Here is a 72,089-nt window from a genome sequence, read left to right on the forward strand (position 1 = left end):
TTTACTTCTCTATGACAAGGAATAATTGAAGTTTCCGGTGACTGAAGTAGAAAGAGGGACACAGTGTGGCCTTAGAGGAAGGTCAGTTAAACTGTCATCTGGCTCAAGAGAGTGGGTTTGGAAAGACTAACTAAGAGCAGAGGGCATCGGGGAACCATTGGTGCTCCATATTCTGTGCCAGAATTGCAGATGATGCAGATGACATCTGGGGATCAACTGACTTTTTTAATATTTGTAAAACTCTGGTCGAAAGCAGAAGGAGACTTGAAGTTTTTTTCTTGTAGTCCACTAATTAGGACTTGGACATCAAGCTTATGCAAAAAAAGAAAATGAACAGGAATTATGGTAGATGTGATCTGAGTCAGGTACCATCCGGGGCAGAATGCAAGATAATTTTAAAAATTATTTTTATTACTCAAAGTTTTAATGCTATTTGTCCCATCAAAGTTTCCATTTGCACTTGCACAACTTTGATGTTCAATACATTTTACAGAAATATGTTTAGTTCAGGTTATTGACTAGCAATATTACTGTATTAATCTCCACTGAGTTTATGATTATCCTTCTCCTCTTAAATAAATTTTATTAGTTTGCAGTTTTTTTTTTCTCATTTTTTATGGCTAGAGATTTGCCCATCTTATCCATCTTTTCAAAGACTTGAGTTTTCAAAATGTTATTGTATTCATTTTTAGTTCTCTAATGTATATATTTTGATCTTATAGTCATTGTTTCCTTGAACTTTATTACTAAAAGTATTGCTATGTGTCTTTCTTTTCTTCCCTGGGTTCTTGATGTGAGTTACATATATTTCAATATATTTTATTATCTAGTGAGGACATTTAGAGCTATGTATCAGTCTCTATGTATTTCTTTAGAATTTTCTCACAAATAGTCTGCAGTATTTCACTTCTATTTATAAGATGCCCTATTTAGCAAAATTGTTAATTAGCAATATGTTATAAAATAATATATGTGATTTTATTTTCAGATATTCTTTAGCTACTGATTTCTAAATTTAAGTATAGTGAAGAAGTTAATTTGATTACAATGAATTTCAAGAAAACCTTCTAGTTCCTTCCTAACTATTCATTGAAACAGTTCTCATAAAGATAGGGGGTAACCAGAGAGTTTTACCTTAGCAACAAAAGGTACCTGAAGTTAGTCTTATGGACTGAAACATAGTAATCAGTGGTCAGGTATGATATTTGCACAGCAAAGTGCCCAGCAAGTTTCTAATTTCTTTCAAATTAGTTCAGTCATGCCTCAGCCTTTGTTTTCTCCCTTTCATTCAATCTTCCTGAGAATGTGAGATCTTGCTTGAAACTCACTTATGTGAACAAGAGCCAGCTAACCAACTGATTCTTTCAAGCCCTGTTCTCCAGGTGAGTGACTTCTGGTTGCCTTTTGTCCAAACCTGAACAAACTACCTAGCACCATTATGGGGGATCCCAGGGACCCCAGGTTCTTGTAGTCATTCACCAATTGTACACCTTTCCATCCCCTTTGCACTTTTGTGAACGGATTATTCTCATGCTTTATTGTTCATAACAGAGAATGAGGGCATGCGAGGAAGGAATGTTTGGTTTTTAAAATGGGTACCTTCTCTCCTCCTCCCAGATTCTGATATGTGACATATCTTAGTTGCAATCATTTTTAATCAGCAGACTGACAGATACTGGAAATGATGGTCCAGTCACTTTGAGAAACACTGATGTGCTGAGCGTGGGTAGCTGGCTTCTGAGTGGGAGCTCTGTAGTGGTGACATCCTTTCCTGCTGAATGACCCCAACATCATGCAGCTCCATCCGTGTTTCTTCAAAGACTGATGCTGATGGCCTCGGAGTCAGTCTTCTGGACCCAGAGTCCAGTCTTGCACTATTGGCCACAACCACTGAGGACTGGCCTAGAGTCAGAGGGCTTCTCTCTCCCTATAGCTTGAGTCTCAAGGGCCCCAGAGGCCAAGTGTAAAGCTTGTTCCCCTGTGGTCTTGAGAGGAGGTTGTGGCTTTGTGGGAGGTCTTTAGTCTACCGGGTATGTCCCCCAGGAGGACTGTAGGACTGACTGAAGCCCCTCCTCACTCTCTTTCTCTCCACAGCCATTAGGTGAGCAGGTTTGCTCTGCTGAGCTCCCTCACTACAGTGTACCACCTCACCCTGGGGACAGGCTCAATGCATCACGGACTGTCACCTGCCAAACTGTGAGCCCAAACAAGCCTTTCCTATTTATATGTGGAGTATTTGTTACAGTACTGGAAAGAAGACTAACACCCTCTGTTCTTCCAACCTTTGCTTCCTGAGAGTCATTCTGTCAGAGTGGGCGGACCTGCAAAGCGCACTGACGAATTTCACTGCAGAGAAGACATCTGCTGTCCAGACAATAATTCACGTCTATATAATGCACTGGGTGGCAAGTTTGCTGAGGCTCCCTTGTCTTCTGTTTATAGGGGGAATATGGAAACTCAGAAGACAGATCATCAGCTTGCAACTAGGAGTATTGCTGAAATTGGGTCCCAGTTAGCCCAAGAGCAGGGTTTGGCCAATTTAAGGCTTTTCGGGGGGCCTTTATGCAAGCCTAGAACACGTGGTGAACTGTTGTGTGTGTCATCCTGGAAGGAAGAACACGGAGTTCAAACGAGGACAAGAGGGCTGTCTCTAATGAGCACTCTGCCTTCTGCAGACTTCCTCTGCTGCAGTCAGGTGGTACTCAAAAGTAAGCTTGTCTTCTGTTTTGAAAACAAAGATGATAAGATAAGTTACTTGTAATCAGCCCCTTTCTATTTGAGGATCTCCATTTTGTTGTTTTTATTTTTGTGATTGGCCTGTATCAATCCGCACGCACTGCCATAACAAAGTGCCCCAGAGCAGGCGGCTTAAATAACAGACGTTTGTTTTCTCACAGTTCTGAGGGCTGGAGGGCTGGGTCCAGGTGGTCGCAGAGTGGATTTCTGATGAGGCCCTCCTTTTTGGCTTTGAGATGACTGCCTTCTGTCCTCCCACGGCCTTTCCTCTGTGCATCAGAGAGCCAGCACTCTGGCGTCATTCTCTTCCTACAAGGACACCAATCCTACTAATTAGGGCTCCACCCTTATGACCTAAGTCAACCTCAGTTACTTCCTAAAAGCTCCTGTTTCCAAACGCAGTCATATTAGAAGTTTGGGCTTTAACATACAGAGATGGATCAGGAATTGTAGTTTAGTCCATAACCAGGATATTTTGGACAATCTTTGTGAGATGTATCCCTTGCTTTCCCTACTTTACTCCATTGTTATGATTGGGCCTAGAAAAGGGGGCTAAGATCACATATACTAAAGTAAAACTGCCTGAGTAGCCCACAGGTCCTCTGTTTGCCAGCTGTGAGACTAGGCATGTGGCTAAATCACTCCATGCCCACTTTTCAAATTTGTAAAAGAGGAATAATGGCATGAAGGCATATATTTATGGCCATTCTGGAATGTGCCTCCAAGATCTCCAATTATAGGAACATAATTGATAGGAGTCCCAGAAGCTGTACTCTGAAATATTCTACTCACATGCTCCCCAACCCTTCATTTTCTCTCATAGATGTTCCCATAAATACAATTCAAGCCTAATGTTAATTTTCTGGTCTCACAGTAAATTTTTTTTTTTTTTGCAAAGAAGTTAAAGGAATTCTTATGGGTAAAGGCTTAAAATGTTTAAGAACATAAGAGCAGTAGAATCTCTATAAAAGGCTCCTTAATTTTTTTTTCAATTTAATAAGGACAAATACTCTTTAAGTATTCCTCAAATTGAATTCAGTAATCCTAATGGCTTTGTTGCCAGCAAGATTTCTACTAAGAGATTGCAGTTTTCTATGACACTATGTACAGACCTGTTATGGATGTCTTGCTAGGATGCCTCTCACATCTCTTTCCTTTTACTAGTTCTTCATTTCTCCCTGGGAATGTGTCACATAAGATTACACTGAGAGTTTTGATTTGGTTCTGAAACTGAAAAAAATGCTTGAGAACAGACAGAAGTTAAAATGCAGACTTCTCCCACAGCTTTCTCCTATCCCTAGAGTATAAGTACAGTTAAGAAGCCTCTGGTCTTGTATTCTAACATACCAGCACACAGAGACTTCCATCAAAGCTGCTAACATTGCTGCTTCTCTGAAGGAGCTCCATGACTCCAGATGTTTTCAAGGACACTTTGCAGACTCAGGGTTATTCTAAATTCTACACCAAGGTTCTATTCTTTGAGGACACCAAGAGTATAGCACTAAGTACCACAATATATACATCAATCAAGATTTCCAAAACTTCTCCAGATCTCAATTGGCTAAAATGAACACCTTACAATCCATGGGGGGAGATTTGTTATTTAGCAAATCACAGTGGTTATCTGTTTTAGTGACAGATGGTAGATACTCATCAAGGTCAATTATGTAGTAGGTTCAGTTTACTATGGACCTGGTAACCATTTTTAAAAACTTGTAGTTCTACTCTAATGACCTTTTATTTTCATATAAATTTGCATCCTGTGATGCATTATCCCTGTCTTCCTTCAGCAAAGAATTCCCAAGAACCGGCAATGTCCAAACTCCAAAGAAATTAAGCAATAATATTGATGGCAAATAATGGAGAGATAATTATGGTAGATAAGGACATATTTAAGCCAAAGTGTGTAGCTGAACCTTTTGGAATGTGTTCCTCCATCACCACAAAGTTTTAGACTGGTGAATAATCTGAGAGTACCTCCATTTACTTAACTAGTCTGTGAGACTGCTGTTAATTAGTTCAGCTGAGATGCTATGGAAACTGTTAGATATTTCACTCATGCTTATTCCTGATTCTCCCCATCACCCTATATGTCATTATTTTCACTGAATTTGGGTTAGAAAAAAAGACTCTTATGATGTCCTTATATGGTTTCAGAACGTAAAACTGAATTTACTCAGCTAGCTTGTAGAACTGTACACTTCCAACATGGCAGCCTTTGGAAAGGTATATTCTGCTATTGAGAGACAATCCTGCCCTGTTGGTGGGGTAGCAGAAGACCACAGGATCTCCCTGGATCTCAGAAGTTTGCTTGCTTTCCACTGGACTGCATCCAGTTCAGGTTAGTGTGCATGGTGACTAATTCTGAGCAGATGTCAAGTTGACTTTAATGTTTCAGGCACACAGCACCAAAAGGACTTAAGACATAAAATAGCTAAATTTTTAACGAAGGAAGACATACATGGGGATTTGTAATCTGCAGCATTTCTCACTGCCTTGGACAAATAAACTGTTGCTATTCTGCTCTCCGAGCACATTTGTCATCTTGGTGACATGGTATTAGTTTAAAGCCTAGGGATTTGCTTTCTATATTCCAAGCATTTTTCTTATAAAGCAGGTAAATCCAAAGTTTCATTGTTCTTTCCTGGGATAGAAGAAATTTACACTGATTGTGAAAGAACTTTTATTTCTAACTGCCTATTGAGATGGTAAGAGGGTGTGAAAAAAAGTGAAATAGCAGTGATTTTACCAACATTCACTTTATTTATGATCACTAAATTTTCTGACCTGTGCTGTCACATCAGCACAGATCTAGATAACCTATTTGATACTAAGACCCAATGGCTCAAAGAAACAAAAAGAAATAAAATAAGGTGATATAAGAGAAAATATCCTATATATAACTAATTAGAACAAATAAAAAATAAAGAGAAATTATCCTAATATTCAAGACACACACACACACACACGTGCATGCACACACAGATTTATAGATTCAGAGAGAGTCATTTGGACATATAAAGTTAATTGTAACATACTATAAAATTTACATATATAGAAATTGAGTTATAACATAAAGAATATAAGCAAAGGCATTCATCATGTATGTACTTTTCAAAACTGTATCCAGGTACCACATATGTATAAAGGATTTTAAATGACAGGGTCATCCCTATATTTGAAGATCCTTGCATCTTTTAGAATGTTGTTTAAGAGCAACAAACACCTTGCCCTCACTTTCAGGAGAGATGTTGCTTTTGAGAACCAATGTGTCTCCTGCTCCACAAAAGCCTTTGATGGAGGCTGGCCTGCAGGGTGTGTGAAGTCACCCCTGGCTAGCCTCCATCAAGGGCTGGTGACATGGTATTAGTTTAAAACTTAGGGATTTGTTTTCTATATTTCAGGAATTTTTCTTATACAGCATGTCATGTGCCCAGGGCCACATGCCTGGGTCCCGCCTTGGAAGCCAGCCCTGCTGCAGTGTTCTTCTGCCACCCAGCACTTATGTGACCTTATGTGGCAATTTCCCAACTAGTTATGTTTTCTTTCTTAGGAAATGACATGTTATTTTTAAAAAATATTTATAATCAGACTTTTGATTTCATGGAATATGGCAAAAAGAAGCAAATTGCATGACGCTACTGTCATGTTTTTAGATACTTTATGAAGCATCCAGCAACTTCACACTCATGTAGGAGAATGTAAGTACAGATATTTTTATGAAAATCATACAATCTAAGGAAAAAATGCTTTTTGTGTATGTATGTAGAAATGCTAAATTAACTGAAAAGTCTAAGAAATTTCAAAATATTAGTGGTAGTTTGTAAAGGAGAAAAAATAAGAATAATGCATAATTCTGTCATTCTAAAATACTATGATGATTTTGGGGTCTTTTAGTTCAATATTTCTTCTTAATAATATACCTTACATTATTAAATTAGACCAAATTTATATTGAATTTAGGATTGGAATAATACTCATTTGTATCACATTCTCTTTTGGATTGTAATAGACCTAATACTTAGCCATAATAACATTCTTATAGCATATTTTAAGATAACTATTTGCAAAAATTATAACAGAAATTAATACACAAAGCTGTCTTAATGTCTATGAAATAACCAAATTAGAATTAAAAAAATACTAAGATAAAATATAAATGAGTATTTTCATAATATGAAACCATCACTAAATGCCCAGAGAAAAAATACTAATGAATAAGAATAAAATGACTATGCTGTAGAAAATTAGCCTATAAAAAATTGAAAAGAAATATCATATGAGGAAACGTTTTCTAATTTCCTCAGTAACAAATAACTTGGACAAACAGCAAGAGAAAGCTGGCCAAGAACAGAAACAGGAATTTCAGAGAGAAGTAAATTTAAAATGTGATAGATAAATTCACATTTATTGAGCATTTATAAATTTATAAAATATTGAATAATATTATGAAATGTAAGAAACTCAAATTAATTATAGAGCTGTTTTTAAAAGTAAGAACTGTAGTCAGATACAACCTCTGTGCCAATCTGAACTCAGAAGCTGCCTGGTCTTGTGGCCTTGGGCAGTACTTTATCTCTCTGTGCCTCCATGTCTTTTCCTGGTCTGGAAAATGGAGAGAACATTGGGAGGAGTAAGTCAAGCTTCATGAGCAGTCCTGAGCAGGCTGCACACATGTTCATTTCTAAACCTCAAACCTCCTATACCATGATGGGAAATACTGAATAGGTTGGTCATGCTCTGTTGGAAGAGGTGACCAGAAATAGCGCTCACGTCTGCTCATTCGCTCATGTGCTATGTTAGAAATGGGAGCATTTCCTTTTTCTAAATAGCAACTTTGAGTGAATCAGCATTTTCACCTTCAGGTCTTAATCTTTAAAAGAATGACCATATATGTACATTCATAAAAAGACAAAGCAGTTAATGTCCAAGGAGATATGCACTAAAGCATTGTTTGCAGTAGGAAAATAAAAAAAAAAGGAAAAATGTGAGTATATGTTTAAAAGGGGAAAATTTGAATATGTTCTGATTTAAAAATTTTGATGTAAATATACAATGAATCTTTATATGACCTTTGGAAAACATAGGTTAGATATAGATACTGGAATGAGATCTATATATTAAGTTGGGAAGGCAAGTTGAAAATAGTTCATTGATTATATTGACATTCCTGTTTAAAAATCCACCCATATATCTATGATTAATTTCTGGAATAGAATTCCTAGAAGAAAAGTGACAGACCATTCAATAAATGTTACCTCTATGGAGTGTCCCTGGATGGGTAGGAAAAGGAGTTTTTTTTTTCCATTTTATCTCTTTATGTGGTGTTGAAATTTTGTATAATTAAAGTATTACTTTTATAATAAAACTATAAATCTTCTTATCTTTAAAAACAAGAACATCCAATAAATAAATTATGTCTGTCTCAAACTCTAAGAGGAAGAAAATAAAAGATTATAATTAATCATGTGATTAAGCTGAGGGCAGGATACTACCTTAGTGTAAATTTCTTTTTCTCCCTGAAAAAGAAATTTCTCAATATGCATAATAAATTTATAAGCAGATTACTGAGGGCAGTGGTCCTCCAAATATTTGCATCTAGATCAAATGTGTGCTTCTACAGAATAACATTCTTATAGTATATTTTAATGCCCAGTGTGGGGCTCTGACTTTTGTATTTTTAACAAGTTCCCCTGTTGAAATTTTTCCAGGGCCACCTAAATCTGAGGAGCAATGCAAAATAGGGGGACTGAATGCTAGAGCTGTGTTTTCATTCTGTTTGACAAATATTAGATCTGTGACATGAAATCTTTTGAAGACTCAGGTTCTTCAAATGTGGAATTAAAACACAAACACAGCTGCATCCTAGGTCTCTTTCAGAGTTCCCATGCGGTGTAGTTCACAAGCATTTAGTAGTTTTTAAAAACTTAAGTTGCATCATAGAACATATTTTTCAAACTTAACAGCAAAAATTTATCTTTTCTCTCAATTGTGCATTAAAAAACATGTTACTTTAGTTGGTACGGTTCTTTGGTGAAGCTCTTTATTCAGCAATGTGTAGAGTCATAAACTACTCATGCCCTTCAATTTGTGCTGATAATTTATCTAAAGCAAATATTTAAATTATAAGATAAAGCTGTATCATATACACATACGTAATACACATTATACATATATATGTACATTGCACATATATACAAAAATCATTCACTGTACTATTGATAATGATAAAATACGGGAGAAAATTTCAGTTTAACATCAGAAAAATAAACATGACAAACCCACCTAAAGCATTCCTATGCAGAATTATAAGTACAGTAATGAATGCAGTAACATATATGGAAGGTGTTCATAGTGTCAAAGGAGAAAAGGAATTCACCAAAATTCACACATTCATATCCTCAACTGTGTAAAAATGTGCAGGAGATTTTTTATTTTTGGTTGAAGAAATAGACTATATACGTGAACCTCAACTTTAAACAGAATTATATATTGTCTTACAACACATACTAATATATTTCAAAGATTTAATCCTAATATTCAGATGTTTCATTTGAAAATCTAAGAAGAATATATCAATGGAGAGATTGGATTTATATCATAGCTGTTTGGGAAAGTCTCTTCTTGCTAGACAGGATTTTTGGAAGCAGGCATAAGAGTCAGAGACCCAAGAGGTCAATACTAAGATTCCTGCCCCTGGGGTACCCACTCTAATTCCTCACCCTGCCACACAGACAGAACCTTAGAGCATTGTGGGGCCGTCACTCCCTCCTGAAGGTAAGTGATGTCAAACTAACTTAGTAGATTGGAGGGAGAACTTCCAGATGAAAAGAATTCTCCTACTGGCCTCAAAAAAAAAAAAAAAAAAAGGCTATAATATTGTAACAGGTGGAGACCTCATAGCCAACTCCAAGGTTGGCTTCTAGGATCTGAGAGGGACCCCTAGCAAAAGCCATCAAGAAAACAGGAAACTCAGTCCTTCAACTCTGGAACTGAATTCCAGGGAACTCTCAGTGTGGAAGAGACTGGTGATCCCAGAGGAGAACAAGCCCCAACCATACCTTGCTTCCAGTCAGGTGAGACCCTGAACAGAGGAATCAGCCAACCTACACCTGCATCCTATACCTTGGAAAATGTGAAATCATAGATTTGTGTTGTTTTGAGCTGCTAATTTTATGGTAATGTGCATCATAAGGGGTGTGGCATTTTTTCATTCCAAGAAGGTCACATAGGGTCAAGTATACCATAAGTACATTGTGAATAAGTGTTCATTCAGTGCCTAAGTAAGTGTCCAACTCTGATTTTTTTAAACTGGATTTTGGATATATTACAATGGAATATAAGGTCCTTCTAGCTAAGTCTTTCCTATGATTCATACTAAAAATTTTTTTTCATTAAAATCATCACTTCAATCCAAGGTGAAAAATACAATAAGAAATGAAAGTAAACTACTGAAATTCTTTTCCATAAATCACCTGAGAAGTTTTTTTTTGCTTTATTGTGTTATAGTCCTATCAAGTATTTTGGAAAGGAAATGGAGAAAGAATGAATTATGAAATATGTCTTTGGTTGATGAAATAGAGGAGAGTATCCGGTAAATTAAATGACACATTTACAACAGACGGAACTATATTTGTTTGCAAAAATATCTACTTAAAGAAATAAAATGATGTTATTCTTCCTGTTTTCTTGATGACAACTAACAGCAAACATGAAGTACATTACATAATTCATTAAGACTTCTAAATCCTAACACCAACACTTTTTAGTGTAAGAATACATTTTAAATTTTACCACTCATTTTATTGTAGGATTTCGATTCATAAACAAGAAATGATTTTATCTGTTGTAATCACTGCTCCTCCACTATCCCACATTGAACCCCATTTCTTGTTGAGCACAAGCTTTCTCAATAACATGTTGGTTAAAGGCAGATTCTGAATATACTTTGCACTCTTGCTGGGTTTAGTCATCTCCTTCTCTGAACCCCCCAATCTATATATCCAAGTAGTATCTCTTTGATAAATTCACTTTTAAAAAACTCTCGCCCGCCTTGCCAAGGCTATAGCAATCCTTGAAAAATGCAGATGTTTGTATATCAGGAAGTCCTCAGATTATCCAAACCCAGGCTGGTCAAGGAAATTCCATTTTCTCCTCCTTATAGGCATACCCAATACCCAAGAATAACTCAGCTGGGATTTCTGTCCTTTGTATCTACTGAAAACTCTCCATGGACAGCATGGAAGGTTCAATTACCTGTCACAATTCTGTTATTTTCTTATGTCACTTGGGTAGGTGGGTTTGTGGGTAAGGGAGTTGCTGATTCTTAAAAATGTTACTCAGTAAAATTGGAAATGGATGTGATTGGTGCCTGTTGCTCTCACCTTTATGCTTTAGAATCAGTTCTTGGAAACAAGGGTAACGTATGTTGCACATGTTTCTAATTCTTGTCAGGACCTGCTGTGAATCACTGATAAGCCAAGTCAGATATCTTAAATTTTTATTGAGTTGAAAAAATGTATCTCTGAAGATTTGTAACATGGTAGCAGATATTAAGTCATATTTAGTGTTTGCCTAAGTGATGATGGTAGGAAGTGCATAGAAATTATTAATAAATATTTTGGTTTCAAAGTTGGAGAAGAAATAATGAACATTAAAGAAATAATACTGACAACTAGTCTCTTTGTTGATTTGCAAGTTTAAAGGAACTATAGAATACTGGAAGGACATTGGTCACAAAGGCAATATGGCAACTGAATTACTCAGATTAAACCAGGCTACAATAATAGAATGGGACCAGTAGTGAGACCAACTTGCAATGCAGCCAATGAAATCATAAGTTTAGGAATTCTATTTTTCTCTGTGCACACATAGTGCTTGGTTAAGATTTTGATGTAGTTGTAGCTTTTTGTTGGTAAATGCAGATACAGGGATAGAAAATATTGCACTGGGTAGCCTAGTAGGTTACTGCATAGGAGCTTAAAGTTAATCAACAAACATTTATTGGGCCCCTATTCTGAGCAATAGAACTTCAATAGTATCATCATCTGGGACCTATAAATACAGGAATTGTTTTCATTATTTACCTACCATTTTGCCAATGCAACTCTTAATTTTTATTCAGTTACTATTAACCAGGAATTGTGCTCATCTATAACTACTTTATCTTTACTATGTTAACTTCATGAAATCATTATTAGTAGTGTGTATTTTCTATTGTACTGTTAAAAACTGTAGTTACAAGTGAATGTTCTAGCCTTATCATTCTTACATAAATCTGCAACAACCACTCATTTGTAATTTCCTGCTCTGGGTAATATTGCAAGAATGATTAAAATAAATAAATTAATTAAAAAAGAAAAGAAAAAAGTCATCTTAACAACAACAACAACAACAACAACAACAAAAATTGTCACTATGTGTACCTAAAACCATCTGCGTTCTTTCTCCAGGTTACCAAAAAATAGAATACACACTCTGTAATTCCCATCTCTTGAAGAGGGAGCTCATCTTATTTCTGAAGGATAGTCCTTGCTGGGAAAAGATGGTGAAGAGACAGGTGAATGAACCATGTGGTTCTTTGAAATAACAGGATAGAGAGAAAATGAAAGGACATTCAAAGATGATGCCTTTGATGCCTATCAGCTCCCAGAACATGAGAACAACACCCTCTCTAACAATCCCATTAAATCATTGGCCACAGTCACGATTTTTAAAAATGTCTTTATATTAGTGTTTTTAAATTGGAATACATGTTAACTTTCACAACTTGCATTCTCTCAGTAAGGTTTTAAGAAGTCAGTTGCTGAGGGGAGTTAATTTAATAATGGGTCGCTGCTCCAGCAGTCAATCTGGTCACCTGTCATGCTGCCAGCAAGGCAGAGCATTATTTCAAGTCCAGGAAATAAAAAGGACAGATACAATATGATTAAATTGGCCATTAGGAAATTTGGCTAAAATCTGGGAACATACACCTTTACTTCTATATTAAGTGCTAGAGGACTCAGAAAACAAAAAGCTCATTGCTTTGAATGTAGGCAGCATGCAAAGGTGGAACTGTGAGAAATTATTTAACCATTCATTCACATTGAGGAATAATACTTATCTCCCCCAAATTAATTGTTATTCTGTTCTAAACCATTTCCACGTAGAATAATCACTTTAAAATGGTATAAAGGAAAGTTATGGTGGATACAAATCAGTGAACTTAGCTGAAACTCCTACTTAAGATATCTAAAATTACAGGGTAAACTATAGTCAAAAAATGAACATGAGCATAGGAAATTTCAGGTGACAGAGAAAGGGAGAAGAATAGAAAATGACAGCAGTTAGATTGTGACTTGACAGAGTGTGTAGAAGGCCTTCCTCAAGGGAAAACACCTCCTGTGAATGGGAGCAAGCAGCCCTGGCAGGAAGAAGTGGTTCAAGAACTTCAACATGGAGGAAGAGTCTACTCAGATGTGCTGAAAATGATTAAAAGTGTAAGAGAGAATGCAAATTCCAGTACAGGAGAATGAGTTTAAATGCATTCTTGGGAAGGATTATTGCTCCTCTAATGGAATCTCTTCTGATGACTTTTTTAGATATGCTATTTGATCATCCTTAAAGACAATGAATGACTAACAGTTCTTAGGATCAGATCATGAGAGATAAGGGATGAAACACATTCTATTAGTGCAAACTAGGATCAGAGATTGAAAAATGTTGACACTACATTCTTCAAAAAAAAAAAAAAAATTCTACCACTCCAGAGCTCTAATGGTACCCTAGACCTGTAGAGAAAGCTTATTCATCTCAAATGTGTAGTACAGAGGCTTCTGCTGGAAGGCAAAATATAAGAATACCTTTGTATTCTTGCCATTTGAAAAATAGTGGTTTTCCATTATCTGTTAACTGCTGTTTATTTTTTCCAAATTGGTTTTAAATGTGAAGACTGTGGATAGATATAATAAAGAACAAGATTTGACTAATTTCCTAAGGAGACACTCTTGGTTTTTGGGATCTGCATGTGTTTCATTCATTCTTCATCTTTTTGGTGTTTTAAAATTAAAGCATAACTTATTTGTAGTATAATGCACACATTTTAAGAGCACAATTTGATGACTATTAGTAAATGTAAATACCAGATAACTCAAACTACAATCAAGAAACAGGAAGATTTCTTCATCCCAGAAATAGGTTCCTGCCTCTTTATAATCAATCCTCAAGCTCCTCTGGGGGCAAATTCTGCTTTGGTTTCTATCAGGATCATTTAATCATGCAGTGTGCTTTGTATCTGCATTATTTTATTACATAGAATGTTTTCAAGATTTATTCACACTTTATGTATAAAATAGTTTATTCTTTTTATTGTTAAGTAGAAAATTCTACTTACTTGTTTATGCATTCTTTGGTTGACAGATATTCCTGCTGTGAACATTTTTAGACCCGTTTTTGGCTTGCAATCACATGCTTTAATTTTTTTGTGTTTTAACTTGAAGAAGTAGAGGAATCTAGCATATGTTAAATATACTAGATTAACTAACTGTGTTTGGAATTGTCCGCAAGTTTTCCAAAGCACTTGCACAACTCTGCATTTGCTCCAGACATATGTGAGTGCTCCCAGGGATCCTGTGCTGACAGTTGATATTATCTGGCTTTTTCTTAGTTTTCATTCTAGCTGGTGTTAAGTGGCAGGGGTTTGAGTTTCCCTGATGTCTGATGACATTGAGCATGGATTCATGTACCAAGTAGCCGTCCACGTCCACATGTCTTCTTTTGGAAATTGTTCAGTCATATCATCTGACAATTTTCACTGGATTATTTATTTTATTTAGTTGTAGGAGTTCTTTAAATAACTTGAGTATGTTTTTGTTAGATAGATGTGTTATGAGTATTTCTTTCCAACCTGTGGCTTTTTCTTTCTTTTCTTAATTGGTGTATTTTGATGACTTTTTTTCAATTTATTCTTTCTCTTAATATTTAGTACTTTCCATTCCATATCCAAGAAGTGTTTGTCTCACTCAAGATTGAAATGCATTTTCCTACCTCTACTCTTAGTAGCGTTCTAATATCATTTGTATGTTGAAGTCTATGATCCACTTGAAATTAATGTTTTGGATAGTGGGAAGTGGGGCCAAAGTTCATTCTCTTACTTGTCCCGACACTATTTATTGCAAAGACTTTCTTTCCTCATCAAATTGCTTTACTCCCATGACTTTCTTCTGTTTGTTTGATCTATGTGCCTTTTTCTGAATACCACCCTGTCAGAATTAATCCAGTTTTATTATAACTTTGCAATTAAGAAATAAGTGTATCTTTTAATATGTTATCTTGAAATCAAACAGCAAAATCCTTCAAAATTTGTTTTTCTTAATTACTTGGCTATGCTACATCTTTTCAGTTTTATATACATTTTAGAAGCACCTTGTCAGATTCTAAAACAAAACAAAACACCCTTCAGGGGTTTCAATCCAGATAACAACAAAATGATAGTTTAATTTGAGAACCAACATTTTTACAATATTGACAACATGCCAACAACGTGGTGTATCTCTTCCTTTATTTAAGTTATCTTGAATCTCTCAACATTGTTATTTATATTTCACTATGGAGCTCTTACACAATCTTTCAGTAAATTTAATCTAAGTGTTTTATGCTATTGGTACTATATGATCCTTTTTAAAAATTTTTTAATTTAAAAAATTTCATTTTCCAGATATCTGTTACTTTTTTATAGAACTACAACTAAATTTTAAAATTGATCTCCTATCTCCTGATCTTTTAAGTGTTTTTTTTTTTGTAGGATACTTTTGCATCCTTTTATTGATCTGAAGAACTTTAGCATATATTTTGATGGTTTGGGAACCAACAAATTCTCTTAGCATCTGATTTTCTAAAGATTTATTTTTCTGTTATCTTTTAAAGAATATTTTTGGAAGTGAAAATCCTATTAATCTTACCTGAAAACATAAAACTGACTTTTATTAACACGTTCCATGTGTAGCTTAGGATTTTTTGCAATATTTAAGGTTCATTCCACTTACAGAGATTTTTGCCTCATTCATTTCCCCATTTTGAAGGTTTCCTTGTTATGACATGATAGCCACTCTGAACATTCACTGCCTGAGAGTAGAATGGGCTACAGTGTTGAGAATCCCAAGTTTTAGTCAAAGCAATGTTATATAATAACATAACTTATATAACTTATTATAACTTATGTAATTTATAACTTATTATATGTTATACAATGAAACATACCTTATTGTAACATTATTTGTATTTACATGCACATATAAACATTATGAAAAAAATAAAATATTTTAAATTAAAATTGGATCACACTTATGATCCTTTTTGTCCTCATCTGTAGATGGTGATAATAATGGCTATTTCTTTCTTTACATGTTATGAAAATTAAATTAGTTAATGCTCATAAAATATACATGCTGGGTGCATAATGGGCCCTCAATAATATCTCCTATTGTTGTTCTTTATTACTGTAATGCCTTTCATTTTCTCATAACTGTTACTCTGTTGCCACTGGTTTTTCCCTCCCTAGTCATCTAAAGAGCACTTCTGTGTGTTAGGGTGGGTGGTCTGCTGTTCAAAGGGAGCACTCCTTTGCATATCAAAGTGCCACCATTCCACCTTCCTACATGGATCTGACAGACAATCCTGATGAAAGGTAACTGAGGAAATGTTTGCAGTGTTTAAACCTTTTCACACAGAGCTGCTTTATTTAATTCTGTCACAATTCTGATTTAATGAACCACATGATGATTTCAAAAATGAATTAATCAAATCTTCAGATAACATAGTCAGTGATTACTAATTTCAGGTGATTACTTTAGAAACTAAGAAGTGAAATGGTGATGGTATTTATAAATGGGAAGAAGGCGCAATGGGAGAATGTCTATGTTTGTACCCACCACACATTTATGAGATGCTTTGAAGAGAAGTCCTATTCATGATACTTTGTTCTGAACTGCTAAATGTGTTGTTTAAAGTAAGTTATGAGATTTGTTTTGATATTCATTAACTTTCTACATTGTACCTTCATAAGAACTTTGTCTGTTTAAGGAGCTAACACAAAAGAAAACAATTTTAAGTTTTTAAAAATTTTGAATAATGTTTATGTACATATGTGAGTATTGTTTTTATATACAGGCTATTCAATTTTTAAACATGTAGAAAAGAGTAATAAGTTCCAATTATTAAATCATAAAGTGTTACAGTTGGAATTGACCTAGCCAATTTTACAAGAAAAAAATGTGGTAAATGGACCACATCAATAATACATAAATATATGAATATATTCATATAGACACAATCATGAATCAAATAATGATGGGATGCGATCTAAGCAATACATCATTTTAGGCAATTTTCTACTTGTGCAAACACCACAGAGGACTTACACAAGCCAAGATAATTACAGTGTGCTAACCGATATAATCTTAAGGGCCACTGTTCTAAGGTCCATTGTTGACCAAAACCTCATATGTACTGCATGACTGCATACAGTTTGAGCTAAGTGCTTCTAGACATATTTACAGGTATCTGTGTGTGTATTTGTGTGTGTGTGTGCACACACACACAGAGACTGAAAGAGAATGTGAATTTCCACACTTCTCTTTAATAAAAATCATACAAGTACTGAATGGTAACATGTGACTTAACAGGAATGTGTTGAAAGACACCTGGATTTTAGATAACAGCAAATCTAATGGCTGTCTAGAATGGGATCTGTAATCAGATGCTGGTGATCAGTTTGTGTCAATTAGTCACCAAGTTACCTGAAGAGTGGGAAGTATCAGTCCTGTTTACCTGGTGTACATGGTCAACAGTGAAAGAAATCTTGCCTTTAAACTAATGGAGAAAATAATGACATATGTTAAAATGAAATATAAAAGCTGTTTTATATATATGTAGTTAAAGAAAATTCATTTTAGTTCTTACAAGTTCTTCACTTTTCTCTCACCTTTCTGCACTTTGAGACCGGCAGCTAAAGGTATTGGGAACTGATTCTGGGTGACCATGAGATGACAGTAACACACAGTGAATTTATGTGGGTGTTGCTTTGACAGATTGGAGAACAGGAGAAGCTCCTTACAGCATGAGTCCATGTATGAGATACAGTGGGACTGGGGACACCACCACCCAGAAGAGAAACTGGGCAAGGGATGTCCTGTGGCTTGGGTGATGGGGAATAGGTGAAGGGGATTGGGTGTCTGGTGATGCCTCCTGGCAGCATGGCCCAAGTCTCTGGTCAGACATCTCAGAAGGGTGGATACACTTTGGGTCTTTTATGGCTACAGGGTTGATTTTGTCCATATCTCAAGACGTTGGTATAGTTTCAGGGAGCAGGCAAAATAGGCAGGCTGTAAGTGGCTAAAAGTCCATTTATTTGGGAATGTTTTAAAACAATTGGATCTGTAAAAATGAGTTTGGTGCTGGTAGGATTCTCAGCTAATTGCAGCCTGCAGGGAAGAAATAACAGCCCGGGGCCATTGTTAGCTCATTTATATAGCACACTCAACAGCATCTAGTCTGGCTGGGGCATACGGAAAACTCTTCTTTGCATGAAGACCATTTTCCCATCTCTCAAGTCTCGGTTTAAACCTAACATCTTCTTGGAGCCCTCCCCTGAGCCCTAGATTAGATCATAACCATGGCAATATGTTCTCATGGGTTGTGCCTTGTTCCATATACCATAATAAGTGCCATCCATTTTTGTTATAAATTGCATAACATTTCTCTTCCCTTCCATGAGGTCAGAGATGGCATATTCTCCTTTTTCCTCCCCATCTCCCGTGCCATGAGCAGAGCATATTGGTGATCAATAAATACTTAAGAAGTGAATACCTGGAGCTGTTTATCAAATGTTAAGAATTCATGACACCATGATTTGCCCCCAAAATACTTGAAAGAATTAAGTATAAAATATTTCACACATTTTATAAAATGTCTTGCAATGTAGAATTTATGGATGAATGTCACCGAGAAATACTGGTGCTTCTTCTAATCAACCTTTAATTTTAAATTCTAGCAACTCACAAAAATGTTAGGAGTTGCCTTGGAAGGTAGTACAGCCCCCAAGTCTGATGTAATCTACCTCAGACCTTGATGATGTAGAGAAAATTCAAGTATCACATCTTCAAATTTTGAGATTGTAGGTCACCTATTCTAAACACCTACCCAATCATCCATAGCTAGCTGCACATATTTAAAATGGTCAATTTGGCAAGTTTTGACATATGAATGCACCACTAATACTATCATAATCATCAATAAAACGAATATAATTATCACCCATAGGTTTCCCCATGTCCCTTTGTAATCCTTCTGTACCCTTTCTCACCGTCCCAACCTCAGGCAACCACTGATGTGCTTTCTGCGACTCTTTCTTGCACTGTTACACACATGGGATCATGATATATTATTTTTTAGTGTGTCTTTCTTTCAGCATATTGTTTTGAAATTCATCTGCTGCTCCACGTGTCAATGTTAGCTCACTTTTCTATTCCTTAGTAGCATTCCCTTTTATGTTCAAGCTACAATTTGCTACCTATTTACTCATTGGCAGATAACTTGAGTTGTTTCCAATTTGGGGTTATTATTTAAAAATGTGCTTGGACACTTATGAACAAACTTGTAAGTGGGCATAGACTTTCAGTTGTTTTCCTAGGAATAATTATACCATATAATGGCTATGTTTTATCTTTTAAAAAACTTGCAAACTGTTTCGAGAATGGTTGCACCTTTTTTAGTCTCATCCTCACTGTGAGATTTCTAGCCCATGCATCCTCCTGAACACAGGTGTGGCCAGTCATCTTAAATGTAGCCATTCAAATAGCTGTGCAGTGATATCTCATGGAGGTTCTAACTTTAATTTTTCTAATGATAAACAAGGTTTCATATGCCTATTTGCCATTGCTATCATTCTTGGGTAAAGTATCCATTCAAATATTTTTAAAAATTGTTTTTCTCCTTTTGAACTTTGAGACTTCTAAATCTTCTAAATACAAGTTTCTGATCAGATACATAAGTTACAGAAATTTCCTCATAATTTGTAACATTGCCTCTCATTGTCTCAACAGTGTCATTGAAAGAACAAACTTGCATAATTTTCTTGAGTCCAGCTTACAAATTTTATCTTTTATGGATTGTGTTTTTGGTATCATATCTAAGAATTTTTGCCTAACTCAAGATCATATAGATTCTCATCTGTTTTCTTTTAGAAGTTTTACTCTAGGTTCTATTTTAAGTTAGTTTTTGTCTATGTGCAAGGTATAGGTGAAAGTTCTTAAAATTTAGGGGGATGAATGTATGGATCCAAGTTTTCCAAAAGCATTTCTGAAAAAGATTATCCTAACTCCACTGCAAAAAAAAGTCATTTGATATATATGTGAGGGTTCATTTCTGGACTGTATTATTTATTGATCTACTTTTCTGTTTTGATACAAATGCCCCATTTTCTTGATTAATGTAGATTTTTTTGTACAGTAAGTCCATAGTAATATTAGAGTGAATTTATCATTTTCTTCAAAAAAGCCTGCTAGAGTTTTTTTAAGTCCTTTACTCTATGGGCTTTTTGGAGGTGGCACTATCTTATTAAAATTATTGAATCTTTTGACCACAAATACATATTTCCTTTTATTTAGGACTTTAATTCACCTCAGCACTGTTGGGTAGTTTCCACAGTATAGATTTTATACCTCTTTTGATAGATTTAAGTCTGGGTATCTTCAATGATACTTTTCAAAATTTTAATTTCTGACTTGATTGCTAGTGACTAGAAATGCAGTAGTTTTGGGTATTTTGAATCTTCATCTTGCAGCCTGACTAAACTCATTGAGCTTTTGCTCTGTGCTCATTGATTTATCTTTCAAGTTTGAAAACACCCACAGGCAGAAGTCATCTCTGTGCTACTTTATCATGACTATGGTAGGAAAGGGAAGGGTCAAAAGGCCCAGGAAGGGTGAACTGGGTTCTGTTCTGATCTTCACCCCAAAGCTCCACCCACAGGCACACTGATTGCACCCTTTATCTTTCAGAACTTCAGTTTCCCTGGATCAACAGATGGCATTTCTTCTGAACAAGGAATGAAATGAGCTCCCCCAAGGGGTGAGTCTGTGACCTGCCACCCAACATCTTAATGTTTGTTTGTAACTTGCTTTCTTAAGACAGTTTGCTATTGTTTTTATTTTTTAAATGCATGACAGCAGAATGTGTAATTCTTCTTATTACACATATAGAACAATTTTTCATGTCTCTGTATATAAAGTATGTTCACACCAATTCATGTCTTCATACATCATGTACTTTGGATAATAATATCCATCACATTCCTCCATCATTGCTAACCCCCTGCCCCTCCCTTCCCCTCCCACACCTCTGCCCTATCTAGAGTTTGTCAATTCCTCCCATGCTCCCTCTCCCTACCCAATTGTGAGTCAAAAAAAAAAAAAGACAGTTTGCTAAAGGAGCATATTATTTGGGATTATTGCTTTATAATTTGTCTCCAGTATTGTTTAATTATTTATTTGCCTGAGATCTGTATTCTGATGCTGAAAAGAAGTTTTTCATAAGAAAACACTGAATATTTAAAGTTCTGCTCTTTAGGCTAAAGATAGTTCCTTTCCCTAATCACTTCTCCAAATTCATTCACAATGTTGAACACAAGATAATTTCCAGAATGAAGTTACCCCCACACAATATAAAATGAGTGGTGGACCAATGTCTCTCATTAAACCACTTTCTTGTTAAAAATCAGACCTTGATATTCAAAATATTTTTATAAAGCATTTTTAATGCATTATAAAATATAAACCAACTTAGAATAAATTAAATAAATCTTCACTTATTAGAAAATAAGTAGTTGAGGATAAAGAACTTTTGAAGAGAATTTTTGAAAGGATTTTTTTCTATATTTAATGAGAATTTCATGGCTCGTCTTCATTACATTTTCTCTTTACAGTCTAGGCTTCTATTTTCACTAAATTTTCCACTAAGAGAATAGTTGCTTGTGCTGCTTGCTTCAAAGTAAAAAAAAAAATCACTTGTAAAAGTTTGGTTTCATTTGCTGCTTTTACAGATCTAGTTATGATTTAGAGAATTCATATACTTCAACTTGTGTAAGGTTGGCCTTTAGGAATAGACTAAGTGGATCCGCTTGCAGTTGTCAGTGTCAGAATTGTCAAAACCACGTTTCCTGTGTGGATGTCTTGCTAGAACTCTTGGTAGCATTTCAGAGAGATGACTAGTAGAACATTATATTTGCCTGCACCACTAAGAATTCTTTTAATCTGCTCTTCCACTTACAACAGATCACAGTAGCCTGCTCTGGGATGGTGGAGGGGGACAACAGTGTGAGTTAAAGTCAATAATGTATGGACAAAGATGGACCTCATTTAAGAAGGAAAGAAGCTGGAATTCAGATTTCTCAATACACAGAGAGGACAACTGAATGTCACCTCCAGAGTAAGACCTCTGTTAATGCTGATCAGTCTCTTTAGAATACCAAAAGCTTTTAAGGAAATTATAAAAGTTTCTTTTCATGGCTGCTGAGACCAGGCAAAGATCTATCTCATTCATTTTCTCTTAGTAAAGAATGACAAATAACCTTTATTTAATTTTGATTGCCTTAATAATTATGGCTAGAAATTCCAGGCCTAGAAGCAAGTTAGTAGCATAGATTTTGATGATGTTGACTTTTTTTTTTAAAAAAATCTGTTGTTCAGATTTATCTCTACTATTTATTAGCTGGGCAATCTTGACTCTGATCTTTAATCCTTGTTGAGGTCAAGTGTATGATCAGTAAAACTGATTCTAAAGAACCTCGTCTAAAGTTTGGTTATGTGAGATCATTTTAAAAACTCCTTCCTGCGAGCCTTGTGCCAGGTCATCTTTAGGAAGGGCAGAAACCCAGGGTGATTTTGCCCACCTCTTAGGAGTAGCGACTCCTCAGCTATGGGGTGGATTTATGTGGCTTTTACTTTCAGTGTCCCTTGCTTCTTCAGTGATGGAAGACGTGACTGCCCAGGTGGGTACATTCGGTCTACCCAACAGGCCCACCTGGAAGGCAGCGTGACCAAGCTTGGCAGATACTGACATGCTCTTTCATGTTGCGGGGGACAAGTGGACTTACAAAACCACAGGGCACTTGATATCAGCACCACCTCCCAGGGGGCACTCTTGCCAGCCTTCAGACAGAATATCATGTCCCCATCCCTGACAAATCAACTGTCATTACTCACCTGGTCAGTCATAGAAAATAACGAGTTAAATACTTCAAGTGACTCTGCATGTAGAATAAGAGATGTATTAAAAGTTAGCTTGAGTCATGCTCTTATCAGTAACGCCATTGCTGTTGCTTGCTGTTCTTTCTGTTGTAGGTGTCTTCCTAAGGGTTCTGATATCTGGGTCCAGATATCAGCCATTTTTCCTGATAAAATGGTGACGGCGTGAGGGCTGAAAGCAATAAGTCGTGCTTACTGGGCATCTTCCAATAAAAACTCTAAAGCATCCCTTCACCTGGTTCCCTATCTCCTTGTTGCTCAAATGTGGCCCTAAGCTCTCCCTTAGTTGCCTCTTCTCACCTCCTTGAGGCTTCCTGGGGATGAGATTCTCAGACCTATAAAAATTAACCCATGATCTAAAGATTGATCATTGATGCTCTGGTCAAAATATCATAGTCCAAAAGGGAAGTGTGAAAATTCATTTTGATTTATGATAAACTCTATGATGAACACATTATTGAAAGTTTCTCAAAATGCTGTCCACAGGCCATTGAAGGTAGGACATATGCAGTAGTCCTGCTGGTTGGAATGGAGCTTTGACCATGGTCACCCTTTGACCACAGACCCTGGCATGACCCATTGCAGAGATTCGAGGTGCATATCTAGAGTCACTGAATTTGTGTCTAGGGACTTTTCCACTTGCTTTGTACCTTATATTCTTTTTCTTCTCTTAGTCATGTAGCTCCTGTTCCTCCTCAATTCATATGCTCCCATTTTTCCTTCCCTCCTTGGAAAAGTGACACAAAGCTGTCTAAGCTTGTGACCCCATATTGCAAATCCCCAGGTTCCATATAAAATCCTTTGCATTTGCAATTTCTGAGTTTAAAGTGATTGACAGAAGTTATCTTGTGGATAAATGATTATGTCTTTTGTTTCAGATCAAATAAAATTGGGACACTTATTTTCCCAATTCTTATTTAGTCTGTGAAATGGAAATTGTCTGACATTAATATAACATAAATGCATATGGATTGTCTTTAATATGGATTAGAGAATATGAGTCAATTTCAGATATGATTATTAGTAGCATTCTAATTTGACTTTATTTCTTACATTTGTTTCCAACATTCCCCAAATTGTTTTCTTGTTCACAAATAAAATGTACTGGAACACACATTTAAGTAAAGATTAGTAAAAAATGGATTTTGTTTAGTTGGGAAAAAATAAGAAAAATATTGAAAACAAATAGAGACTAAGACACTTTTAGAGAACAAGGCTTTGTTTAATGAACTAAAGCAAGACCAAGTTTAACAGGATGATAGCCTTAATTTTTATGGATTTGGGCCATAATCCTGAAAAATACAATTATTAATGCTTTAATCACGAATATTGAAGTTTCAAAAAATAAAAGAATCTAAAGCCTAAAATCCAAAAAATCTAAATCTTGAAAAAATATAATTCTAAAAAATATTTTAAAATTTTAGAAAGACAGTCTTTTTTTTACATTGCAAAGGGGGATTCATTTGAGAAACATAAAAACCCAAAAGAGAACTTCATGGGCCACATTACAATTTTATTTTAAATTAAATAGGCAATAATAGTATACATATTTTTGCAAGCATAAACACGCAGGGATACTAATAACAGTTGCACTGGTATAACAGTTATGAGTAAACAGATTATTCATAAATGTGTTAAAAGTGAAGTGTGTGAATGGATATCTCCATGATTGGTAACTGTGTGCACTCAGCCCTACAAGAGCGGCTATCTGAAGTACTGGGACTGGCACCTAAGTCTTTTGACAGCATTAACCAAAACCACATGTCACCCACCATCACACATGCAGTGGCCCAAAGAACATAGATCATGGACAATCAAGATCTTTCCCCACTGTGGTTGTTCAACAAGGACTTCTCTCCTGTTGAGGAAGCATCATCGTTTTATACACATGCTTGATGCTTGCATACACAGTCAACAGTGAAAATGCACTTTGTAGTGGAATACCTGTCTGTGCCATGCTTTTATGTTATGCTATTTGGGTACATGGAAATTTGTTCTGTGTGCCCTCATGTGGGCCACAGATTTGGCAGAAGCCACACTGGTAATGGAACAGACACATTGTTGCATTCATTGATTGTATCCTACTGTGCACATAATTATTTTCAAAGTAGTCATTGACTTTGCTGGCTTTTTCTGGCAAATATGGCTCCAATTCATTAAAAGTCTCTGAAATTTCATCACCCTCGAAGAATGCCAATGCAGACAAAATTACATTTTTAAATGGAAGCTTTTATCAGACCATAGCTTGTGGCCACTTCATTCATGTGAATTTTTGGCTAAATGTACTGGGCTGAATGGACAAGCAATGTTCCTTCATAACACTTCAAAATTAACTTCTATACCCTCGACCACACCTAGTTCCAAATCTGTCGTTATGTTTTGAATGATCAGTTGAAATCCATTTTATTCTTCAAAATCTACCAAATCCTCCCCTAATGGTTCATGAAGCATTTTGCTTTCTGCAGGCACTGTTCCATAAACAAGCAAGTAAGTTCTAGAATGTTCAGGTCCAACAGAGGCATGAATTATATATACTTGATACAAAGATGTGGGGACAGTTTTGAAAGCATCATCTACTAGCCAAAGTGAAACACGTTTTAATTTTTCTATGTGAGATCCTGGGGTAAATACAAGAACTCTATCTTCTTCTTCTTCTTCTTCTTCTTCTTCTTCTTCTTCTTCTTCTTCTTCTTCTTCTTCTTTTTTTAGAGAGAGAGAGAGAGAGAGAGAGAGAGAGAGAGAGAGAGAGAGAGAGAATTTTAATATTTATTTTTTAGTTTTCAGCAGACACAACATCTTTGTTTGTATGTGGTGCTGAGGATTGAATCTGGGCCGCACACATGCCAGGCAAGTGCGCTACCACTTGAGCCACATCCCCAGCCCCAAAACTCTATCTTCTTTGATAGTCAAATCCCTAACCAACACTAGTTCACCACTTAATGTGTTTGGTGATGCTAGACGGACCTTCTTGTCAGCTAGTGTCTTCAGTTCAGAAGGTCTCTGAGCTTTTCTTCTTATTTTCTGATGAGGGTCATTATTCTCTGATGAGTCACATTTTGAGCTATGTATGAAGGGCAGAAGTAGCACAAGATTGAATAAATTGGCATGGGAAAGTCCTTGCATTTTTTCCTTGCACATTTACTTCTATGATCTTTGAAATCTTCATCACATTTATCTGTAGATAGTAGTTGTGTAGTTGTGTTCTATAATTTTCATAAATATATGCTGTCCATTTGAAAGTCTTGTTACTGTTTAGCTGATTGAATTTACTACTGTTTAGCTAATTTGTTATTGTTAACTAATTGAATCTCCGTCTTGGCAGCATCAATATTAATTAGGTTTTAAACTTTTATCTTTCACCATAAAGTCATCATGTACATTTATCACAGCTTTTGGCAAGAGAACAATTTTATGGATCTCTTTTATTATTATTATTTTTAAGGAATACAGTAAGAAGGAACACTGTTGGACTTCCTCAATATCAAACCTGTATTAGGGCTCTCCAGAAAGACAGAACCAAGAAGATTCTTTTTCTATTTTTTTCCCCACTGGTGTGACTAAAGGAACTGACCAGCACAATTATAGAGGAGGAAGAGTTTATTTGAGGGCTCAAGGTTTCAGGGGTCTTAGTCCATAGAAAGCTGGCTCCATTTCTCAGGGCTTGAGGTGAGGCTGAACGTCATGGCGGAGTGTGTGGCAGAGGGAAGCAGCTCACATCATGGTGATCAAGAAGCAGAGACAGACTCCACTCTCCACACACAAAATATGTACTCTATCGCCACACCCCAAATTAACCACTTATTCCAGTCACACCCCACTTCCAGTTACCACTCAATAAATCCCACTAGGGATTAATTCACTGATTAGCTTAAGACTCTCATAGCACAATCATTTCTCCTCTGAACCTTCTTACATTGTCTCACATGTGAGGGGAAACCTCACATCCAAACCATAACAAGGAAAAGATAATAGTAATACATGGATGAGATGAGATTTATTAAGGGAATTTGCTTACACAAATATGGTGGCTGAGAAGTTCCCTTTTGTGTCCACTCCAAGATGGGGATTCCAGGTGCTGGGCACGTGGCTCAGTCCATGTCTGAAGGGTTCAGAATAGGGAAACTGATGGTGTTACTCTTGGTTGAGACTGAGGACCTGGGAGAGACTGAGGTACATCCTGGAGTCCAAATGCTTGGAGTTTGCTGTTCCCATATCTAAGGTGGCACAGAGAAACGGTCTCAGCTCTCAGGGAGACCAATTCACCTTCTCTGTTGCTCTCTCTAGTCCCCTGGCTGAATGGATGGCTCCACATACTCATCTTCTGTGGAAGCAATTCAGAGACACACTTGATGTGTGAACCCACAAACCTGCTCAACCCTCTGCCCAGCAGGATCCAGCTAGCCTGCATACTGCATGAAAGGGCAGTAACCCTTCCCCAGAACCCAGATTCCTTGCCTCTCTATAATCCTCTTGCTAAATGGGAACTGCAGTACTCAGGATCTGGGCTTTCAGAATGTCAACATTTTGGATTATGGCATTTAGTATTATGTCTTTCAGAATTACAATTGGCATTAAACTTTTACTACATCCTAGATTCTCTGGTCTGCCCATGACATGGCAGAAGGCTGATCTACACCCTTAATTTTATGGAGGACGGCTCTCCATTCTTGTCCAGCTCATGAGGACTGGCTGTTGATTCTGCCACTATGGGGTGTAGCACCGTAGCGCTCCTTACTGGGCCCAGAGAAGGGCAGGAACCATAGGGTCCCTGTCCTTTCCCAGAGATTCCACTAGGGGGCACCGATCCAAACCACACTCAGTAACTTACTTTGAAGGTGCTATTGGACTTGCTTTTCTGTTAGCTTTGGTGGCTGTGCCTCTAGTATTGCCTCTGCCCCTAGTTAGCAGTGACCATTTCCCTTCATCACACGAAATGCTTATGCCATGTTGAGGACTTCCATGAGCTGCTCGTGCCAGGAATTGCTATTGTTCTTTCCACCAGAGTCAAAACCTGTGATTAGCCAAGCACAGTGTTTTGCAGTTCTGTATTCCTGGCTTGACTGACACCATTGCAAATGACTCAAAATCAGGTCAACTCTCTGGCTCCTTATCTTGTCTTTCTGTAGTTTTCATGTATTATTTGTTTACTTTCCAAATATCCTGGAAGTGAACCAGGAATTCTGTAGTACCAAATAGTTCAGAAAATCCATATACCTTGCTTTTTGGATCCTAAATGTTCCTTCCCTGATAGATAAGGGGTCCTTGGCTACTTGGAATCTGCTTAGCAGTGTTATTTCCTGTGACACTGTGGTAGACTGCCCAGGAAGGCCTCCTTAGCTAGGTCGGTGGGTTTCCTGGTACCTATTCAAGTAATCCAAGGAGTTTCTCCTATAAAGAGTTGTTGCACTGGATTTCCACTTTCAGAGTTGATGGAAATTTGCAAACACATTTTCTCTGCCAAGTTTAACATCTCAGCCTGGATCAGTAGCTCCCTGGTGGGGCTGAAAGTTTGGTCTAATCAGTGGGGTCAGGAGCCATTCAGATCCCTGTGACTTCGCTACTAGGTGGAGATATCCTCCTTTTCATTGTTTCCTTGTCATCAATAGAGAGGCAAAGGCACTAACCTATTAACAAGGCCCAAATCCATGCAGAGTTCCAGTAGGCCGCATCTGCCCCAGGCAGAAACCTGGCTGTAGTCCTAGGTGAAGGTGGCTCAGCTCCCTCAGACCAGCAACTGGCTGCAAACCCTGTGCAAGGCCTGGCTCCTTCTTTCTTGGCCGGTGGCACAGATGATTCACAGGCACCAATTCAGCACTGGAGGGAACTGGCCTGACCCAGGAAGGCAGCTGTGTCATCTGAACAGAGGGCACCTGTGGCCTACTGATGGCAGGACCTGGGGTGATGGTGCAGCTTGGGCTGCAATAATGAAGTACCATGGAGCAGGGACTTCAGAAAGCAGATGTTGATTTTCTCACAGTTCTGGAGAATGGAAGTCTGAGGGTGTGGTGTTTGCAGGGTTGTTTTCTCCTGAGGCCTCTCTGCTTAGGCTTGGAGATACCATCTTCTTCCTGTGGTTGTCCTTCTGTGTGTGTCTGTGTCCTAATCTCTTCTTCTTATACGAACACCAATCAGATTGGACTAGGGCCCACCCAGATGATATCATTGGTATTTAATTATCTATTTAAAGATCCTATCTCCAAACACAGGTACCCTTTGAGGAACGGGGGTTAGGGTTTTAACCTGTAAACTTTAGGGGTGGGAGGACATGATGGGCCTATAACAGCAGCCCTCCTGACAATTTTTTTTTTATGCTAACCCAGATCTGTTATCTTTCCTGAATAAATCTTTACCAATAAAATGAAAAGACCATTAAAAAGAAAGATGACTCTCCATTCTTACTGCAGTTGAAAGTCCTTTGGACCTAGGTGTAAAGCACCAATTTCGAATGTGTTGTCTAATGTCACGTACACATAAAAGGTGGCTTAACATCAACATCTCCAAAACAGCACACTGTGCTCTAAACCAGCAGCCATCCGCTAACTCAGTGAGAACTTGTGTGCAGTCTACCCTGGATGTACGGGTTTCCCCTCTCGGTCGGCTGCCAGCAGCTGTGAACACGGGGCTCCCCCATTGACCTCAGGTGGGGTGCTTTCCTTAAGATTCAGCCAATGCTATGGGTTTCAAAATGACCCAAGGTCAGTCATCAGTTTTTAAAGGTTTGGGTGACAATTCCATGAGAGCATGCCAAGGAGTTTGAAGAGGCTAAGCAGAGGCAGCAGCGATAGCACCTGGAGGGAGACCTCAGCACCTGGAGGGAGACCTCAGCACCTGAGGAAGACCTCAGTACCAAAAGCACAGGCCCTGGGGCGCTTCCCCGTCATCAGACAGGGAAGTGTTGTGTGGCTGGCTTGCATGTGGAGAAGATAGCTGGGTCCTCTGGTGGGATGGACAGTACGTGGAAGCAAACAGCAATTGGAAGTGAAGAAGTGATCAAGTGATAAGTGATCAAGTCTATGCCGACCTAAGGCAAAGAGAGCTTGGCCCTCCCACTGTATTCTTCTGCACTCTGCTCCTTCTGTGCTTTCTTAGCATCCTTTACTAGGTGAGCAGAGACAAGGGCTGGAAGGTCCCCATTCCTCAGCTCCCCCTCCTTCAGAGGCCTAGCAATGTGCTATATCTACAGGATTAAGTTGGCTTGGAAGGCTTTCTTTTTACTAGTAATTGCACTGGTTTCTAGGTAATTCCCTTTTCAACAAGCATTCTTCTTCCTCCTCCTCTTTTTAATTCCTCCTCCTCCTCCTCCTTCAAAATTTATTACCTGGTCTGGTGGACTCTCTCTTCCTTCAGCTTCTTTCTAAATATATAAAGTGACATGGGGAAGGTTTGTTCTTTATGTCAAGACCCATAATCTTCTAGGTTATGCCCAGCTGATTCTAGTTATAGCATAACATAGTTTTATTGTCAAAATTCAAGGAAAAATTCTGCTTACAGTGAAATCATTTTATAATTAAAAAAACCTCTTTAATAGTAGGTATCTTAGTTCACTTACTGTTGCTATAACAGAACTCTTGAGACTTTATGAAGGAGGAATTTATGAAGGAGGTTTATGTTGGTCCATGGTTCTGGAAGTTGGTAAGTTCAAGATCAGGCAGCCACATCTGCTGAGGGCCACCTAGTACTTCAACTTATGGCAGAAAGCAGAAGGACAAGCAGGCATGTGAGGGAGAGAAACCATCAGAGTCACCTTGCTTCATGATAGTTTGCTCTCAGGGTAACTAGAGATTCACTCACTCCTGAGAGATGGCCTGCATCTATTCCAGAGGGCTTTGCCTCCAGGACCCAAGTACCTCCCAGTGGGCCCTACCTCCCAACACCACCACTTTCAGGAATGTGGCCTCAGCATGAGTTCTGGTGCTAATGAACCATATTCCAACCCCAGCAGTGAGACAGCTCTCTTCTCTGCATCCTGGTAGGGGAATGTGCCTGCACACAACACCACTTGTTCTTAATCCTCCACTCTTGTCCACCGGCTCATCTAAATGAATAATGGACGACAGAAGTTTATGATCTGTTTCACGCTTTTTGAAAGGATTGTGGGTCATTACATATTCTCAGATAATGACTAGTGACAGTGATGTGCTGCAAAAGTCTGAAGTATTTCCATTTGGGGGAAAGAAATATGGTGCACAGGGAAGACACAAAGGAAAACACAGGCGCTTAACAGTCCCTGAAAGCAAAGCCTAACAGATCTAACAAGATACAGCGTTCCATTTGAATTTTAAGTTCTGAACTTCTGGTGCTGAACATCTGGGGTACTTTCATAAAAGTTCATTTTCTCTCCTGGCTTTTTACCATCCTGAGAATAATGTAAATGAACTAATAACTCCCACAGATCAAATGGTTATGCATATGGTTGGACAAGATGGTTACACAAATAAACCTTGACATGAATAAATCTGTTGTCAACTCGGTGTAAGTGAACATCTGCCAATGGTGTAATGTGTTAATGGAACACGCTCAGTATGATGGCTCACTCAGGCACTGCAAACAGGGAGATGGAACCCTGAAGCCCTAGTCAAGGGACACTTATTTATCCAAAAGTGGCAATTAGCCACTCTAGTATTTTCTGTATCTTGTTGATATTTGCTTCATGCTTACCGAGAGCTGTTTAATCCATGCTTAGAGTTCACACCATTTTTAAGGGCACATATAAGTTATAGAACCTCTCTTCCAGAAATTTTAGAATCTTATTCAGACAAGAGCTAGGCATACTAAGAATTGAGCAAACTTACATGGGAAACTCAAACAAAAATATGGATGAGTGCTTTTCTGGGTTGCTAATTTCAGAAGCTATAAGATGGTTTTTGAAGAGAAGCCCCACTAATAAGTGAAATGGGGCTAGAAAACCTACAACTGGGTTTTGAAGAATTGAAAGAATAGATTGCAAAGATGAAAGGAAGACCATCTTCATAAAGGTGGAGTTGACTTGCCAATAGTATTGTTAAACAGCAATTAGGACATAAATGAGATTGTACATCATCATTGCAAAACAAATAAAAGAATACATGACTACAATTTTTAAAAATCATCAAAAGTCTACAAAAGAGTATAGCCAGGAGATAAGGTTTAGAAGGCTGGGACTGGGGGTTGTGGCTCAGCAGTAGAGCGTTGTCCTAACACATGCATGGCACTGGATTCAATCCTCAGCATCACATAAAAATAAATAAATAAAATTTCAATGAAGATTTTTGTTTGTTTTTAAAAAAGAAGCCTTAATCTGATAGGAAGAGCAAGGATGAGCTAATGAAGATGCTAGACAGACTCCTGGGTGTTGTGGATAGAGTCTTTGCTTGAGGAGTTGACTGTAATATAAAGAAGGCGTTAGTAAAGCTTTATGCTGTTTTACAGAAGATAATGAGCTCCTGAAAAGCACTTTTATACTCACTGTTAAAAATACATTATGTGTAAAGCACCATGTATGCCCTAAAATTATGTACACTTGACAAGGCACATACCTCAAATAAGCTCAAAATCCTCAAGAGTATGAAGACTAGCATCTAAACAGCTACAACAGAAGAAGACTACTCTCAGGCTCATAAAATTGATAAACACTCTAGCAGATAATCATGGAGCTCTCTATGTCACTAAGACACCAAGCAAGCCATGCGATCAGGTTAATATCGCTCCAAACATGCATCCAAGGGACTTAGATCCGGAATCTGTTGTGCGAATTCCAGTAAGTTATTGAGAATTTTGGAACATCCTTTTCCTATTTGTAAAATAATATTAATGACCTCTTCACTCTATGAGTAATTGAGCTAATTCATAAAATCACTTAGTGAACAGAAGTTTACCAGCACCGACTAGGGCCTCACTTTTCAGAGGCCATCACAATATAAGTCAAAGAAGGGAAGGAGGTTACTTTCTCCACTTCCTTTGAAAGGTTTTCCTGTGAATTCTCAGGTGGACAATTTTCATGAGAATAAAAACGATTTTCACAGAGCTATTTGATCTTAACCTTAAAGAATACCCGTGCAATGACTGCATTCAGAAATAATATTATAAGCTTTGTGGCACAAGTCAGACTTACTTACTTCTGAACTTATCAGGTTCAGAGGTATTTATTGATGCATCCATCTTTGTTGATTTAATTTGCAAAAGTAAAATACCAGATAAGTTATAGGAAAACCTCAGTAGTGTAAGAAGCAGGCCAAGGCCCCGTGCTTAGGGTAGGTCACCAGGCTCAGCGTCTCTTTGGTAGCTAAGCTGGTGCCATGTGCGTTGGCCTGTCTCTATCAAGTGGGGCTGTCAGTTTATAACTCAGTGTGATTTTGCATTGTGATGATACTCGATAAAGGGAAGCAATCTGAGGGTTAAGTGAAAAGGTGAAATCTTTGGGCATCCTAATGTGAATTACCACGATAGACTGTTATAAGAAATACATTTTTAGGGTCCTCTTCTGAATTTAAGACAAAAAGGTCATAACAACAGCAATAATAGATGAACTCTGCCACACAGCAATGTGACAATAAATGCACAAGGAAAAAAAACATAAAATAGGAATAAAGGAGGACCTCATTCTCAATCATTAAAGTAGAAGATCCAGGAAACAATGAAAATCTTGCCTTACATACTTTAATATATAGTCAAAGGTGAGCTTTTTTTTTTTCCTCTAGAAATTTCTGAGTCTAAACAGTGTTTTGTTTTTTAAATATACGAATTAGGAATCACTGCAAAGAGGAAAAAAAAAAGATGAGTCTTAACCATTTATTTACCTAAAAACACCAAGGACTCCTTTCCTTCCTTCCCTCCCCTCCAAAAGATAGGCTACCACTTTGCCTCTGTAGCTTCTTAAAATTCATTCAAAGCCAGCCTCAGCAATTGAGCAAGGCGCTAAGCAACTCAGTGAAACCCTGTATCTAAATAAAATGCAAAACAGGGCTGGGGATGTGGTTCAATGGTCAAGTGCTCCCAAGTTCAATCCCTGCACCTCCATGCCCCTTCCCTCCCAAATTCTACCTCTGGGGACTGAGAGGCCTTTCCTACAGAACAGGACAGTGCAGGAGTCTAAGGTTTAGCCACACAAACCTTCAAACTCAAGGCTGACTTATGACTTAACTCAAGGCTAAAGTGAGTTTGAAGGTTTGTGTGGCTAAACCTATGACTGCCAGTACCTTCACAGCCTCTGCCAAATGTGGTCTTGTCACCTGCTCAATGGTCTTCATACCCAGTGGCCAAACTCCTGCTTTAGAAGAAGCTCCAGGGGAAAGCCAGAGAAAGAAATCATGGGAAGACAGAGACCCTGCTTCACTGTAAATCATCCGCTTATAGTGAAGGATATTTTACGCTCCAACAGCGCTTCATCATCCACTGAGGGGAACTCGTTTCCCTCTGAGACCAGCAGTGTTTTTTTCTCCCCATTTAATCAGCATTCCCAGTGCCAGCTCCAGGAGAAATGGAATTGATTTTGGTGACCACACTCAAGTAACTCCGCCAGTTTTTTTGTATTGTTGCCAAAGCTTGCAGTATTTATGCACACGTCTCTCGCCAGAATGAGGTTGTCTTTGTTCCTTTGTGAGCTTCTTTGTATTGGCTACGCTATCGTGACCGCAGTCACATGAACCAGCCTGAGCCTTTATCTTCAGAGACTTTGATAAAGTTAATCTCTTGTACAAACTGGGTGTGAGCCAGTTTTCATAAGTCTCTTCGGCAAAACAGCCCTGTAGTGACAAAGCACACAGCAGTATTTTCAACCAGTGGATCACAGGCATATGGATATCTCCCCTTCTTGGGAGAATTTTATAAGAACAGCAATGTGCTCCTTGGGGACGTTTTACAGTTGTACCATACGTTCCTTATTCTATCTGACAGGTTGGCTTGTGATGGATATTATTCGTATGTTATAAAACTCAGTAAAATCGAGATGGTATTTGAAAGTATCATTTAAGATACTGGATTATCTACTAGAGACATAAAGGGGACCATGAGATGAGAAAATGTGTGATTCCAAGATTTCCTAAGAAGTTTTATCACATAGCCAGTGATAATGTCAGAGGTTTAAAGGAGTAGTCTCTAAATTCCTCCCCAAGTGTGTTTATCATATGTGGTCATATTCTGCTCACTTATCATTCCTGGCTGGAGTCTAATGTCTGTTTTTTTGTATCAAAGCATATAGTCTCCTCTCCCCCTGCATTTCGCTAGCACTACTATCTTTCATATTAACATATTCAAATGTGCAGAATTTGGAACTTCAAGTAGATTTTTCAAATATAGCAACTAATATGGCCTTAGTTTCTCAATGGCTATTTATACTGCTCTCTGAACTCCTCGTTCGTAGGTGAGACCTTCCCGTCCAGAATTTTCAAACCTGTCTCTGGGAGCTAGACTCACTTGATCCCTGTAGGGTGGAATAACCATGGTCAAGGTCCTGTTGTCTTCATGTGTTTAATCACTGATGAAATCAGCAGAGTGGAAAGGGGATAAGGGTGATCAGTAAGAAGTTTTCAGACCTTACTAAAGCTGAAGGAGCATGGTGACCAAGTGGGACCCATTGAAAAGCTGGTTCTGTGTTTCTATTTTTATAGTTAATAGTTTTAAAAAAGTTCTTTAGCTGATCCAACAAAGCTAGTCTTTAATACTTCAGTGGACCCATGAGACCCAGCACTGTGCGGTGAAGGTTCTGGATTTGCAGTTACATGTGGATCTGTTTTAACTTCAGTTTCAATCTGATGTACACATTTGCTGGGTGCAAGTTTCCCTTGTATTCAGTCTTTCATCCTTGGGGAATTATCAAAATATTAGCTTCATATAACAAACCTTGGCCCCAAATTAGCTTATGCGTGTCAATGAAGGCACTTTTATTGTAAATTCTTAATTTGTCATGAAAATCAGATGGATTTTTAAATTACAAGACTACAATTTGCACCATAAAGAGCATTATTGGCCTCTTTTTCTTCACTTGAAAACAAATTATGTTATGTACAGGTTGTTCAACTGGACAAAACAGTAGAGATGGTTCATCCGTCCACATTAACTGAAGCAATTCAAAATTTATATTTGAAGGACAGTGAGCCAGAGCACTATCACAAGATCTGGATTTAAGTCTGTCTTTCTTGTCATTTATAATGTGTTTTAATTTCATCTTTGAAAGTGATAAAATTATTCCATGCTCAAAAGTCTGTTGAAGGGAATAGATGATGTATTATATTTAAGAGCATTTGTAAGTACTAGGAAGTATTAGTATACATATGTCTTTTGGCCTTTACATTTGGTTCTGGTTTTAAGAACAATATTTATTATTCTGTGTTCATGCAAGAAAAATCTGGATGAATAGGATGCTTTGTTGACTGTGTATAGATTTGATTTTCATGATCTACGTCAATCTTGGACTAGCAGAAATCAGGATTCCAGAATGTGTTGGACACACTAAAAGGACAAGGTTGGACTCTGCTGAAGGTTCTCGTGGGCATTTGGGCCATTTTCCTATCTTACACTATCATTTCTGAACTTTGCATGTAGATTTCAACATCATGTATAATTTGAAGGATCATCATGTTTGTAAAAATAACATGGATAAGGCATCTATAGGTATGTAGCCAAGAAACCCCTACTGAGGCCTGATTCAACTCTTTGACATCAGTCACTCAACTTCTAGATTGGGCTTAAATAACTGCCCAAATTCATTTTCTTCTTTGGTCCTGTCATTGGTCCTGGCCCACTGAAAAGGAGACAATTATATATTAAATATAAGTTTATGTGGTCAATTTATAGAGTGAAAAGCTACTTTTTAAAATCTTAACATTAGTGAACATTCATTGTGAATGGAAGTGTTGAGTATCAGGAAACTGGCTTATGAAAGGAGGAGAGAGGTCCTTTTGGCAACAAGGTGATTTGTCTTGCCATGGAGGTATCTAAGCAGAGGACTGGAGACTTGATGTCCAGCACAAAGTCTGGCTCAGCCAAGGTCCTCAGTCTCTGGGTCCCTCTTGTTGGGAGAAAGGTTATTCCAACGTGGCTAGATTGAGTCTGTAAAAGAACCAGGCTTCTGTTCCCTGTAATTCTACCTCCCAACATCCCCGAAGTTCCTAAAGAAGTTAATGCAGGCAGATAATCAGAAATACAGGAAAGAACAGACTGAATATTCAAAATGTGTGGAGCTATGATTCTGGGAGGTATATCCCCGTCTTTAGGTTTGTGGCAATTTTACCAGCAGATGCTAGTTTCAGATTGGCTTGTAAAGGTGGTGGAGGGGCAGCTTCCCGCATCATTTTGTGGCAGTGGGGCAGAAAGATCCTCTTAGCCAACTTGAGATGATGTGGTTTAAATTCAGTCTGTTTTGCACCATTTCTTTAGCTTTGGCTAAAAAGAAAGGAAGAGCAGAGGGTCTCCCTGAGGGGGCAAGAAGTGGCCGTTGAGTGATTCTTTGCCTATTTTCTATCTCTGTGTAAGCAAGTCTCCAGCCACCCCAGTCCAGCTCAGACGGAGAATGCTTTGGGCAGAAAACACCCAGAAATACTTAATCTTGGAGAGGAATATCATTATTTTGTTGTTCAATAATATATACTCAGAGAGTTTGACACAATCCTTTGTTGCACTGCTTAAACTGGTCACCTTGCAGCATTTGATATACTTGCAAGACATGATTGAAATGTTGTGGTCGAAACAAACATATCGACTCTCACACAAAAAATCTCAGGTTATTAATGAAGTTGGTCTTTGTGCTCTGCAGGTCAGGAGGCACACTAATAAATTAACCATCATCTGTTAGAGTCAATATAAATTAGCTGCCTTGTTTATAGCTTCGGTAAACCGAAACTTCTGAAGCTGATATCTTTAGCCCTGACTTAGACTTGACCTGAAGATTATTATCCAGTTGCCTGGACAACCTTTCTACTTAATGTATCAAGTTTATGGTGTCTAAGTCAGAACTCTGCTCTGCACCCGATCTTCCTATCTCACAGGAGTCACTCTTTTGCTTTCTGTCCCTTGAGACACACATCTGGACCCACCAATCCCCATGTGCTGTATTTTCAAGATGCATTCCCATCCCACTCCTGACGCCTCTCCACTGCCTTCTTGTCATCCCATGCCCTGTGCATCTCTCACTGGCTGCACCAGTGACCTGAGCAGGGCTTCTGTGCCACCTCTCAGACTGTGAACGATCACACTGTCAGCATTCCAGAAGTTCCAAATGCATACAAGTGAAAATTACAAATTCGGATAAACACAAAGTAAAAAACAAAGTAGTCAGACTGAGAACAGCGGGGGTGTCTTTCTCTAACAGGTAGATGTGCTACCTGTCTACATGCCTAAGGGAACAGCCCAGCAGAGAAGGATGAAGGAGGCAGCAGCAGAGTTCAGAACATGGTTCACAGCCCCAGAGAAAGGCCCTGTGCCTTCTTAACAGATTCACTAAGGCTGGGCATTGACCGAAGGATGAGCACTTCCTGCATTGAATTATTAATGATGGAGAAAACAGACACAGGAAAGGACAGGTTGTAATTTTATTGGTGAAAGTTCTTCTCTGATGTCTCTTCCATGAAGCCAAATCATCTCCTAAATGTGAAGGTACAGGAGGAGTCTAAATGTTTTGAAGGAGTGGGATAAAGTATGAGACGATGGTCTCAAGAATGGGGTTTGGTTGCCATTGGTCTAAAACACTGTCAGCTTGTCTAGGTGAATGTAACTCTCCCCATGAGTCATGGATCTGCAAAGTAAACTTCTGATAAGGGAGGCGGTGGGGTTCTTCAGGCTTTTCGTTTTAACTCTTGAGCATCATGGAAGGAAAGAATAACGAGGAAGTTTAAGATGTGGCAGGGTGGACATTGTATCTGTCTTAGATCATTTAGATGGATATTTTTCTTTTCATTTCCATTTCATTTTCCAATCCTTTATACATGTATTACTCTTATGAGTAATGTTACCAAATACTTCTTTGTATACCAGGTGCAATTTTAGAAACCAGGAACTGAATGTTGAACAAGATAGAAAAAGAAACCCCTGCCTCAAAGCACTTATTCTGTAGATTAAGATTCCATGTTCCAGTGCTAGATTTTGTTGTTTTGCAAGCCCTAGCCACATTGATGTGGTCAATCTGGTCATTTTGGTCACATCTGGTCATTTGGGTCACTTTGTTTCACATATACAAAGTGGAAGAGAGCAGATAGTCATTGTCCATGACACTTTGGTTTCTAAGCTGTCAGGCTTAGAGCATGGCCATGTCTTCAGAATCTAGCATCAAAGCTAAGACTGAACTCTTTCATAGATGGCCCTGCCTGTGAAATATACATCATGAGTGGAACTCAAGTCTCCTTCCTCTTAGCCTCTATTTTATTCTCTCTATCTGGTATTCTCTGACAACTGAAGATCATATCTTAGAAATATTTTTATCTGTAATACCTTGTATGTTGCTTAATACTCAGTAAACATTCAGTGAAGTTTAAATGAACAAGCAAAGGAATGAAAATGCTGAGCACATTGTAGAAGGTCAGTAAAAACAGCATACTAGAGGGACACAGCCACATCAATGTTTATAGCAGCACAATTCACACTGGCTAAACTGTGGAACCAACCTAGATGCTCTTCAATGGATGAATGGATAAAGAAAATGTGAGATACATATACATACACACACAATGGAATATTAGTCAGCATCAAAAGAAAATAAAAACATGGCATTTGCAGGTAAATGGATGGAGCTGGAGAATATAATGCTAAGTGAAGTTAGCCATTCCCCCAAAACCAAATGCTGAATGTTTTCTTTGATATGAGGATGCTGACTCATAATGGTGATGTGGGAGGGAGCATGGGAGGAATGGAGGAACTCTAGATAGGACAAAGAGGAAGGAGGGGAAGGGAGGGGCCATGGGAGTAGGAATGACCGTGGAATGAGTTAGACATCATTCCCCTAAGAACATGTATGAAGACACTAACGGTGTGAAAATACTTTGTGTACAATCAGTGACTTGAAAAATTGTGCTCTAGATGTGTAATATGGAATGAATTACATTCTGCCATCATGTATCACAAATTTGAATAAATAAATAATTTAATAAAAAGCAATAACAACAATAAAAAAATGACGGGGTTCTGAACTTTCATATTTCAGGTCATGAGAAAGTGAGTTGCAAAATTCAGGGGTGTTATGAGAGGAGAAAGATGTGGAGAACCAGCAGGGTCTTGCCCCAGGCTGGCTCCAACACTTGCCAGAGATAAAAAAGAAAGAATGGTATTCCTGGCACAAGAGACAGACTGTGCCAAGGTGCAGGGATGCAGCATAACAGGGAGTTCTAGGTGGATTGCATTACTGGAGTATCGATCAGGAGGTGGGTGGTGTGGGTGAGGAGGGGGAGAGGCAGGCAGGAGCAGAACAGAGCAAAGGCCTGTCAAGCAGAAAACCTATAATTTGAAGCTGCAGCACACCTGCATCCAGATCATCCTTGTAGAGACTTCTACATGAACAGGCAATGACCAAGACAATAGGAACCCAACTGGAGGGCAAGGCAAAGCACAGTCAGCTAAGCCCTGGCCTGGGTGAGAGCCACCTTCTAGAGTGTTCTAGAGGGAAGGTTTGAGGAACTCACAGACAGGAACGTTCTGCAGCAAGCAAGAGAACCACTCGATTCTGTCCCTGGTTATACAGGTTGTTATCCAGTTTAACTGTTCAGGAAGTACATGAAATTAAAACATAAAATGTATTTTATTTCTTTACTGTTCCATGGTTGGTACAATGCACATAATACATAATAACACTGGAAATTATGAAATTGTTTAAAACAGCCCCAAATCCTGACCCCAAATCTCTGTGATGGGAGAGACCCAACCCGCTCCTTTGGCTACACCTGGGATAAGCCTTCCAGTTCTCAGCTCTGAGTGAGTTCCCTTGGGCAGATTATCCCTGAGCTGCTACATTAATTTAGCCCTCCAAATACAGAGATCATGAACACCGGTCTGACCTTGGAGATCCTCCTGGGCTTACAAGTACTGACTATCCAAGTGGTTTCTGAAAGGGTTCTGTCCCTGATGGAGTGTCACTGGGAAAGATACAGTCAGTCAGCAGTGATTGAGATTAAAAACAAAGATTTATATTACAGAATGGAACCTGCCATGAATCTTCAAAATATAAAGCAAACAATTAAAAAAAAAACTCGGAAAATAATATAACACATCTCCATTTACTATGCATTGAAATTTTAAATATATTAATATTTTGTCAACACACCTCTAAAATGTTTGCTGTGTTTTAAAGAATTGTTACATTTCAGATTATATTATAGTCAAGGTTCTCCATTAAGCAGAACCAATATGGTAGGTAGATAAATGATAGATATTGGTATAGATATATAAAAATATATTTGTTATGGAGTTGACTCACATGATCATACATTAAAAATACAAGAATAAAATTAAAAATATAATGCATGAGGTACAGGTGAGGTGCCATGGAGTCCCCTGGTAGGCCATGGGATCTGCAGGTTTGCCTTTCAAGAGAAGTTTGGAGTTACATCAGGTATTGAAAGGCCACAGCATGGAGGTGGTCACTGAGGTCTTAGGAGAGATGCTATCTACTGTGGAAACTGTGTAGACTGTGCAGGAAAGGCTTGTGAGGAGAATCACAGCAAACACCCCTACTCAAGGCAGGAAGCGTTTTTGGAAATAAATGGCACAGTTTGGAATGCAGAATTGGACTTTGGGCCAAGAGAGTTAGCTTATATTACAAAATCCCTTCATTTGAGAAAAATCATAACACCTGGACAAAACTATAAAACCTGGATCATCTTTGATCTCTTGATTTGAACTTGTGTTGATTCATTTCCAAATATCTTGGGATTTCTCAAATAGTTATTTATTTTGAATTCAACCGCATGTAATTATAAAACATACTTCATATTGTTTCAGTATTTTCAGATTCACCGAAACTTGTCTTATGGCCTAATATATCCTGGGGAATGTTCCACATTCAGTCAAAAGGAATGTGTTCTGACTTTGGATGGCGTCGTGTTCTGTAGCTTCCACTTAGGCTGCTTGGACATGATGCTGTTCAAGTATTCTACTTCCTCACTGATCTTGCATTTGTCCCCTTGCTCCATCAGTGATTGGAACATGGTGGGTTTAAGTGTCCCATTACTACTGCTGAGTGGTCTATTTGTCTTTTCAATTATGTAAGGTTTCCCTTCACCTAAGTTCAGATTCTGCTTTTGGGTATGTAGAGTGTATTTTTATCATTGTTGAATTATCCAGGTGAATTGATCACTTCATCATGATGAAGTGACTCCTGTTTTCTCTCTCGTAATGCTTGTTGTCTTGCTGTCTTGCTTGTTTGCTTATTTGAGGAGGGTGCTGGGGAAGCACTCCACCAGTGGGCTCCATCCCCAGCCCCACTAGTTGTCTTAGAGTCAATTGGATCTGATATTAGTAGAGTCACTCCAGTGTTCCTCTGGTATTGGGTTTATGTTATATCTTATTTCATTTTTATACTTTGCTTTTATTAATTGAAACGAATGTCATATGCCATAAAATTTATCCTTCACAGATGTACAACTGGAGCTGAGGTGTTGTTGGTGGTAGAGTGCTGGCCAAGCATGACAGCCCTGGGCTCCATCCCCAGCACTGGAAAAAAAAAAAAACCTATACACCTGAGTGCTTTTAATATAATCAAAAGGTTATCAACCATAATGATCATGTGACTTTAAAACATTTTTGTCATTCCACAGAGAAACCCATTCCCATGAGCAGCCACTCCTTCTACTCACAGCTAACTCACTTCTGCTTCTGTGCATTGGCTACAAGGAATTGCACAATATGAAAACATTTAAATCTCATTTCTTTCACCCAGCATAATGTGTTTAAGGTTCTTGTATGTTGTGGCAGGTGTCAATTGCTCTCTTCCTTTTTATGCCTGAGTAATATTCCTCTGCATGGATATGCTACATCTTATTTATCGGTTTATCAGTTGGTGGGCATTCAGCTTCTGTGGGACACATATCTAAGAATGAAATTACTGCCCATATGGAAACTTTAATTCTTTGAGGAGCACCAGACTGCTATCCAAATAGCTGCACCACATCACAGGCCAGCAGCCCTGCACGAGGGGCTGATTTTTCACACCCTCGAAGACACATTTTACTGTTGTTTCAGTATAGCCAACAGAGTGGGTATGAAGTGTGTGGACTGACAGCCCCACTTGCCAACAATGTTGCATGGCCTTTTCTGTGTTATTGTTCATCTGTGTCTTTGGACAATGGTCTCTTCAGATCCTCTGACAATTTTAATGTTGGGTTATTTATGTTCACATTGCTGAGTCATAATAGTTCCTTGTGTATTCAGAATACTAGACCCTTATCAGATATGTGATTTACAAAAATTTTCTCCCATCCTGTGGGTTGAATTTTCACAGTATTGTAGGCATCCTTCGAAGGACAAAATTTTAGTTTTGATAAAGTTCAATGTACCTATTTTTCTTTTGTGTCTTGTGCTTATGGAGTCATATCTAAGAAAATACTGCCTAATGCTTGACCACAGAGACTTACAAATATGTTTTCTTCTAGTAATTTTAAATATTTTAAAATTGTAAGATGCATTATCCAAAAGTCATGTGGTTTTATATTTATGTCATTTAAAAATCTGTGTGACCTCATATCATAGGCTGTAGCCAGGAAGGGTCAGTTTTCATTGGTTTGCTCACTTTTTTTTTTTTAAGGAGAGAGAGAGAGAGAGAGAGAGAGAGAGAGGATTTTTTAAATATTTATTTTTTAGTTTTTGGTGGACACAACATCTTTATTTTATTTTTATGTGGTACTAAGGATCGAACCCAGCGCCCTGCGCATGCCAGGCGAGCGCACTACAGCTTGAGCCACATCCCCAGCCCCTGGTTTGCTCATTTTGTATTTTGTGCTGGCACTGTATCTCTATAGTCATAAATAAATGTTTTAGTAAGTATTTCTCTTAATATCAGGTAGGGTACTATATAGCATTTAGTATATTTAGAATTTAGTATGTTCATTTTTCCCATGGTGCATTCTTTTTAAGGAAAGTTGTTTTATTTTTTTTAATGTTGTCTCCTATTTGCCCCAAATGAAAAAATAGGGTGTTTTTTTAGTATTTTTTTTAAATAAAAATACTTTTTAAAAATATTTTTCATTTGTTCTAATTAGTTACCCATGGTACATTTTGAAAGTAAGATTGGCAGCCATTTTGAAGTCAAACAACAAGTGCTGGCGAGGATGTGGGGAAAAGTGTACTCTTATACATTGCTGGTGGGACTGCAAATTGGTACGGCCAATTTGTAAAGCAGTATGGAGATTCCTGGGAAAGCTGGGAATGGAACCACCATTTGACCCAGCTATTGCCCTTCTCGGACTATTCCCTGAAGACCTTAAAAGAGCGTACTACAGGGATACTGCTACATCGATGTTCATAGCAGCACAATTCACAATAGCTAGACTGTGGAACCAATCCAGATGCCCTTAAATAGATGAATGGATAAAAATAATGTGGCATTTATACACAATGGAGTATTACGCAGCACTAAAAAATGACAAAATCATGGAATTTGCAGGGAAATGGATGGCATTAGAGCAGATTATGCTAAGTGAAGCTAGCCAATCCCTAAAAAACAAATGCCAAATGTCTTCTTTGATATAATGAGAGCAACTAAGAACAGAGCAGGGAGGAAGAGCAGGAGGAAAAGACTAACATTAAACAGAGACATGAGGTGGGAGGGAAAGGGAGAGAAAAGAGAAATTGCATGGAAATGGAAGGAGACCCTCATTGTTACACAAAATTACATATAAGAGGTTGTGAGGGGAATGGGGGAAAAAAACAAGGAGAGAAATGAATTGTAGTAGATGGGATAGAGAGAGAAGATGGGAGGGGAGGGGAGGGGGGATAGTAGAGGATAGGAAAGGTAGCAGAATACAACAGTCACGAATATGGCACCATGTAAAAATGTGGATGTGTAACCGATGTGATTCTGCAATCTGTATTTGGGGTAAAAATGGGAGTTCATAACCCACTTGAATCTAATGCATGAAATATGATATGTCAAGAGCTTTGTAATGTTTTGAACAACCAATAAAAAAAAGAACAAAGTTTTATTATAGAAACAGAACTATATATTTTTTTATTTTACAAAGAAACTTTAATTGATCTCAAAGGAATCTAAACAAATGCTGGAGCTGAAGATCACCTAATCCAGGAGGCTCGTTACAATCACTGAATAAAGTTTACCTCTAGAAAACCCAGGAGACCGAGTGTGCTTCGGAAGAACACTGGAGCAGAGGTTTGCTGGTTCACAGCGAGGATTCAGAGCAGTTTCCAAGGAACCCACCACTTTCTGTTTTGTGCCTCTTTTGTGCCTTACTTCTTATTTTTTAAAAAGTTTGGCAATATTTTATCTTCTCCATATATATTTTTTTATTATCTGCATGTGTCCTTTATTATCTCTCGAGGCTTACCAGGTAGGAGTCATGTTTTATAGTTGTTGGTTGACCTGGAACATAATACAGTGCTGAAGAAGAAAGAGATATTTAATAAATAAGGTCAAGTTAAGCCATTTTGTTCCCCATAAAGTTAAGACTTGTGCATTTTGTATTAAATCTGTGGCCTCGGCTTTGGACTTGCTTTGCTTCAACTAGTTAACTGAGATCCACATATTAATTTAAAAACCAATGTTAGTCTACAGTATTTATTATAAGCTAACTGCAAATAGAAACCATGTCATATATATTTCCCAAATAATTGGGATAAAATGTTTCAGAAATTATTATTCAATAAACATTTGCTAAGTTTTAACATTAAAATTATTATTTTTAATTTTTTATTGTTGGCTGTTCAAAACATTACATAATTCTTGATATATCATATTTCACACTTTGATTCAAGTGGGTTATGAGCTCCCATTTTTACCCCATATACAGATTGCAGAATCACATCAGTTACACATCCATTGATTTACATATTGCCATACTAGTGTCTGTTGTGTTCTGCTGCCTTTCCTATCCTCTACTATCCCCCTCCCCTCCCCTCCCCTCTTCTCTTCTCTCTCTGCCCCCTCTACTGACATTCATTTGTCCCCCTTGTATTATTTTTCCCTTTCCCCTCACTTCCACTTGTATGTACTTTTGTATAACTCTGAGGGTCTCCTTCCATTTCCATGCAATTTCCCTTCTCTCTCCCTTTCCCTCCCACTTCTCATCCCTGTTTAATGTTAATCTTCTTCTCATGCTCTTTGACCCTACTCTGTTCTTAGTTACTCTCCTTATATCAAAGAAGACATTTGGCATTTGTTTTTTAGGGATTGGCTAGCTTCACTTAACATAATCTGCTCTAATGCCATCCATTTCCCTGTAAATTCTATGATTTTGTCATTTTTTAATGCAGAGTAATACTCCATTGTGTATAAATGCCACATTTTTTTATCCATTCATCTATTGAAGGGCATCTAGGTTGGTTCCACAGTCTAGCTATTGTGAATTGTGCTGCTATGAACATCGATGTAGCAGTGTCCCTGTAGCATACTCTTTTTAGGTCTTTAGGGAATAGACCGAGAAGGGGAATAGCTGGGTCAAATGGTGGCTCCATTCCCAGCTTTCCAAGAAATCTCCATACTGCTTTCCAAATTGGCTGCACCAATTTGCAGTCCCACCAGCAATGTACAAGTGTACCCTTTTCCCCACATCCTCGCCAGCACTTGTTGTTGTTTGACTTCATAATGGCTGCCAATCTTACTGGAGTGAGATGGTATCTTAGGGTGGTTTTGATTTGCATTTCTCTGACTGCTAGAGATGGTGAGCATTTTTTCATGTACTTGTTGATTGATTGTATGTCCTCCTCTGAGAAGTGTCTGTTCAGGTCCTTGGCCCATTTGTTGATTGGGTTATTTGTTCTCTTATTGTCTAATTTTTTGAGTTCTTTGTATACTCTGGATATTAGGGCTCTATCTGAAGTGTGAGGAGTAAAGATTTGTTCCCAGGATGTAGGCTCTCTATTTACTTCTCTTATTGTTTCTTTTGCTGAGAAAAAACTTTTTAGTTTGAGTAAGTCCCATTTGTTGATTCTAGTTATTAACTTTTGTGCTATGGGTGTCCTATTGAGGAATTTGGAGCCCGACCCCACAGTATGTAGATTGTAGCCAACTTTTTCTTCTATCAGACGGCGTGTCTCTGATTTGATATCAAGCTCCTTGATCCATTTTGAATTAACTTTTGTGCATGGCAAGAGAAAGGGATTCAGTTTCATTTTGTTGCATATGGATTTCCAGTTTTCCCAGCACCATTTGTTGAAGATGCTATCCTTCCTCCATTACATGCTTTTAGCCCCTTTATCAAATATAAGATAGTTGTAGTTTTGTGGATTGGTTTCTGTGTCCTCTATTCTGTACCATTGGTCCACCCGCCTGTTTTGGTACCAGTACCATGCTGTTTTTGTTACTATTGCTCTGTAGTATAGTTTGAAGTCTGGTATCGCTATACCGCCTGATTCACACTTCCTGCTTAGCATTGTTTTTGCTATTCTGGGTCGTTTATTTTTCCATATTAATATTAAAATTATAAAGAAGCTTGTACAATGTGTAAATATAGTCTAATCATTTCAAATAAACTTCATAATGAAAGGACAATGTAAATGCAAGCCTTATATTTTGAAAATTTATTTTTATTTAAACATCTTTATAAGTTTAAGGGCTAAATTGCAAAAATATATATGCAATTTATATATATATATATATATATATATATATATATATATACATACATATATATATATATATATATATATTCATTTATTTATATTTTATTGTGTATGGGGGATTGAACTCAAGGGCATTCAACTACTGAACTGCATCCCCAGCCCTATTTTGTATTTTATTCAGAGACAGGATCTCACTGAGTTGCTTAGTGCCTTGATATTGCTGAGGCTGGCTTTGAACTAGAGATCTTCCTGACTCAGCCTATGGAACTGTTTGGATTACAGGCATGCACCACCATGCCAAGCACTTTAATTTATATTTAGAAACATATTTTATGCTTTTATAGGCCTTGCAGATTTAATCCTGAAAATTATTAAAATATCTATAGCACTTTATTTTCAAAAATTGTTTTTTTTTTTTTTTTTTTTTGCTATCAGGGCACATGAGAATTTCAAGCAAAAAGTATCTCCAATATAGAGGTGAAAAGAGGTGAAAATCATTTTTGAATAACTTGTCCTTTTCTCATAGTGAGTCAGATATACCTGGACTGTATCCCAGACTATTACCTAGTCCTGATTTCCTGATTCAACATTCCTGATTCCTGGAAACAAAATGTATGCTTCTCTGCCAAATGCTTTGGATAAGCTTTTCACACTTTCAGGTGAATTAGTCTTCTCAATTTGGCTCATGCTCCTTCTAAATATATATTTTGTTGTTTGAATTATGAAATGAGTTTTAAGCTGATGTTCATTAATGATCACTTTAAAATATGATTTGAGAATAATTATATGGGCAGTTTTTTTGATGGCTGTATTAATAAAGTAGATCCTGTTCATACAGAAGTTATGATACAATTCTACACAACCTTGAAAGACCATTGCACACTGAGAGTTAATGTTTATTATTCTATTCAAAATTTCCTAACAGCAAGTTACTTTGACTTTAAGTCTGATTCATATAATTTTATGCAACTTGGCATTTAAAAATCATCTTTGGAGGCCTACAAGAGCCTAGAACAGGCCCCCGCTGATAATCATCAAAAGCTTTCCCCATGTCTCTGATCTACCCAAGTCCCAATGATCTGGAACAAACTAAGTGATTTATAACTTAGTGACTTTTGTCAGTGGTACTTGAACTGTATTACATATGATTTAGAAAACCAATTATTTAATCTTTTTATTTTATTAAGTTTTATAAAGTAACTCACATTTTTTTTTTCATTTCTTAGTCCAAAGAGTAAAGAGTGATATCACCTTCTATATTTTTATGGCTGTCATGGAAAGGATCAATATCAATCGGAATAGATAATAATGATGACTTCAAAACCATTTGATTCTTTTGTTTTTATTTGTTCCAATTAGTTATACATGACAGCAGAATGCATTTCAATTCATGGTACATAAATGGAACACAACTCTTCTTCATTTCTCTGGTTGTACATGATGTAGAGATGCACTATTCGTACAATCATACATGTACCTAGGGTAATGATGTCTGTCTCATTCCACCATCTTTCCTGTCCTGTGCCCCTCCCCTCTCCTTGCACCCTTCAGCTAATCCAAAGTTCCTCCCTTCTTCCCCTGCCCCCTCACCATTATGGATCAGCATCCACACATCAGAAAATATTGGGCCTTTGTTTTTTGGAATTGGCTTATTCAGCTTAGCATGGTATTCTCCAACTCCATCCATTTGCATGAAGATACCATAATTTTATTCTCTCTTAATGCTGAGTCATATTCCATTGTATACATATATACCATAATTTCTTTATCCATTCATCTATTGAAGGGCATTTAAGTTTGTTCTACAGTTTAGCTATTGTGCATTGAGCTGTTGTAAACATTGATGTGGCTGTGACACTGTAGTATGCTGATTTTAAGTTCTTTGGGTATAGATAGAGGAGTGGGATAGCTCTGTCAAATGGTTGTTCCATTCCAAGTTTTCTAAAGAATCTCCATATTGCTTTCCAGAGTGTTTCCACCAATTTGCAGTTCCGCCAGCAAAAGCATTGATTGTTTAGGCATCAATTCATTCACTCATTCATTCATCCTGGAAAGAAGTTGTTACTAAAATCTATCTGTGCTAGGTATTATGACCACTCTAAAGTAAATATTACCTGTTCCCTATTTACTTTGCATATAGTATAGTTAGGTGAAAACTGTAGAAATTTGAAATATAGAAATAATGAAACATGACCAAGTTAATGTAACATTAATGCCAAAGAGTTTTATAGATGAAGAGTAGTTTGGACAGTGAGTCAACATGGGGTATCAGGGTCCTTTGAAAACAGCCTTTATTTTAACAACAAACTCTTTGCTGTGGTTTAGACCCTAAGTGTCATCCAAAGGCCACACATGAAAGGGTTGGTCCCTAGAGTGGTGCTATCAAAGAGTATTGGACCCTTTGAGAGGCAGAGCCTAGGAGAGGTCTTCAGTTATTGGAGTATGCCCTTGAGAGCTTTGTGGGACCAGAGTCCCTGTTTTCTTCTCCCTTCTGCTTCCTATCCAAGAGGTGATTATGCTATTCCATGTGCTTCTGCCCTGACATGATGCCTCACCTCTGGCCCAGACTAATAGGACCAGCTGATTATGTACTGAAATCTTCAAAACTGTAAACCCAAATAACCCTTTTCTGTTATAATGTGACTATCTCAGGTATTGTGTTACAGTGATAAGCAGCTAACTATCTCACCCTGGAAAGAGTCTATCTGGTTAAGTCCATCAGCCCCTCACACACGATTAACACTTGACCTCCATAAAACACAATATAAAAAAACTTACAGTGGCAATTCTGTGTCAAGATGGACAAGGTACTTGTATTTCCTTACATGCTCAGTTAGTGGGTCAGTTTGAATTTAAACTCTGACTTCTGTTTTCAGCTTCCAACTTGGGTCCACTTTGAGTTCCAAGTATAGAAAACCCTCCACAGGCTGGAGTTGTGAGGAAAGAGGGCATTCAGGAAACAGGAATCTCGAGTAGCCTTCTGACTGGTGGAGAAGGGCTGGGGTCCTTCTCCAGGGCACACAGGGCAAAAGGAAAGCCTGGGGTGAGGAAGGAGGAGGTGTGAGTTAGGACTGCCTTGATTAGAGCAGATCTTCATCTAGAAGGTCTAAGAAAACACATTGTCCAGGATCCTCTTGGGAAAGATTTTGAAACCTGAAAAAGAGTTTAGATTTTATCCTGAAAAGAATTTGTGAGTCTCCAAAGATCTTTTGATAACATTTATATTATTTTAGGTAGGCTCCAAGAAAGCACACGTTTTCCCTTTTTATCCAAACAAAACATTAATATAGGTTTCTGACCTTTAATGGCTCTCTGAGAAAATGTGTGAAATAAAAATATATGGGTAGTAAAGAAACTGTCAGTTATGTATCAATATCAAAATTGATCTTCTCTATCATACACCTATCCATCTATGTATGCATACACATACACATTTATAATCAGAGTTGGGATGCTAACAATTGTGTTTAACATTCCACTAATAAACTACCTTGCACCTCAAAGTCCTAGCTGTAGGTCTGTTCTAAATACATTTAAAGTGAGGAGCAAACACATTCTAGGATTTCTTCCACACCTACAATGTCATATGAGAATATCTTCTATTGGTGACAGAGTCACATACATTGCTGTTTTGACTGAGGCTTGTTGACTGATTCACAATTAGAAGAAATGATGAGTTTGGGTTGCAGGTGAGTGAAAATAACACATTAAAGCTCAGGGGTCTCCTAAATTCTAGCCCTTGGGTCTCAGGTTGAAATTCATGCTGTAATAAACAAATTAGAATGGGTGGGGTTGGAAATGGGATACGTTTAGAGCCTCCTAAGATAACTATCATATCTATTTCCTATTTCCTTTGAGAATACTTAAAATAAGTACATAGGATTTTAGAGAACTACCAAGTACAATAACAAACCTTAAAAAATCTTAAAATATATTTATTTCCTTGAAAAAAATACTTAATTTACTATGGAATAGTTTTATTTGAACACAGAAAGAAATTTACTAGCAATTATGAATAACTTACCGGACTAGCAGGGAAAGCAACATTGCCATGATTCTATGAGAGACTGTCTAAAATTTGCAGTGGCCTGTAAAGAATTTTGTTTGTGTGCATATCTATTAGAAAATAAAAAATCTTGATCCCTAATCAAATTTATTCCACACATTCCTTGAGCAAAAAACAGGATCAATTTCATTTTTAATTATGACCCCAAATATGCTTATATTCCAACTTATTAAGAGTGTACTTCTGTAGGTATCGTGGCGGTAGGTATCTTTTGAGGGCTCATTTTGAAAATCATCGCTATTTATATACGCAAAATAAATGCTTTTCTTTACACATTTAGAAACATTGGAAAAAGACCCATTTGCCGTCAGTAAAACAATAGTGATAATATTTTAATGTTCAGTCAGTTGAGTACTTCAGTTTTCAAATTCCTCATGGCAAATATTAGCTGAAGGTGCTAAAATGAAAATGTAAATGTTAAAACATTAAGTGATGTCCACGTGCTTCTGTTCTGCCTGTGTTTCTCTGGGACTGTAAGCAAAGGTCAGGTACCTACTGGGATGGTCTTACCACATCAAACCAAGTGTTAATCCAAAGAAGATAAGAAAGATGTTAGGTAAAACAAAGAGTCCCTAAGACACCACATGTGGAGCCTAGAAGAAAGGGCATTGGCTAACATCAGTGTCACTGTTTGAGTTAGCTTTTATTTAGTTGCTGAGAGAGGAAGTTTTGGGGTTGCTCACAGAGTTGTAGGTCTCAGTTCATAGACAGTTAACCCCATGGCTCTGAGCCCAAGGTGAGGCAAAGCACCGTGATAGAAGGGCATGGTAGAGGGAAACTGCTCAGGATATGGTAACCAGGGACAAAATATAAACCTCCCAAACATAACTCCAGTGACTCCAGCTACACCCTATGTGCCTATAGGCATCACCTAGTTAATCCATTCAAGTGGATTAATTCACTGATTAAGTTAAGACTCTCATAACCCGAACATTTCACCTCTAAACTTTTTGCATTGTCTCATACATGAGCTTTTGGGGGACACCCCATCTCTATGGTAACAGTTATAGATGCTCCGCTGTCTGTTCACCCACATGATGTGCTTTGGCACGTCTTGGAGTTAGAAAAAGATGCTGTTTTCACCCTTAGGATACACAGAGCCCTGCTGAGAAGGAAACGTGTCCACACTGCTGCTGGGCAAGCCTCATCAAATGCTTGCCTGGAACACAGGAATCATTTCAGACACGATAGGAACAGGCAGAAAAATATCTGGGGTCTGAGGAGACCTCAAACAATATGCCTGGGACAGGTGATTTTAAGAAATCATATGTGACTCCAATTTCAAGTCAGGATAAAGCAAGAACAAAGAAGGCCAGATGCTGGGTCTGTTTTTTCTGTGTTCAGTACTAAACAGGGCCTCAGACCTCACATAAAACAGTAGCAGTGTCTTGGGGAATGTAATGGGTCTCGGTCGAGTCTTCATCCACCATAAAAGAACAGTAATATTTTTGCAAGCAGATTCACAGGAGAGAAGGCCCAGCCACACAGGTGTAGAGTTAGACAGAAGGATGGGCTTTCTAAGGAAAACTATGAGTACTCTACCAAAACTCCACCTCTAGCAGAGAATTGTCTTTGAATCATGTGCATCTACAGGTGCTGCTGAGCTCCCCTGGGATACACATGGGGAGACATGCTGGGGAGGTGGTGTCCACTGTATTCATGTCAAGGCCCTGCTGTCCCATGCTTTCCCAGCCAATGGCAGAGCACAGCCAGGATGCTAGTGTCTGCCTATCCTGGGTACACAGGAGTCCTGTCATGGAGGGCTGAGCACACCCATCAGTCTAGTTGAAACCTCAGTAGAGCTAAGCTAAACTGCAGACTTACTGCTTGCTATCTAATCTGCTTCCCTCGCCCTTCGCTTTTACAAGGATCAGAGCTGCTTCAGGGTCTGAAGCCTTCCTTTCTGCTCCGGGTCCTTCCCTTTTAGCTATCACAGGGATTTTCCCTAGGAAATCTCTTGCACATGTAATCTCATTTCTGCTTCTTGGAAATCCAAAACCTTCAGAGGACCCACCTCCTTCTCTTCCTCAATTACCAATGCCACTTTTGTCTCACCTCTCCCTACCCTGTTCTTCATCTGGTATTTTCTGTGCTTGAACTTCCTCTACCCTTCCAAGGTCTTGTTTTTCCACTTTCATCCCAGCGCCCACTGTCCTCTTCTTTGGCCTCCTGTTTATTTGGTGTTATGTGTACTTCTCTGACTATAGCTTAGGAGAACACAGCTGAGTCCTCAAATGGCACACTCTCAAAAGGCTTAAAATAGACTCTCGGAAAAATTCTCTATTTTGTAGCAGCTGTCTTGCTATCTAATCTGTCTGGGTCGATTGTATAATAAAGACTCTCACCAAGGCCAATTTCAAACTACCTGTGCACAGCAGCAATCGCGCAGATGGGAAGAAATGTGCACAGTCATTTCCTGCAGGTCCACGCAGGCTTGGCTTTGACCCACCCCAGCTCCCCTTCCTTCCCAATCAACCCCTGTTCTAGCCACCATCACTAGCGAAACCCTTTGTGCAAATGCTCTCTCTTCTGTGGCATCATGACCACTACTAGGTGGTTATTGATGTAAAAGTGAATCCAGTGGCTGGGAACTTTCTTCCCCTGCTTCTGTCATGCTCCTGGATATCAAATGTGCAGTTTCAGAGCAAAAGGTCCGTGAGTTTTATGCAATATACTCCCTTCCTAATTGGAGTAACAAAAGAGGTTTAGGGGAGGGCCCCCTCTCCCCCTCTTAAAGGTAGAATACATAGAAATGTTGGCAAGCGGATGAGACCACAGTTAGACTTGAACCCTCTGATAGGTTCAAACCTGCTAAGCTGCCTTTTCTTTCCTTCATTCTTCCATTCATTTCATCCTGTGCTGCATTATAGCTAAGGTACAGGACAAGACAAAGCCCTTGTCCTGATGAATGAGGGAGACAAAATGTTCAACATCTCTAGAAATTAGAGAAATGCAAATCAAAACTACTCTAAGATTTCATCTCACTCCAGTCAGAATGGCAATTACCCAAAATACAAGCAATAATAAGTGTTGGTGAGGATGTGGGAGTAAAGGCATGCTCATACATTACTGGTGAGACTGCAAATTGGTGCAACCACTCTGTAAAGCAGTATGGAGATTCCTCAGAAAACTTGGAATGAAACCACCATTTCACCCAGCTATCCCACTCCTCAGTCTATACCCAAAGGACTTAAAATCAGCATACTGCTGTGACATAGCCACATCAATTCATAATAACTAAACTATGAAACCAACCTAGATGCCCTTCAACAGATGAATGGATAAAGTAAATGTGGTACATATACACAATAGAATTCTACTCAGTCTTATAGAAGAATGAAATTATGATATTTGCAGGTAAATGGATGGAGCTGGAGAATATCATGCTAAATGAAATAAGCCAATCCCCCCAAAATCAAAGGCCAAATGTTTTCTCTGATATGCAGATGCTGATCCATAATTGGGGGAGGGTAGGGAAGAATGAAGGAACTTTGTATTGGGCCAAGGGGAGTGAGAGGAGGGGAGGGGGTGTGGGGGTGGGAAAGACTGTGGAATGAGATGGATCTTATTATCCTACATACATGTATGATTACACTACTGGTGTGACTACACCATGTACAGCCAGAGGAATGAGAAGTTGTGCTCCATTGGTGTATACTGTGTCGAAATGCATTCTACTGTCATGTATGACTAATTAGAACAAATTCAAAAAAGAAAAGAAAATGTGTCAAAATAAGTAATAAAAAACAAGTAATGAAAGAAATCAGATAATTTAAATGCTAAGGTCAAGTTTCAACCTCCTAGAGGGAAGTAAATATTAATTTAAAATTTCAGATCTTTGGATATTAAGACCACAATAAAAGAATCTATATAAATTCATAGCACAGGAAGTACCACACTCTTAGTGTTGAGAATTATTAACTGTGTGATTGTGAAGTCTCACTCCAAGGCAACAACATTTTAGATGAATTTTATAGCTCTTAAAAAACACAGTGTTTCTTCATTCTAAGAGACCCTTTGCAAATATCATGGTGAGAGAGAAAATAGGAATGTGTAGAAACAGAGAAAATTAGTTGATCTGAGGAGCAGAGTAATACTGTAGGGTTGATTTCTGCCATGGAGAAGGACCGACTGTCACTTCAGTGGCATGAACTTCTCTACTAGAGATGAGCAGAAGCATCTCCATGATAAAAATGCATCAATCTCCCCCATTGTCCTCTGAGGAAAAAAACGGAAACAGAATTCTTAAATTTCGTTTTGCATTTGAGGAAGCTAAATTCTTAGAAATTAATTGCCCATCTCCCACATTGCCCAACCTGACCCAGCAGACACTGGTCTATCTTGCCTGAACAGGTTCTGCAAAATGCACTTTCTATATAAATATCTCTCTGCCTAAAATAAATTCCCAAAACATATTTCCTCCAAACCATGGTGTTCCTCACATTCTAAAACATTTAAAGATTGTTCAATTCTTCCAGTTATTCAGGGACAAAAATTTACAATAATGCCCTGTTCCACCATTACCAGGTCTAATCAGTGGCCTACTCATATGGGTTTTGTGCCTGCAACAAAATTACACATCTTATTGCTTATTACATTTCTTCTGTGAGAAAAAAGTATAGCCTGGTACTCATGAATATGAATTGGAGCACATTCTTGGGTGAAAATTGGGGCCAGTGCTAAATTTTGATGATCAAGAGATAGACACAGATGTCAAAAGTCAAGTGACATGATGGGTCTCCATTGTTGACTTTTCTGTTCACCATTTTTGTAAGTTTTAGAGATTTAATTTTTTAATACTATACATAGTGATGATAAAAATAATGCCTGGTTTGGAGAGCTGTTGGAAAATTAAAGGAGAGAATATATGCTAATTGCTTCATAGTCTTGATGACCTTTAATAAGAATTTAATAAATAATAATATTGTTGTACATGAATGGCAGATTGCTGGGCCAGCTCACACTGTCTCTCTCCAAGTCCTGATTCAGTGACTCACACCAGTGGCTTCAAATCAACCAAAAATGGGGATATTTACACCACAGCAATTGGCAAACAATATAAAACAGATTATTTTTGTTTTGTTTTTATTCTTTTTTTTAATATTTATTTTTCAGTTCTCGGCAAACACAACATCTTTGTTTGTATGTGGTGCTGAGGATCGAACCCGGGCCGTACGCATGCCAGGCGAGCGCGCTACCACTTGAGCCACATATTGTTAAACATTTACGACCACTCTGCTGAGATTGGGTTTATCAGTATTGTGCTTTGATGTAATTATTCTAAAGAGATCAAAGATAATGCAGTGGACTAGTGAGTAATCAGAATGAGATCATTTCTCATGCAAATTGGCCAGGAAATGAAATAGGTCCTCAAACAAAGTTAGAATTGAAAGAAAATAGTTAGATCTCTAAGTGGCTGACCTCTTGTTTGAAGTGTGCCACATTGAGGTGTGTATTTCAGATGGATACCAAGAACCTTGGAGTTTTAGTGGCTTATCAGCTAGGCCTTCTCTAATGGGTCACAAGCTGAAGAGGGGAAGTCATATTTGATACCCCCAATAACCCAGATTTTATCTTCTATTCTTCAATAAATTCTCTCTTGATGATTCTAATTTTGTCTCTGCTGTGCTATGGGGCAGAAGGGGGCTCCGTTGTCCACTCTGAAGTCACCAGCAGATTGTGGGCGGGCAGCGGTCTCAGGTGGATACTCTAGTTGTGAGGGTGGTAATTACACAGTCCCCAAAGGGGAGCTAAGTGTGAGAAGGAAATTTGGGCTTCCTCATCCTTCTGTCTCCCAATGAGACCCTCTTTCAAACACCAACTTCAGTAATCTTCTTTTGACCAAGTATTTTTTCTCATTTTATGTGCACTTGAGTTTCTTCTGTTGTTTAATCTTGTTTGTGTTTTTACCATTTCGTCCCCCCAAAATTTCCAGCCTCTAAAATCTCTTCTTATTCTTCCTACATCAACAGAAGAGAGGAGAGAGAGAGAGAGAGAGAGAGAGAGAGAGAGAGAGAGAGAGAGAGAGAGAAACTTTTCATTAATTTGTGTTATCTAGACTATTGTGAATCCATTTGTCCTTTGGCCTTCGTGATCTTGCCAACGTGGCTTCCCCCTGTCTTTTCAGATTTGTCTCCTGCTACGCTTTCTCATGCACCCTGCAGACAACCTAAACAGAGTTATCTGTGGTACACTCTTGGACCTTTGGCTTCCCATGCAGTCTGCAAAGGCTGTTTTCTCTATTGCCATCGGTGCTTCTCACAATCACCTAAAATCTGTACCATTTCATGGTCCATTAGTACCTTTCATCATTTTTTACCATGAAAAATGCTCTGATCTCTGAAGATCCTTAACACTTTGCACAAATTTTTGGCAACTGTTCCATTTGGTCTAGTTATTGGGAGGTTGATTATATTTAGACATTTGGACAAGAGAAGAGTCAGGGTGAAGTAATAGTAAGAATTCTGGACACCATGGAGGAAGTCAAGGCGAGGAATAGTACAATGACCCTCCAGAGCAAAGTGATGATGAGCAACAGAGTGGACTTGACTGCAGAATGGAAGGGACATTGGAGGGGTGAATACTGTGGGCAGAGTACGCAGAGTCCTCAGATGAGATCCTAGTAATGGGAGTTACTAATGTTTCTAAGTGGGGTGAGGTAGGATGGGCAGCCTATAACACTGAAGAATCCAATGAAAGACAAACCTCAAGAAGTGCAGTATCATCAGAAAATTACTCAGGACACAACTTTTGCCCTTAAAGGGAATAGAAGAGCCAGGCAAAATATTTGGGTGGAAATCAAAGTACAGTGCACATGTCCTCTGTGTTTGTGCAAGCAAGACAGCCAAGAAAGAGAAGGAAAGAGCTTTGACCCATGCAAGCAAACCTGGCTCTGACACTTGGCAAAACCCAGCTGTGTGGAGTCAGAGTGGAGACGCTAATTCAAACAACACCAGAACAAAGGGGAAGAGAGGGGATTAGGTCGAAGCTCCAGTGTCTTCCCTTCTGTTGGGATTACCAAGGCCTACAGGCCTGAGCTGTCCAGGGTGACTTGGAGTAACTGAGCCAGGGCTTGTAGCAGGCCCCCAGGATCTGAGGATTTCTGAGCAAGGATTCTGAGCAAGGCTGTGAGGTTTGATGCCTTTTTTAGCTGTGTTTTGAACCTATGGGGAGTAGGAATTTGCTCGTTATCATTTCTTTTGCTTGAGGCACCCAGAGCAAGACCTTGCTTATAGAAAGTTCTAAAAACATTGGGATTAGATATAGTACAGGGTATTATGGCAGAAGATCTTTGTAGAACAGAGGAGCCAACAACTGGTCCTATGCCTGTTTCTGCTGTCTGCAAAATGAGGATAATATCACTTTTTGTTTTGTTTTGTTTTTTTGTTTGTTTTGAGAGAGAGAGAGAGAATTTTTTAATATATATATATTTTTTAGTTTTCGGTGGACACAACATTTTTATTTTATTTTTATGTGGTGCTGAGGATGGAACCCAGCGCCCCGCGCATGCTAGGCGAGCACGCTACCGCTTGAGCCACATCCCCAACACAATATATCAGTTTTATATTAAGTATCACATGGATGAAATAAGATAATTTATGGAACAAAAATTTACAAACTTAGTAACTAACCAGCACTAAAATAAGCTAAAAGTTGTTGTTCTGCTTTAGCATCCTCATTATCATCATTCTTTTTGTTGGCACTGATTTTAAAAAGCTAGTCAAGTTACAGTATAGGTGGGATGTCCCTAATTTTATTTTCTGTTCCACAGATGGAGAATAAGATTTCTACCCATCATTCATACTAGATCTGTACTTTGACCAAAATTGAAATATCAACCCCTTGAATTGCTCTTACCAGGAAATATATGTGCATTATAAAAGATTCCAATGATTTATGCTTGTTTTCAATAAACACTCAAATATAATTGTTAAATGTATATGTTAAAATATGGCATTTACCTAGAGTGTTGAATTTTTTTAATTAAAGAAAAAATATAACATTTAAAGGTCATATTGCATCTGTCCCTAACAAACAGTAAATCAAATGCCAATATCAATATTTCATCATGTAACTAAGTTTGCTAGGCTGTCATTCACAGAATTTAATTTAGAAGAAACTCTGCATTTAGGGCCGCTCCGTCTTATAAGATCGTAAATACTGACGGGGAAGCAAGCCAACTGCACAGAGTACAGTCAGCGAGTGGGGTGGCATTGTTCTGGAGGATGGCAATGTACAAAGGCCACATTGAATACTAAGTCTCACCTGTAGACTAGAGTGGTTATCAGAGCCTGAGGTTTATGCTTATCTTTGGATGACTGTTGGCTTCCAAGCAAATAACAAAGTTATAAAAATTTATATCCTCAGAACACTAGCAGAGTCCTTTAATTTATACATAGACCAGGAGCTGGAATAAAATTGTCAGCATGTGGCAAAATGTACACAGGCAAATGGGTTCAAAGCTCTTACATAAAAATACATTCTGGTTAGTAATGTTATTTAATTTCAGAACTCAGCAAAGACTCCCAGATGCCTCTCTGTAACTGTCCCTAGTATTGTTAGTACATTGGGGACAATCCAGTCTTGTAAAATTTGCTCAGATGTTCCACCTCAGACACAGACATTTCCTGAGTCCACTGGAAGTTTCCTCATTCTAGGTCTTGTCAAATTTTGGCATAGTGATCGCCATCTCCTCAAATGGGAAGCTATGAATGGAATGCTTTACTTTTGATCATGATAACAGTGATAAAATTGACTGTGATTGGACAATGATATGTTTTTGGATATGGAAACGTACAAGGCCTTGTGCTGAATGCTTTCCACACATCATCTTCTTTATTGGTATCCTTACAGTCCCTTGTTTGGTGAGTAATATTAGAATTAATTTATTTTAACATATATCAGTTGGGTGCCTGTACACTGTGCACTCTCCACGGACAGAGACTGGGAGGTGAAGAACGTGTGAACGTGTGTGAATTCTGTGTCTTAACGGTGCACCTGCTAGGGTAAGCTGCACCCTCCCTCTATGTGGGTACAATGCTCTTGTTTATGTATTGTGGAGATGCTGAAGCCCTCAGTGGTTAGATGAATTACCCAAGCTTGCATGGCATGTGTGGTTTCCAGGGCGACCCCCTGCCCCCACTTCTGAAAGTCCACTTGGTTGCAGATTGTGCCAAGGGTGGGATATTTTAATTTTTAAGAAGCCATGGGAAATACGTAAATGGTACATTTCAAAAGCCCGTGTCCTATCTCACAGCCCTTCTCCTTCCTCCCATTAATGAGTTAGCTTTTGTCTTTGGTGTATTCTTGATTTTAATGTACTCATAACACTGCACCATTAAGTGTTTATCTTGTTGACTGGAAAGACATTGTTTTTTCTTATTCCATGCTTAATTTGTGCTGAGAATTTGTTTTGTTAATCGTGACACTAAATTTTTTCAGAGGCAAATATTGAATAAACACATCCTTCCCCTTTTGCTTTATTCTTGTAAGTTTAACTATTGTTAAAATCAAATTGTCTTTGCCTTAGGGGTATCACCCTCCAAAGGTTCAGTTCACGTGGGCTATCTATAGAGATGTGACCCTACAATGACAAGGCCACTGTTATGTCTGACAGAACTAACAATAATTTGTTAACATAAAATCTCTAGTCTGTGATTGCTCCAAAAATTTATTTTCTTCCCAATTCATAATCCAATCATAGTTCTTGTTTATGTCCTTCTCAATGCAGGGAAGTCTTTTTCTTTTTCTCTCTCTTTTTTTTCTTCATTTTTTTTATATTAGTATCCTGTACTAAGACAGAAAACTTAAAGTGCATGCTCAGTCATGATGTGGGCTGATCCTTCAGCCTGAACCTGGCTCCTGCTCCCTAGTCATAGGCACAGTGCTTGGTTTTCCTCTCCACCCTCTTCTTGTCAGGTAGTTTGGCAATCCTGGCTCAAAGCACACTTGAAAGTCGTTTTGAGAATGGGATTAACTTGAAAGTCTCATGACCTGTCTGGACATTTGAAGCACAATTCCCAAAGCTTAAACCCAGTGCCCACAGTAGTATGAGACCACTGGCTTCACTTCCTGACCACCAAGATTGGGTGCCCTGTTCCCAGAGGAAGCCTCAGGGAGTTCTCATCCTTCTTTGGGATTTGCCAAATAATATTTTAAAGTTTAAGCATTTAATTCAACATTTCATTGTGTTTATAGAGGGAGAGTTTGTCTGATTTATCACCTTAGTCTGCCATTTTTGTATCGAGGTCTTTTTTTTTTCAGTTTCATTAAAACCTTACATTTATGAATAATAAGTGAATACACTCTGGACAAACAATAGTTTTAAGTGAAAAAATAGCTAATCTAGTGGGCAATGGAAACATGTAATGAACACATGCTTCACTGTCAGTGACAGCAGAGAGGTTATGGGAAATAAAGTGTTTAGCTCTCTTTGATTTACATCAAGAAATTCAAGCTGCAGTTGGATTTAGTGCTGGAGGTTTCCATATTGGTGTGTGTGAGCACACGCTTTTACTTGTGCAGGTTAAATTCTACCCATTCCAGTTCTCATGAGTTTGAAATAATTTTTTTATTTTATTGGGATTTTATCCAAAATATTAGAAACCTCCACTTGGCTAACAAGTTGCTATAAAGAAGTTGTCCTGAGTTCTGCATTTTTATATGCACATTCTCTAATTGCCTTCTATGATTAAATTTTTTTTTTTTTGGAGGAAAGTAGCAACCTTAGTAGAGATTTACTGGGATAGAATCTCATTTTCATGTCAGCCGAGGTTTTTATTAGTTCACTGTCCCATGTGAACCCTGTTGCCGCTGGGGCACGTCCTTGCTCCAGAGGTTCATGTGCTATAAGCTCACTCCCTAATGTGCTGGTGTTGAGGTATGGAACCTGTAAGAGGTGAGGGGTAGTAGAAGACAATTAGGCCACAGCTTCACCCCATGCCTGGGTTAATGGCACTCTCTGGCCTTCTTGTGCGCCACATGCCCCTTCTGCTTGTGGCCCTTTCTGTAGGGTGTTCCAGGGTGCTAATGCCACACTGCTTGTACCCTCTATCCACCAAAGTCTTCAGGTGAACAAAATACTTTATAAGTTAACCAGCTTCAGGTATTTTGTTGTAGCATCAGAAAATGAGCTAAGACATACGCAGATAATTTCAGATGTTTCAAATGAATTATCTTTATTTTTTATGTAACTCCAAACACACTACCTTTCATTAAAAGAAGTTTTAGCAAATATTTTAAGCTCCTTCTACTTTTAAATCCACTGCCTTGTACATAAACATTGGGCAGGGGAATGAATACTGTATTCTGAGATCAATAAAATTAAAAAAAAGTATTTTAGGGGCATGTGAAGAACAGGTCATATCAAAAGTACTGAATACCTGAAAAGGTAATTTTATTGCCACAACTCTGAAGAGTAGTTTTGGAAAAGAATACGGCAAGCTGCATATAAAAAGATTATTCTAAGGGAATAGAAAAAGGTAAAATAAAACAAAAAGTGGAGCAGTTATCATAAATAGTATATGAACAAATGCAAAAGGGATAAATACCTTTCAGTGCAGGACGCTTAATGTGTCAAAGGCAAATAAATAAATATAAAGGTTGGGGGCGCCAGGAGTGACAATACTGTGTGTTTCACTAGGCCAAGCCGCTCCTTGCCTGAGGGCAGAGTGGTTCCTGTGTGGAGCCCACCTCCTCAGAGGATGGAGGAGGGGCTGTGGGGAACAGATTAATGAAGAGGACCAGCTTCCTTAAGCTCTGAGGTAAGGACGGGGACAGAGGCATCCACTCATTCCACATCACCTGCTCTAAAGTTTTATTCCAAAAAACAAGACTCCCCAGGCATTTGTAACAATCTTGTTTGTATTTTGGAGAAAGCATTTTGAAACTAGACCTTTCATTCTTTGAAGTTATTTTAAGATAGAAAGTTCATTACTGTCACAAACAGACAGCTATTTAACCACACAGGAAAAGTTACAGACCTTTCACATATTTTTCCAGAGACTTTAAAATGGTCTGGAATAATTCCAAACTATCAGATTTATATTTAACTTAAAGAAATCATAGACATTTAAATTAAAATAACTTTCTCATTCACATCATGGCCAGATTCCCTTTCTATACTTTATAGGAATGAAAGGACTTGTACTTATTAATTAACAAGAATTGTTAATAAAATAGAATCACTTTATGAATGATTAGTGTTAAAATTATATATCAGATACATAATTAATGTAATTAATTAATTTTTAAGAAATTAATTTAATTAATAAATTAAATTAGAATACTTATAACATTATTTATTGTCACATTCACAATATTAAACATCTTCCATTCTTCTCTTGAAAGTATTTCTGTCACACTACTGCTCAGACTTCAAAATTCTCATGATACACCTTTTAAGTTTTTAGTTACACTTTTCCTCCTCCTAATTTAGTGACAGATCAACTAAACTATGATTCAAAATAATGAATTTTAAGGTTGATCCAATTATAAAAGTATAATTTATTTAAAATGAAGTAAAAATTTGACAATTTTTCTAATATTTGTCTTGAAATTATGTTAAACTTTGGGGGAAGGTGTTTCGCCGTGGTGTTGATGAACACTGTATGGCGACCAGTGGTTTTTTCACAATTGCTAAGGGAAAATGTTTCAATAATCAAAACTGAATGGCTTTAAGTCCATGTGGAAATTTATGGTCAAACTTTATGCCCCTTTCCCATCCATAACAACACCCATTCATTGAATCAGTATTTACTGAACACATCCGATATGCTATGAATGTCATCAGGCTTTGGGCATCCAAAAGTCAGAAGATTCGTGGTCAAATGTGGGTAGATATGTTCATTACTGTCTGTGGGACGCCTGTGGCCTTGTTGCAGGCCTATAATCCTGATCGGACCAACCCAATGTAGAACCAGAAGGCAGAGGAGTCCCTAACTCAATCAAGGAGTCAAAGAAGCTTTTGCAGAATAAGTGGTTTCTCTACCGGGACTAAAATATCTCCCTCTGCAGTGGGTACTTGTGTGTAGATAAAGATATCCTCTTCCACAATGAGTGTGTGTAGATTCATGTATAAGCTGAAATATCTTGTATACCACATGTGTGTGTTTTTTGAATGCACTCCATTATAACTCCAAAGTAAAAGGCTAGAAGCAAAATTCACCCGAGAAAACAAAGTAAATTTGCATTATTTATTATAATTCCACTGGGCCTAGACTGCGTGTACAACACTATCATGTAGACTACTCAGGTATTCCAAGTTCCTCTGATTAAATGTTAATAGTAAAAAAAAAATGCTGAGAACTTAATATCATAATTATCCATTATTCCTCATTGAAACCACGGGGTCTAGTGAGACCCTTTTTGTGTTTGGCTTGTGGGGTTTGTTGTTGTTCATGTTGTCATTGTTTTCACTCTGACAATTAATTTAACTGTGAATTTATTTGGAAACTTTGCTTTCGGTTGATGATGTTACATGGTGGAAAGAAGCATAACTGAATTTATACCTTGAGCTTGGACATTTCTGCATAGTAAAGCAAGATGCCTGAGAATGTCATGAGTGGTTAATGGGCTGTGAAAGAGGAAATATAAATGAGATCCAAGGACACTTTCACTCTTGATGGGCTAAATCACTTACTTATAATTCTGTCAATTTGTTCATTAAACAAGGTTCCCTGACAACTGGTCAGCACGCTATGTCAGGTGGAGGGGCAAAGCACAGATGCTGTACTAACCCAGTCAGGAGCCGCTGATTTGCCTGAACTGCATTGTGGGATTGGAGGCAAGCACAGTGAGCAAATCACACTGTATGGTGATCAATGGAGTTTTTCACCATTGCTAAGGGAAAATGTTTCAATAATCAAAACTGAATGGCCTGATCCTACCTTTTCTTTTTTGCTTGATTTTTGAGCACATGAAAAAGAAGACTTCCAAGGTACAAATCTCACCAGCATTGGCTGTCTTTCTTCACAAGGTGCAGGAAGTATACCTACCCTGAGACAGGATGCAGAATTGACAGTAAATTATCACAACAGTTGCCCTAAAAGCAATTCCTTTTGATGACTTCGGGTCAAAAATCAGATTTTTATCTTTTGTTCACTCAATTCAGGAATGTTATGAAAATAAATGGCTAAGAAATGTTTGTTTGCAATTCTTGCTTTTGCTGGCTCAGAAAGGTCAGACCTCTCCTTCACATGATCATGGCCTGGGTTTTGGGTTCTATCAGAACAGATGGCTGGGAGTAAGAGTCGATGCATTGAGGCCACTATTCCTAGGAGAATTTTACATCCGTTGATGAGTATAAATTTCCCCAGGCTTCTAATGATTATACAAGTGTTTTTTTAAGCTGGTGGAGAATTCATTACTTATTGACATTAAAGTAAAGAATGTTGTGACTAGTGCTGGGTCACAAAGCTGACGGATGGCATAGAGCAAGAGAAGTTGCCAGGACTCTTGATTCTTTATTAACTTTTTCTAAAGGCCAAACTTAAGACATAATAAAAGTTCATTCTTAAAAAAGTTTACCCTTAGCCTCAGAAACACAATATGGACAAAAATGTTCACCTTAATTAAACAGTACATCCCACTACCATGAAATATCCTAATTAGAAGTCTATTAGTCTCCTTCCATATGACGCTAGCTCATGTTGGTGAATTCAACTCAAGTCTGAAGTGACTGTGCACCTCATCTCTAAAATAAGGGTTTTTATTTTTATTTTTGGTACAAGGGATTGAACACAAGGGCACTCAACCTCTGGCCACATCCCCTGCCCTTCTTTTAATGTTTGAAATAGAAACAGGGTCTCACTGAGTTGCTTAGAGCCTTGCTAAATTGCTGAGGCTGGTTTGAACTCCCAATTCTCCTGCATCAGCCTCCCCAGTTGCTGAGATTACAGGCATGCACCATGGCGCCCAGTTAAAAGAAGGTCTTTGTTCAGTAATATTCAATACATTTAGGAGTGAACTGTAGATTTTAAATGCCAGGAATGTCTGTTGCCTTGATCCACAGCAGCACTTTCTTTACTTTAGAACCACAGGTCCAGGTTCTCATCCTCACCCTCCATTCCATACCCTATACCTACACCTCCAAAGCCATGGGAAACATCCCTGGTCAGCTGTGGCCCTCTTTGTTTTACTGGTTATAACCTGGCATTCTTTAGCAGTGCTCCAAGAAGTCCCTAAGAATGAAAGGAAGCTTCTTTAGCAGCCTAGTTAATCCCTTTTAGTTATGATTTTCATCTTCACACTTCATTTCTCTTTATCCAGAAAAGCCCTGAAACATTTATTTTTAACAACTTGGTACTTTTTTTTCACTGTGCAGAAGTAAATTGACTTTTTCTTTTGACATAAAGATATTACAGCCATCATGTACTATGTGGCAATAAAGAATTTGGAGTTTCTTGGTTCTTTTGCTCCACCCTCTGTTGGTGGCAATAATATTGGTCCAGTAACCAAGAGTCTCTTCTTCCCTCAGAGTCTACCATGCCTACTCCAGGGCTCTACTTTTCCTTCCCCTTTTTATGGATTGCAAACTGAGAAGTGGTAACCCAACATGCTATGGGTGTATATATGGAGCTGTGCTGACTTTAGGGAGGTTTCGTGTCTGGAAGACCAAGTATGGGCTGGGTTGTAGCTCCTGGCACAGAAAATTGGGGCAGATGAAAGAGAGCCACTGGAGTCTGGCTAGCTCCTCTTAGTCATAGATCTCTTTCATAATTGAAACATGGTTCCCTTGAGAACAGAAATTCTAGGTTGTTCTTCTTTTGGGAACTCATGTGCACGCAGCTCAAGTCAGAGTTGCAGGAGCTGGGAAGGTTGTCCTTGGAAGATACAAGTGACTAGGGCTGTATTAAATCTCCAATCTATTTTCAGAACGAGAAGCCCAGCTTCAGTAGACTCATATTCAGAAGCCTAGGGTGGGACACTGGCGGAACAGGGCGGGGGGGGGGGCACGGGGAGGCCTCAAGTGGGGGGAGGCCTCAAGTGGAAAGCATGGTCCAAGTGTCATAGAGAACATGTTCCAGCAATGAGAGGCTACGGAGCCTGAGTCTGGTCTGAAGGGCTGTCCCTGGATATTCCTGCATAGAGGACTATTTTGCTACCAGTTTATTCGGCTCCTCAGTTAGCTTGGGATTCTGCTATGGTTTTCCAAGATTTGGGGCAGAAAATATGGAGTATTTATCAGTACAAGTCCAACATGGCATCTTTCCAGCACCTGGTTAGCAGCAAAGGCAGGGATGCCCTGTGGCCCAGGCTGGACGGAGCCATCCCCTCTCCATGCACACAGCAGTGCAGCTGGGTGCACTCAATGATGCCTTGGTCAGTGATGGGCCACATGTCTGACAGCGATCCTGTAAAAGTCCAGTGGCACTGAACAATAGCTGTGGACTAGAGACGTGGTAGCCATGGCAACAGCACAATGCATTACAATTGTGTGTGTGGCAAAGCTGTGTACACGAAGCTGCTTTGCTGCCAGCTGTATAAAATTATGACACATACAGTTATGCCCAGTGCACAACATCTGATAATGGCAAACAGCTACATCTCTGGTTGATGCACTTGCTACACGGCACTTTTATCATTATTTTAGAATGTACTCCTTTCAGTTATATAAAAAGGTCTACTGAAGAACTGCATTCCATGAGATGTCAGCAGTCTCATATGCTCTTGGGCTTACTGCATTGTTTGATTTCTTTAAGAGGCCACGTCCAGAGGTGACCTTCCTCTACAGCTTTAACATCTCAATAGTGGAAATAGCCCTCATTCCTCCTTTCTGGAGACCATTCACATCCTCTAGACATTTTACACCTTCTCTATTTCTCTTCTTCATTTCTGGTCTTAACGCAGTTGATAGATAATAGAACCCAAAGTTCAGATCACTAGGTCCTGGAGCAGGGCGCCTGCAGGGTTAGCCAGATCCCAGACTTGACTGGTATGGTTTGCAACTGTGGCAAAGCCTGTGTCTTAACTGAGGGAAACTGGATATTTTTCAAAAGGATGAAGGTAAATGATGGAAGAGAATAGAACTGAGGGGGGCTTTGTTCTTGGACCCCCTGAGCACATTGTGCTTGGGAAGCAGGATGCTGTTCTGCAGGAGTCTGGCTGTGTCTCATCAGGCTCATCACGTCAGGGCTCCAAGTCTGTCCACAGCAGGGAGCAGAAGCCCAGCCAGAGAGCACTGGTGTGTCCCAAAGAGGGAGAAGGCAGGAATACACTTTTCAGAGAGACTTGATCTCTCTCGACCACGCTCAGTGTCTTGACCGACTCTCTGTCCTCTTTCCTGGGCTGGACAATCTGAGCATGAGGCTGGCCGCTCCTCCTTTGCTGCACAGTTACCCAGAGCTCAGATCCTCCTTACCCTCCCTTAGCCTCTCATGGGCTTGGATCTGGACTTTCACTGCCAGGGCTCCTTGCTGACAGTTGCAAGGTGGAGTTTCACTGGGCTGCCATGGACGATTGATCCTCAAATGGTGTGACAAACAAATCATTAGTTTTTGTACAGACACTAATTCTCTGGCTCCCACCCTATCAATATCACTAGATCATTCAGGACTAACCTTACCTGAGAAGCCATAGTGCTTGCCAAATCCCAGTGCTTCCCAAAGTTCCTGGACCCTGGCGTAACCCTGCGTCAATCGTAGGCATCACAGTCCAGGAGAGGATTCGAGATCTTTTCCAAGGTTTTTCATACACAAGCCTGTGCTCTCTCTCTCTTGCAAATTTAGGGTTTCTGTGAAATGTCTTTAAAACCAGGAAAGAATACTAAGTAAGGAAAAAAATGACTGTATTCTTATTTTGTACTAAAAATAATAATGTTTTTAATTATATATTTATATCTGAAAGACTAATTCAGATTTCTTGTAAATGGCTTTAGTTGAGCTGTCTCTAAAATATGAAGTGTATCTAACAATGTTGCTTTCAAATTTCTGTAATACTCTGTGACCCTCTGCCAGACTTCACGCTGCTACAAGCACAGGTATTTGTGTTTCTCCAGATCCGTGGCTTCAGGGTTAGCTTAATCCTCTTGGCTATACAAACTCTTATTTTGATGAAGTCCACTTCCTAAATTATTGTGTTGTATTTCATTGTGCCAGTTTCATGAAAGTTCAAGTGCCAATTGCTTTCAGAATGAGTTACTTTTGACTTAATTATTTTTGAAAAATTATAATTCCTAGCAATTAAAACCTTTTATTAAAGGAAATCCCCCCAAAGAAGGTAAAATCGGTTTCTTATGTATATTTTACTTTCATATTAATGCACATTAACTTCTCTAACTGGCAGGTTAATAAAGAACACCAAGAAAGTGGCCCTAATTCAGAGAAAGGGTGCTGGACAGAGTAAAATGCAAGAATTTTAAAAGAGGGATTGGGATGTGAGTCAGGAGTCAGGAGCCCAGAGGACACTGCAGCCTGGAAGGACACATTGGGCCAGAGAAGAGGGTAGTTGGTAATGTGTGTGTGTGTGGTGGGGGTTGTGATCTCTGTGGAGATGTGAACCCTCATGTGGCAGGGAGGAAATGTACCTTGAAAAGGTTCTATGGTGCACTAGGACAATCTGCTGGATGATATAAGCTTTTGGAAGAGAAATGATCATAAATTCTTCTGAACAGAAAAAAATTAGCCATCTCAAAAATCTAAAAACAAATACTTTCCATATTGTTTGAAAACTTGAAAGCAAAACAAATAAAACAATAAAAGTACTGGAGGAAATACAGTTGAATGGTCATATGACCTTATTGAAGTGAGACACTTCAAATTAAAATCATAAGAGAAAAGATTGATATATTTGACACTAAGAATTTTAGAAACTTCCATTAGGCCAAATGGTTAAAAATAAATGGTAAGCTAAAAAAGCAGCTGTGTATATATGTATCAACTTTTCTCCCAGGCCTTTATTCGTTTGCTCTGTCCATGAAGCATTGTCTGTCCTTCTCACACGGCTGACTCTCACTTTCAATCTCTGCTTAGGTCTGACTTCCTGGGGTCCTTCCTGATTCCCGACAGCCTTACTTGCTGACCTTTCTTAACAGATGCCTTCTGTTCCTGAGAGTCCATCACCACCCTCATCACCACAGGAATGTCTGTGCATTTTGCTTTCTGCACGCCAGGCCCCAGAAGAACAGGGCCGTGCTTCATGGTTTTGTTTCATGGTGTGTCCAGCTTCAGACATACATTGCCTAGACATAGTAGGTCCTCTGCAAGTGCTATTTGCCATTCAAATGAATGATGATATTTAGAGCTCATTTTGAACTATTAGAGGAAGGAAGTGAACCAGCAATTTGCCAAGGAAAGCATACAAAAGCCCTAATGGGATACTTCTGCTGCATTGAAAATAGTCAAAGAAACACAAATTGAATAATGTATATATACACCATACCTATCTATCCGTCTATCATCTGCCTATGATATGTATGTACATATGTGTTCTTTGTCAGGATTTTTAAGAAAAGTAATAATATCAATTGCTTGTGAGAGCATTATCGAACATACCTCATAAACCACTTCCTGTAGGAATTTTAATTAGTACAAATTCACTGTAAAAACTGAATACTATTTATCCAGAAATTTATTTCAAGAAAGAAATTCATTTAATTGAATAAGGATAAATCTGAAGCTTCTGATATTTTTTCCAGTAAAAGCTGTAAGTAAACCAAGTGATTATCTGTAGGATATTATTTTTTAAATATGACACAAACTTTCAATTATTACTATGTTACCATTCCATAGCTATAAAAATTATATGCCATTTCCAGAGATACTGCACTAAATATACTATCAGGTTCAGTTAAAAAATTGTTTTCACATAAATGTGTAATATATGTATAGATCTATGTGTGTGGCTATGTATGATATTGGTGTCCAAAGAAAAAATTCCAGAATAATATATCTAATATATTAAGACTACTTATGTCTTGGCAATTTTTAGCATACCATGTTAGTAATTCATTCATCTATGCCTTTTCTCAATCCAACTATTTTGATCTGATTTATAAGGAGGATATTTGAAGGAGAATGGGTGATAGAAAAATAACCAGATAGATCAACAGAGAGAGGGAAGGAGGGAGAGAGGAGAGAGAGAGAGAGAGAGAGAGAGAATGAATATGAGACAGGGTGCTACAGACTTCTTATTTTGGGTTCTCTGTAGAGCAGAGCTTGAGAGAGAAACTTCTGTGCAGGCGTTTGCTTCTGAATATCATTCTCTGGAGGAGCGAGAAGGGAGGAGGTACAGGAGGAGTGAGCCAGGAAAGGCCGGTTAAAGCCTGTGATATCAACTTGACCTTTACCTCTGGTGATTGGCTCTGGACCCCAGATGTCTTT

Source organism: Marmota monax, unplaced genomic scaffold (genome assembly GCF_021218885.2).
Source record: "Marmota monax isolate L192 unplaced genomic scaffold, Marmota_monax_Labrador192_F-V1.1 WCK01_AAM20220418_F8-fsc00071, whole genome shotgun sequence".
Classification (NCBI taxonomy): Eukaryota; Metazoa; Chordata; class Mammalia; order Rodentia; family Sciuridae; genus Marmota; species Marmota monax.